This window comes from Lampetra planeri, chromosome 21 (assembly GCF_965212315.1).
Source record: "Lampetra planeri chromosome 21, kcLamPlan1.2.h2, whole genome shotgun sequence".
Lineage (NCBI taxonomy): Eukaryota > Metazoa > Chordata > Hyperoartia > Petromyzontiformes > Petromyzontidae > Lampetra > Lampetra planeri.
Window position 1 is genome coordinate 10,205,739 of NC_136127.1, and position 72,089 is coordinate 10,277,827.

Genomic DNA, 72,089 nt, shown 5'->3' on the forward strand with positions numbered 1-72,089 from the left:
CTATGTATCGGGCGGCAATGATACGCGTACGTTCACGTGTACGTAACGTTTCCCTTAACATCGTGAACCGTACCTCGACAGAATGAGCAAAAATACTATTACGATGTGCCGCAAGACAATTCGATTTCCGACTATCTCGTGCCGTTTATATTTTTATTTTGACTCGAAAAATCACGTGCGTGCATGTGTTTGTTCTTTACGCGCGCGCGTGCCTGTGTGTATGTATGAATGCGTGTGGGTGTATAGTCGATGTATCTATGTGTATATGGGGAGCGGTAGCGTAGCGGTTAGCGCACCACGCTTCGAACCTGGCGACCCGAGTTCGATTCCCGTTCACGGCCAACACCAGTGACGATTATGTGAGCCGGTGCTGGTTCTCCCCTAGGTCGACTCAGCCTCAAACGAGTGTCCCTGGTGCGGTGTGTAAACGTAACCACGAGGGGAGACAAAGGTGGTCGGGGCGTGTTGCTGGCTCCCCAACCCCTTGCGTGCCGTGCCGACCTTCATAACTGTTCGCTGATAGGGCGATACGGGGGGGGTGTGGGGGACACATATGTGTACGTGTGTGCGCGCGCGTGTCCGTGTACGTATGCTTCATGCACGTGTACATGCACGTGTACATGTGTGTCTGCGTGTGGGGAGTGATAGTGTAGTGGTTAGCGCGCTGCGCTATAATCCCGGCGACCCGGGTTCGATTCCCGCTCACGGCCAACATCGGTGACGATTATCTGAACCGGTCCCGGGCCTTCCCTAGGTCGACTCAGCCTCAAATGAGTACCTGGTGCGGTGTGTAAACATCGCCACTAGGGAGACAAAGGCGGTCGGGCGTGGTGCTGGCCACCCACCCCCTCGTGTACCGTTCTGGCCTTCATAGGTGCTCGCTAACAGCACTTGCCCCGACAGTCTATTGAGGCTATATGGGGGATCTATGTTTGTCTGCGTGTTTACGTCGCATTCCGCGTCTGAGCTAATAGGTGCTCGCTAACAGCAGTTTGCCCCAACAGTCTGCGAATGGCGATAGGGGGGTGGGGTTTACTTGTCTTGTGCTCTGTGCGGTTAATAGAAATCTGTCATCTGCATGGGCTCATGCGACGTGAGACTCCCCGCCACCCCCATCGCGTAATTGCGAAGCGATACAATGTCAACATCCACACCATTCCTGTCTGCATATATATAATATGTATATATATAGAGAACTATGGGATTACACTGTAAATTAATGATGGACATTTTGTTATTTTAAAGGCATTGATAGGGGTGATTTCGTACAACAAAATGCGGGATGTATTTACATTTAAACGCACTTTGTAGGAATGCCATTCATTAACTGTATTTAAATATATATATACGATAATATGATACAAAGATCCCCCGTATAACCTACACGGGCTGTTGGGGCAAGTGCTGTTAGCGAGCACCTATGAAGGCCGGCACTGCACACGAGGGAGTGGGTGGCAGACACCACGCAACAAAGACAAAGATCACCCGTATAGCCTGCACAGGCTGTTGGGGCAAGTGCTGTTAGCGAGCTGCACCTACCAAGTCCGGAGCGGCACACGAGAGGCTCCGTGACCAGCAACCACGCATGGTCGTCTGATGCTAGAAGTTATTCATTCACGGCTGAGCCGACCCAGGGGAGAACCAGAACCGGTTAAAATATTTGCCACCGATGTTGGCCGTGAGCGGGAACGGAATTCCCGACGTCGGTTTAGTAGCGCGGTGCGCTATAACCACCACATCACCGCTCCTCATATACTAAAATATGCTACATGCACGGGCGTGTGCGTACGTACGCACAAAGCGTGTTTAATGTGTGCGCACGTACGTCGATGTATGCATAGTGGCCGCCGCAATTGAGAATGCGATACTGAAAGTGCCAGAATTCGTTTCTTCTAAATCTAATCAAGGACGAAATCACATCCGTGTTGAGTAATTGTCCGCTATACACAAAGATCCCCCGTATAGCCTGCACAGACTTTCGGGGCAAGTGCGGAACGGCGAGCGAGGCGATGGTGAGGCCAGAACCACGCCTTGCCGCCTTTGTCTCCCCAGTGGCGGTGTTTTTACACACCGCACCGGGTACTTATTTGAGGCTGAGTCGACATAGGGGAGGCCCAGGACCGGTTCAGATAGTCGTCGCCACTGGTGTTGGCCGTGAGCGAGAATCGAGCATGCGTTTCTTAGCGTAGTGCGCTTACAACGGCACTACCACCACCCCTGCCCCAATTATAGATATATATGTACACACAAATATACCCCCCCACCCCACCGCGGTATATCCTTAACAGACTGTGGCGGCAAGTGTTGTGAGCGAGCGCCTGTATGCACACACAAACACACAAACACACAAACGCACAAACGCACAAACGCACAAACGCACAAACGCACAAACACACAAACGCACAAACACACAAACGCACAAACACACAAACGCACAAACACACAAACGAACAAACACACAAACGCACAAACACACAAACACACAAACGCACAAACAAACAAACGCACAAACGCACAAACACACTAACACAAAAACAAACGCGCGGCTAAAAAACCAAAAAAACAATCGGTGTGGCCGACGACTAAAGAAGTGGGCATCGATAACGCGGCGAGGTAAGTGGAACGTCACCAGCGTGGCACGCACGTGTTGGCGGTGACCCTTCACGTTTCGCAGAACTGACCAGACCCCCCCCCCCCCCCCGCTTGTCATGCCTACGCAGATGCCTCAATGTAACCGCGTGTCCACAACCCCCCCGCGTGCTTTCCAACGAACCAACGCGTGCGTGCGCGCGCGCGCGGCTAGCCAACGTGCATGCTGTGAGTATAATGCAATTGTACCATTTGGGTTTTTATTTTTTTGTTTACGAAAGCCAGGGCTTAAATTGTACAGTGTACAAGTATACAATTGTCACATGCCGCGCGCGCGCATGCACACACGCACGCGCGCACGAACCGTTCCGATGGCGGATTTTCACGTTCCGTTCTACGCCGCTGTCTTTAGGCGATGCAGCATTACATGCGAAGAACCTCCCCCCCCCCCCCCCCCCGTGTGTTCTTGACAAACTTTTGGGGCAAGGGCTGTTAGTGAGCGTCTGTAACGGTCGGAACGATATACGAGGGGGAGCGGTGGCATTCACCACGCCCGGCCGCCTTTGTCTCCCCCAGTGGCGATATTTTCACACCGAACCAGATGCTTATTTGAGGCTGAGTCGATCTAGGGGAGGCCCATGACCGGTTCAGATAATAATCGTCGCTGGTGTTGGCCGTGAGCGGGAATGGGAAACTTGGGTCGCCGGATTCGTAGATAGCGTTGCGCGCTTAACCGCTACACCACCGCTCCCTATTAATAACAAACAAAGACTAAGATCCCCCGTATAGGCTTAACAGACTGTTGGGGCAAGTGCTGTTCGCGAGCATCTACTCAGGCCGACCACGGCGTACGAGCAGGGTCGGGTGGCCAGCACCACGCCCAGCCACTAATGCCTCCTTCATTTCTGATGATGCGCACCCCCACACAAAGACAAAGGCTACGATCCGACGTGTAGCCTTAACAGGCTGTAGGGGCAAGTGCTGTTAGCGAGCACCTATGAAGGCCGACACGGCACACGAGGGGGTGGGTGGCCAACACCACACCCGGCCGCCTTTGTCTCCCCAGTGGCGATGTTTACACATCGCACCAGGTACTCATTTTAGGCTGAGTCGACATAGGGGAGGCCCAGGACCGGTTCAGATAATCGTCACTGGTGTCGGCCGTGAGCGGGAATCAAACTCGGGTTGCCGGGTTCGTAGCACAACGCGCTAACCGCTCCACCACCGCTCCCCCCCCCACACACAAGCACGCACGTACCACACCATGTACGACTAATTTGAGGCTGAGCCAATCTAGGGGAATGCCAACCCCCTCCCACAACCAACAATAAACATAATCAGATACCGCTTGCCACCGCACCCGTGATGTCCGCCGGCCGGCAATCGAAGTCAGGTTTTGGTCGGGATGATTGCAATCGCAGTGCGCCAACCACTGCGCCACCACTCCCCGACACAAGACGCGCGCACACGCGCGCGCGCGAGCACACGTTCAATGCGCAAACAAGCTCGTACACATACCACGCACGTACGCAGACACGCGTGCCTGTGTGTGCGTACATATGGGGAGCGGCGGTGCAGCGGTTAGCGCGCCGCGCTACGAAACCCGACGCGCCGAGTTCGATTCCCGCTCACAACAGTGACGATCGTCTGAACCGGGTTACCCGAGCCTCCCCTAGGTCGACTCAGCCTCAAACGAGTACCTGCTGCGGCGGTGTGAACATCGCCACTGTGGAGACAAAGGCGGCCGGGCGCGGTGCTGTCCAACCACCCGCTCACCCCCCCCCCCCCCCACTCGCGTGTCGTTCCGGCCTTCATAGGTGCTCGCTAACAACACTTGCCCACCTCCCCCCAAAAGGTCTGATAAAAGCCTACACGGGTGTTCTTTGTCTTTGTGTACATATATATATACACGTGCGTGCATACACGAGGGCATCATTACGCGGTCGGGTCGCCGATCGCGCTCGCCATTGGTCGCGCGCGCGCGTTGCGCGAGGTGTCACGTGCTTTGTATCATGGAGCAGCAATAAGAGCTCGCCTCTCAGGGAATTGATCGCACATCAGTGCGTCACGCGGCTCGCGGACGGAGAGGGAGCGAGCGAGCGAGAGAGAGAGACGCACACACACACACACGGGGGGTGGAGGGGGGAGGCTATCAGCTTTAACCCTGGCCAGGCAGCCACCATCACCACCACCATCATCACGACCACCACCCAACCGCCGTCTCCAATTCTCTGCGCGCTCTCTCTTCTCTGCTCGCCTCTGTCTCTCTCTCTCTCTCTGTCTGTTTCTCTCTCTCTCTCGAGCGTGCAGTCCCACCGCTCTCGTTCATTATCACAGCGAGCAAAAGCAAAGAATATTTTTTTTTGAATAACAATTATTATTATTATAACAAGAATTGTAACGTAGCGAATAACGGTAGTCTGGCAGCAGCAGCAGCAGCAACCCTGGCGGTTATCGATGCGCTAAAGTGGTCGTAGTCGTAACAACAGTTTGCATCTTGGGGGTGGTGGTGTTGGTGGTGGTGGTGGGCAGGGCATTCATTTCGGCCGAGTAAAAGTGCACGATTTGGGTCGTGGTGACTGGCGTGCCGGGTCGGCTTCGCCTCGCGGCGGGGTGGGGGCCCCGCGAGTCGGTGGGGGTGCTGTTCCCGCTGTCCCCGCTGCTCGTGAGTGAACGCCCGAGACGCGTGGAATGAATTTGCGGCGAACTGCCTGAACTGGAACGCGCGCCGCGGGCTTACGCGCCACGACGATGAGATTCGCCTCCTCTTCCTCCTCCTCCTCCTCCGCCTCCTCCTCCTCCTCCTCCCCGTAATCGCGCATCGCGGTTGGGGCAGAGCCATCCCATCGAGAAGAATTCTCTCTCTCTCCTTCACCCCTCCGCTGCCGCGTCTTTCTCTCCCAGCGACGACGCCGCCGCTGCTGCTGCCACCGCTATCGCCGCCATAGCGGCAGCAACAGCAGCATTAGCAGCAACATCATCAGCAGCAGCAGCAACAGCAGCAACAGCAGCAGCATCAGCACCAAGAACGGAACCCCACATCGGCACAAGCTGCCATCTCCGCCGCGGCGGCGACGGCGGCACCCGTGGCAAGTCGCCGCGTCTCTCTGCCATCCTCACGTTGCAGCATCAACATCTGCTGCTGCTGCTGTTGCGGTGTTGGTGGTGGCCGCTGCTGATTTGCGTCTGCTCCTGCCGCTGATTGTTGTGGGTCGTCGGTGAGGCGGGCGAGAGAGCGAGAGAGCGAGCGGGCGAGCAAGCGGGGAGATCGGGCAGGGCGCGGGCAGACAACAGCGGGGGAAGAGACGCGGACCGAGGCGAGGGATCGCACGGAGAGAGCGAGAGAGAGAGGAGGGATACAAAGTGTAACCAGTGGCGACAGGGGAAGGCTGTAGCGCGGGGGGAGGTGGAGGGGTGGAGGAGGCGGGGGCCGGTGGAGGAGGAGGAGGGAGTCCTGCTCCTCCTGACTCCCGCCTGGCGCGCAGCTACTAGAGGAGCGACCCCCATGGATAACGGCGTGAGCGCGGAAGACAATCGCACCCGGGACCCCGACTCCCGTGTCTCAAGCTCCTCTTCATCCTCCTCCTCCTCGTCATCATCTTCGCCACCACCACCACCACTACCGCCGCCGCCGCCACCACCACCGCCTGCTTCGCCACCCTTGGAGATCGCCGCCGCTGCCGCCCATCAGCCGATTGCTCCTCCTGCTGTCGCCGTAGTCGCAGCAGCAGCAGCAGCCGCAGCAGCAGCAGCAGCAGCCGGCCCCCCTCATGCCGTGCCCCCCCCAAGCCGGCTCACCAACTTCTTCATCGAAAACATCCTGAGGCCGGACTTTGGGCGGCGCAAAGAGCTCGGAGGCGGCGGCGGCCGCGCGCTGCTCCTGCCGCCGAGGCCGCTGTCGGTGAGCAGGCGGGGCGAGGCGAACCTCGGAGGTGGTGGCGGTGGTGGAGGTGGTGGAGGTGGTGGTGGTGGAGCAGGAGGAGGAGACAGCGCTTCGTCCAGCAGTCGCTCTCCCGAGAGGACTCGGCGCAATGGCGACCACGCGGACGAACGCGCTCACGACGGCGATGACGGCGACGGCGATGACGAGGATGAGGACGACGACGTTCTTAGCGTCGGTGGTGGTGGAAGTGGTGGTGGAGGTGGTGGTGGTGGAGGAGGAGGAGGCAGTCGAGGAAGAAACGCAATCATCATCCGCGAGCTCGGGCAAGGAGGCGGTGGTGGTGGCGGCGGTGGTGGCGGCGGCGCTTTCAGCTTGGACGGACAAACGAATCCCTGTAGCGGCCGCTTGCACCGCAAGGGGCTGGGAGGCTTGGCCAAGTCTCGAGCCAAGCCCGGAGCCAAGACGGACGGAGGAGCGACAGCGGAGAGCGCGCTGGAAATGGGGACCCTTCCCAACGCGGGCGGGCTGGGGGCAGCAGGAGCAGCAGCAGCAGCAGCAGCAGGAGCATCAGGCAGTCCCGGAGTTGATCTGGCTTTGCAGCAGCAGCAGCAGCAAGCGATGGCGTGGCCTGCGTGGGTTTATTGTACCCGCTACTCGGATCGCCCCTCGTCCGGTAAGGACAGCGAGCCGGGGGGGTTCAGTACCCACGCGCGCGTGTGTGTGTGTGTGTCGTCTCGTCATGCGTGTGTGTGTGTGTTAATGTGAACTTGTGTTTCAATGTGTGTGACCCCCCCCCCCTACCTCGTGTGCCGTGCCGGTCTTCATAGGTGCTCGCTAACAGCACTTGCTCCTAAAGTCTGCTAAGGCTATAGGGGGGATCTTTGTTTGTGTGTGTGCGAACGTGTGTGTGAAAGTGTGTTTCAATGTGTGTGCATGTGTGTGTGTGTTTGGACGTGTGTTTGTATGTATCGACGTGTGAACGTGTGTTAGTGTGTGTGGACGTGTGTGTGTGTGTGCACGTGTGTTTGTGTGTGTTAACGTGAGTTTCAATGGGTGTGCGTGCGTGAACGCGTGCGCGTGTGTCTGTACACGCGTGAAAGTGTGTTTGCGTGTGTATTTGTGCGTTTGCGTGAACGCATGTGTGTGTGTACGTGTTTCAATGTGTGTGTGCGACTGTGCGTGTGTGAACGTGAGTGTGAACGTGTGTGTGTGTGTTCGCGCAAGTGTTTGTTTCGTGTGTGCTTGTGTGTCCGTGGGCTCGGAGCAGTGGTTTCGTGGTTAGCGCCGTGGGCTACGAACCTGGCTCGGTCCTGGGCTTCCCCTAGGTCGATTCAGCCTCGACTAAGTACCGAGGGCGTTGTGTAAACATCGCCACAGGGGAGACAAAGGCGGTCGGGCGTGGTGCTGGCCACTCACATCCACTTCGTGTGCAGTGCCGGCCTTTATAGGTGCTCGCTAACAGCACTTGTCCCAAAAGTATGTTCAGACTATACGGGGATATCTTTGTTTTGTCCATGTGTGTGTGTGTCCGTGAAAATGTGTTTGTATGTTAGGGTTCGCGTGTGAAAGTTCATCGGTGGGGTGTTCATCTCCACGTGCACGAACTTGTGTTTGCGTGTGAGAATGTTGGTGCGTGTTTGTGTGAAAGTGTGTTGGTGTGTGTTTGTGCGAAAGTGTGTTGGTGTGTGTTTGTGCGTGTGTTCATTGTGTGGCCTCAACGTGCACGTAGCCTGGCACAAGGGCCGTGGTGACATCTCCGCCACTTAGTGTCGAATGGCCGTTGTTGTTGTTATTGTGTGATGTTTGCAGTTTTTTTTAATGCGTGTGAGAACGTGTTTTTGAATTAGCGCCCGTGTGTTATCTGTGTGTTAGCGTGTTCTTTCCCGATGTGTGTGTGTGTGTTTGAATGCACGTTTGCGTGTGTTGGTGTTTGTGTGTACGGTTTGTGCGAACGTGTGTTTGAATGCGTGTGTGTATGTTGACGTGTGTGTGTGTTTGTGTTAGTTTGTTTTGCGTGTGTTTGTCTTTGTGCATGTGCGTGTTGTGTGCTCGCTAAACAGCAATTGCCCCACAAGTATGTTCAGGCGAAATGGGGGATATTTGTATTTGATCTGTGTGTGTGTCTGTGTGTGTACGCATGCGTGTTTGTGTGTGTGTTGGTGCGTTTTGTGTGTGTTGTCTTTGTGCACGTGTGTGCGCGTTTAAAAAACATGTACACTTGTGTCTACGTGTGTGTATTTGCGAGTGTGTGAACGTGCGTGTTGATGATGTTGGTGCGTGTTTGTATTTGAATGTGTGTATGATGATGATGATACTGTGTCTGTGTGTGCGCTCCTGTGTTTTCGAATGTAATTATGTTTCACGAATGTATTCGTGTATCAGAGTGAATGTGTGTTTGTATGTACTGTATGTGTATTGGTGTGTGGTGCTGGCCACCCACCCCCTCGTGTGCCGTGCCGGCCTTCATAGGTGCTCGCTAGCAGCACTTGCCCCAACAGTCTGTTAAGGCTATACGGGGATCTTTGCCTTTGTGTGTGTGTGTTGGTGTGATGGGTTTTGTCTGTGTATTGGTGTGTGTTGTGTTTTGTGTGTGCATGCGTTTGTGTGAATTTGTGTGTATGTATATATGTGTGTTAGGCATATGTTTATTGGTGTCTGTGTTTGTGGGGTCAAGTTTTTGTGTCTGTAATGCGTTTGCGTGGACGGCGTCGTGTTTCCGTGTGTCTGTGCACATTTGTATGTGCGTGTGAGTGTGGTTCTGCATGCATGCATGTATGTTTTGTGTGAGTCTGTACGTATGAGTGTGCATGTGCGTTTCATGTAAGTGTTAGCGTGCTTGGGGAGCGGTGGCACAGTGATTAGCGCGCTGCACTACCGCGCCCGGCGACACGAGTTCAATTTCCGCTCACGGCCAACACCGCCACTGGGGAGACAAAGGCGGCCGGGCGTGGTGTTGGCCACCCACCCCCTCGTGTGCCGTGCCGGTCTTCATAGGTGTTCGCAAACAGCACTTGCCCCTAGCAGACTGTTAAGGGTGTACGGGGGATCTTTGTCTAAGTTATTGTGAGTGTGTCTGTGTGGTTGTGTGCGTGTACCCTATGCATGTGTGTATGGTTTGGTACGTGACTCCAGAAATGTTGCGTATGATTGAAAGTGTGCGTGCTTGCGCGAGTGTGTTTGTGTGTACGTATGTCTGTTGGTGTGTTTGTGTGTGTTAGTGTTGTTGTGTGGGGAGCGGTGGTGTAGCGGTTAGCGCTACGCTGCGCTACGAACCCGGCGACCCTGGTTTGCGATTCCTTCTCACGGCAAACACCGGTGGTGACGATTATCGAAACGGGTCCTGGGCCTCCCCTAGGTCGACTCAGCCTCAAATGAGTACCCGGTGCGATGTGTAAACATTGCCACGAGTGAGACAAAGGCGGCCGGGTGTGGTGTTGGACACCCACCCCCTCGCGTGCCGTGCCGGCCTTTATAGGTGCTCGCTAACAGCACTTGCCCCAACAGTCTGTTACAGGCTACACGGGGGATCTTTGTCTTTTGTGTATGTTGTGTTTGTATCTCCGTGTGTTTGCACGCGTGGGTGGGTGCGTATGAATTGGCCTGTGCATTCGCGTGTTGTTGAGTGTGTTATTGTGTATGTATGTGTGTATGTACGTGTGTGTGTGTGTGTGTACGTGTGTATGTGCGCGTGCGCCGTGTTGGCCCTTCATGGGTGCTGCTCGCAGACAGCACTTGCCCCAAAAGTCCGTGCAGGCTATACGGGGGATCTTTGTTTGTTTGATGTGCGCGTGTTTATTTTTTTGAACTTGTTTGGGTGAGCGGTGGCGCAGTGGTTAGCGCGTTGCGCTACGACCCGGGCAAGCCGAGTTTATTATTCACGGCTATCATCGGTGACAAGTGACATCAGAACCAACTTAGAAGAAGCTTCCCTAGGTCGACTCAGCCTTAAAGTAGTTCCCCGGTGCGGCGTTGCAAACATCAGCATTTGGGAAGACAAGGCGGCCAAGGCGTGGTTCTCGTCACACCGCTGCCCGAATGGCCTCAAAATCCGCTCACTCACTGCGCTTATAGACAACAGTGCGACAAAGTCTACACGAGAGGGGGGGGTGATTTGTGCAACGTGCAGTGCTTGCGTGCACGTTGTGTGTCCAGATCCACTCAGCGTAAAATGAGTAAGCTGGCGGAGTGCGTAAACACCGTCACTGGGGAGACAAAGGCGGCCAGGAGTGATGCTGGCCACCCCTAAGGCACTCGGGTGCAGTCCCGGGCCTTCGTTAGGTGCTACTCGCGATCAGCACTTGCCCCTCCAGCCTGTTATGTCTATACGGGGGATCTTTGTCTTAGTTTTGTTTACGTGTTGTACGTGTTTATATTCGTGTGTGTGTGTAAGAACAACAACGTGTGTATGCATGAGAGTATCCACTGCGGACACACGTACGGACACACACGCGTGCCTTTTCCACGTGCACCGTAGATTATATGTTGCGCGCGCGTGCGTGTGTGTGCGTTGGGGGTAAATGTCCTGCTAGCGAGTGCCTATTTCGGTGTGCGTACGACAAACCACGCGTGTCGAACTTCTTCCGCACTGTACGTGGCCGATTGTGCTACGAGTGATAATTCAACAGCGATCATTTACAACCGCGTCGCTCGCTCGTGGGGAGTCGTTTGGCCATACTTCGCCACGGGGGGTCACGGCGAGTTGGTGCGCGGTTTGTGAGAGATGGCCCAACAGGCGTGATCATCTGCGGGCTGGAATCGAACCCATCGTTGCGCGCCCGCACAACCACTGCGCCACCGCTCGCTCAATACACACACACACACACACGTACATACGTGTACGTACACACGATACCACGACGGGCGAAATTATTTTAAGACACACGACATACGAAAAAATAAAAAATAAATATTTACTGTTTAACACGTAGGCTTTCGCGACCAATATTACTCATAATCAACGTTTTTGGGTTTAGACCGCGTTATTTATAAATGTGTCGTAACCCTCCACCACCCGACACGGCCAATCAGTAAAAAAGTGTCACGTTGACAAAAGACAAATAGTTCACTGCTTTAGCCCACCGGTGTGTTGAAGCTTGAAACCACAACATTTACAATTGCATCCAGCATCATCGGGCAATTCGCCAGATGAAATTGAGTACCTCGACGTTTCGGCCAACTGGCCTTTGGTCGCATTTACAAGTCGCACCGTGAATGTGTTTATAGCACGTGGACAGCGAAACGGACACGCATAAGTTGACACAAAGACGAAGATCCCCAGTAGAGCCTTCACAGACTTTTGGGCACCCAATGAAGGCCGGTACGGTACACGAGGGGAGTGTGGCGGTCAGCACCACGCCCGGCTTTCTGTATCGCCCTCGTGGCGATGCGATGCCTTAGACATCGCCGCAAGACTCATTTGAGGCTGAGTAGACCTAGGGGGAAGGATCGGGACCGGTTCAGATAATCGCCACTGGCGTTGGTGGCTGTGAGCGCGAATCGAACTCGGTTCGCCGGGTGTCTTCCAAGCAACGCGCTAACCGCTGCGCCACCGCTCCCCGCACGCGCGCGAGCACTTGCACCCCCCCTCCCCTTACCATCGTACCGTGCAAGCTCAGAACACGCGGCGTTATTTAACCTTACAACAGCAGCAATATAAATCAACGTTTGCCTATGAAATCAACGCCGCGTTCATTATACACAAGCGGTTAATAAGGGGGGGGGGGGATATGTAATACTTACATTGTTCCCCGAGTAAGAGTGTTTTTTTTAATAAATATTATTTCTCGGTTGTATGCCTTTAGTTTAATAATCAGGGTCTAAATAATTATGCAAACGTATGAAATATAAATCGGGGAGTGTGGGGAGCGGGGGCTATGGAGCTGGGGAGGGGGGGAGGTAGAGGGGGGGGCGAGTCTTGTCTGTGAAATTAATGTTTGTGCCATCATCAAATATTAACCATTGCACTTTCTGGCATGATATTAGAATAGCCAGGCGAGTGAATTGCATGGGCAGCATGGCACGTATAGGCATCTTTTATACAAACACAATGCATATATATATACCATTTAACTTATGAACCTCGGTTGGAGCGGTGGGCACGGTAGTTCGCGTGGCGACTGATTAAACAAAAAACATAATCTTAGCCGGCCAAGGCTGAACATCGATCGGTAGGCGAGTGATGTTCTGTAACCACGTCTCGGTTCCTAAACGTTTATTGTTTGCCACCACCAATCAGCACATGGACCGGCGTGGTAAAGTATGGCCAAACGACCGCGATCAACGACACTGCGTTAGATAGGGAGGCCTTATACACTAAACTATATATTTGTTTTCTTGGTTCCTTCGGTAAAGTCACGTAGAAGACGGCTGCTTGCGTTGTAGCCGAAACGTCGTGAGAATGATTTTATTATGTTTTATTTTTATTATTTTATTACTTCCCTTCTACGTGACTTTACCGAAATAACCAAGAAGATGAATCCCTGCAGTCACGAAAGCTTTAAATCGAAATATCTATTTGTTTTTATTTCACCAGCTAAGGCCCGCCACTTAGCTACATAGCTCTAATTCAGAAGCGACTTCACCACGAATGACAGCCGAACGAAGTGGCTTATCATCGCGTGGGCATTTCAGAGCAGGCAAAATACGCTTGGGTGCGTGTTTCTAAATGTGGGAGTCAAAATATTGGAGGACCCCGAGAAAAATCCACGCGACCACGGGGGGGGGGGGGGAGAGAGAGACACGCACGCAGACTCCAAATATACAGCAGCAGGCGTACGCGGTCGTGGATCGAACCCACGAACCTCCTGCATACCAGGCGAGGGCGTTAACACCTCGCTACCGGCAGCAGCTTGACAAAGGGTTCGTGGAATCGCAATTCGTCGGCATTATCATCGTAACTATCATATTTGGTTTGTGGACGTAATGGCAAACGTTATTGTCCACTCACGTCGAGACCTCGGAGTTCCTTCGCCTGAGTACGTACGCATGGAGGGGGGAGAGGAGGGGGAGGGTAACTCAAATGCGTAGCTTGCGTATGGGGGGGGTCTCTACTGACAATGTACGCATAGGAAACGGGGGTGAAGCCTCGATAATAATTTGTCTACATTGGTCTTCAGATGAGTTAGATAGTCCGGCGGTGGACTATCTGTTTGCGTAAACACGTGAATATTATTAATCCTTGATCGTTTTTGCGTGGATTAAATATCGGCCGTTCTATAGGATTCGAGGTGGAGGGGGGGGGTCAAGCCTACGTACGCATGGGGGGGGGGAGCGTACAGGGAGCGGATGGAGGGGTCAAGTTTTGACAGATTTTTGCGTACCTACTACACGGATGGCCCCCTAACTGGGACCCGGTGGGGGGGGGGGGGTGAGGAAACTTCGGCCGACGCGACTCCCTCGCTCGCAAACGCATAAACCTCGCGCCCTATCGATTGAACGCGAATATCGATTAGGTGTTGTTGTTGTTTTTGTTTTAAGTTGTAAAATTTGTTGTTTATTATATTTCCCTCTGCAACGATGGCAAACTTTGCGGGGGGTTTTCTTTTGTTGTTGTTGTATCTTGCACAGATTCCGCGAGCCCGTTCCGTTCATCACCACCCGACCCCCCCCCCCCCCCACTGGTTAGTTGTGTTGCGTGTACGGTGGGGGGTGCGGTAGCGTAGCAGCGGTCGGCGCTACGAACCCGGCGACCCGAGTTCGACTCCCGCTCACCGACAACCCAGTGACGATTATCTGAAGCGGTCCTTGGTCGACTTAGCCTCAAACGAGTACCTCGTGCGGTGTGTAAACATCGCAGCGAGGGAGACAAAGGCGGCCGGGCGTGGTGCTGGCAACCCACCCCCTCGTGTGCAGTGCCGGCCTGCGTAGATGCTCGCAAACAGCACTTGTCCCAACAGTCTGTTAGAGGCTATACGGGGGATCTTTGTCTTTGTTGTGTACGACATTGCTGCATGCGAAGTGCTGTTGTCAATAACAGCAGCAGCAGGCTCTGGCGATGCTGTTGCTCACGATGATGATCGCCAGAATGTACCGCATGCGGCGCAGACTTACATAGCTCGCCTTCAAGCAAACCATGCCTGATAACATTGGTCTGGAAGGCCAATAGACCGATGGCCACATAGGGCCACGTAAAAAGCAGTCTAAATCATTGACCACGCGGGCATGTCGAATGGGCTCGTGCGTTCTCTGGCGTCTACGCACGATCAGATGCGCGTGGCTGGATTCGTCGAAGCCGTGAATCTTTGCAGCGGCTTCGTAACGGCCACCGGCTGGCAACTCATTTGAGCCACCACCGCAAGGAAAACAACAAAAGGCAGGGAGACCGCCGTCTCCGGGCGACCCTTAAGAAGAACCACGACGGCTGCTGGGCGTCCACAATCGGTGGTGGTGGTGGTGGTGATGTGGAGAGAACCACTCCTGATCAATTATTCACTCGCCTCTATAATCAAAACACCTGGGCCTCCCACGTGTCAATCTCTCCCCCTCGTCCCCCCTCTCTCGCCCCTCTCCGTGTCTATCTCGCTCTCGTATGCAACAACAATAACAACAACAACAATACCGACAATAAAGAGCTCTTTCCCCAAGTCGTTAGGCCAGGATAAAAATGCTTGCTCGATAAAAAAAACAATAGGCTGATGGGACGTTTTAAAATGTAGATATTAAAATTTCGGTATAGCACAGAGTTCCGCTTACGAATTAACGTGATTGTACACAATACTCTACGGTAATTTAGAGTGCCCGTGGGTCTATATATATTGGTGGACAGTTGTTTGTGTGTGGCCGCTATAAGACGGGCGGTCAATGCTTCGGTGTGTAGGTGTTTTGCAAAGACGTGCAATGAAGATGTGGTTGTTTGTAAGTGGCAGTATCGTGCGCGTGCAAGTTCAGTCATAATTGCACGGTGTTATACGGCGCCTCCGATGAGCACGCTTGACTACGTACGGTGCGAATGAAGCTCTACATACACACGCTATGAGCATGTACGATAGCGTATACTTGCCGTGGGTAGAATGGCAATAATGTGTAATGTAGGCGTTGTGTACGTTGAACTTCTTTCGCACCGCACGTAGCAAGCTGTGTTCATCGGAGATGGGGCTACAGAAATCTACAATGTATAGCCGTGATAATATGCACTACTCGTGTTATGCAAATATATTCAATAAACATGGTCTAATTGCGTACGCATGCGATGTACACAGATGTACGTATATATATATACACACACACGCACAGGACACAAGCATAGGCGGTCGTACTTTCCGTAAGCATAATATACACAACATCGTCGTACGTGAGCGTGTAGGATTGTACAATTCCGCAGGCGTACACGCGAACACAATATACACATACATGCAATGATAATCCGCGTGTTTTTTGGGGGGTTAGGCCACGTGGTAGTTTTATGCCCAAAACAATTATTGTCATCGGCCCGCCACCACCCGGCAAGATTAAGCCATGAAGTGCCAATGCATTTATCAAATTCTGACACACGTGGACACGCACAATACGTAATGATATTTATATAAATAGATAGTTGAACAAAACATTGACAGAAGTTTGTTCCGCAATAGAAAAAAAATATGTATATATACAATTGCATTGCATGGCCATCAGCATATCCTAGCCTCCTGCCCGCCGATGTCTCCCCACAGCAGCGTATGAGCAGGCAGATCATGGACCGGTTTTGGACGCTCAGTCTCATCAGCAGAGCTGGAGCCAGCCAAAGAGATGCTGCCAATTTAACAAATGAACCTCGGTTTACGTGCGCGCGTGTGAGTGAGTGAGTGTGTGAGTGAGTGTGTGTGTGAGTGAGTGTGTGAATGAGTGTGTGAGTGAGTGAGTGTGTGAGTGAGTGTGTGAGTGAGTGTGTGAGTGTGTGTGTGAGTGAGTGTGTGAGTGAGTGTGTGAGTGAGTGAGTGTGTGAGTGAGTGTGTGAGTGAGTGTGTGAGTGAGTGAGTGTGTGAATGAGTGTGTGAGTGAGTGAGTGTGTGAGTGAGTGTGTGAGTGAGTGTGTGAATGAGTGTGAGTGAGTGTGTGTGTGAGTGAGTGAGTGTTTGAGTGAGTGTGAGTGTGTGATTCGCGATCGTGCAACGAACCCGGCCACCCGAGTTCGATTCCCGCTTACGTCCAACACCGGTGACGATTATCTGAACCGGTCCTGGGCCTCCTCCCCTAGGTCGACTCAGCCTCAAATGAGTACCTGGTGCGGTGTGGAGGCGTGGTGCTGGCCACCCACCCCCTTCTCGTGGTACCGTCCCGGCCTTCATAGGTGCACGCTTATCTGCACTTGCCCCAACAGTCTGTTGAGGCTATACGGGGGGGGGGGATCTTTGTCTTTCTGTGCACCGCGTAAGGCTGCAAAATGCAATTACAAAAATCCGATCTCTTCCCTTTCGTTCGCAATCCCCGTTAGGCCCCGTGTTTGCAATGTCAAGCGACGGGATGGGACATTATATTGGCTTAGAAGTTGCGCGTGTTTTTGTTGTTGTTGTTGTTGATATCTGCTGTGAAGAAGGGCCATCGCCCGAAACGTCGAATAGTATCTAGGTCACCTTTACAGGATATGTTGTCGATATTTGCGCTTAATGCATCACTGCCCATCGCCGCAGCATACATCAAGCGGGCATCACCAAGTACATTTTTTTTGTTTTATTCGGGAGCCAAAGTAAGAGGTGCGGACACACAACGGGCGCTCTCGTGCCTCCATTAACGTCCTCCCGACGTCTTTTTCCGACGTCCTCTCAACGTCTTTTTTCGACGTCCGATCGACGTCCTCTCAACGTCTGAGCACGTGACCAGACGCGATGTCACTCCCGGGGTATTCCCACTCCCCACCCCCAGCAGCCAATCAGATGCGCGCGCGCGCACGTCACGTGTTACGGCACGTGACGTGCGGTGCGCGAACAATATTCAATATTCGCGGTTTGCTTCTTGGCGTTGCAGTCATCACGGATGCAACGACCCCATTGTGATGTGCGTACTAACGTTGTAATAAATACATAAATGAAACGTGTGCACGAGTGTAATAACAATTACAGCATTAATATTGCTATTTAGCTATATAAAAACTATTTTAATATTCGCGGTTTGCTTTTTTATTTTATTTTACCAGCTAAGGCCCAGTGAGCTTTTTAGCTCTTATTTTTTAGAAGCGACCTGGCCACAAATGATAATATAGATTATATATATATATTTGTTGTGTAGGCGAAGTCCTAGCGTTACCACATGTATATTTATATTGACGAGTACAACTGTTGATGGGCTCTTCTCTCGCTCCCACAAAACTGCCCGAGTCAATAACCCTGGCCTGCTGATGAGCTCTGATGAAGACGAAACCGAACCTTATCATCCACCGTTGTGTACTGCTCATGGAATATTTCTGAAATATTCAATTTATGGCAGTGAACTAAAATAAAATGCTGAATGGTTTCATAACAATAAGTCATTTACACAAGCACGTGGGTTTTTTTTTAGTTGTTAATTTTTTTTTTATAGATTACGGAAATTTAAGAATGTCACAGTCATTGTCAAACGGGGCACAGCATTCCAATTGACGGCATACTCATGCCTAACAAACCATACCGATTAACAACGCGCCAAATTATCGTCAACAACGAGGCGTGCGAAACGAAACACCTTCCTACGATTGTCTCTGGCGAGTAAATTTGTTAGTTCCACGGCACCATCGGCCGCACGGACTCCTCTGGGCGATTTCGCGAACGTCCCCAGCAATCGTTGGGAGCGTTTTTTGTTCGTGTTTTTGTTCGTGTCGATGGCGAGCAAACACTCGGGGAACGGGCTTTCGACGTTCGAGGTGTGATCTTCGAACAGACCCACGTTTTGGCTTTAATTGGATCGAGGTTCGCAGCCAGTCTCGACAGCACACACGACGAGCGTGGAGGACTTTGTGTGTGTGCAAGCGCGGCTCGGCGGCGCTGCATTCGAGCGCGTATTCCTCGCATTGTTGAATAGACGGGTGCGCTTGAATAGGCCCCAGTGCGTTCGCAATGCAAAGCGACGGTTTGGACATGTCATTGGCACGGAAGTTGCAATTGTTTTGGTTGTTGTTGTGGTTGTAATATCTGCTGTGAGGAAGGGCCATCGCCCGAAACGTCGAATAGTATATACGTCACATTTCAACGCCGCGTGTGTTGAGTATATGTTGTTGTTGTTGATATTTGTGCCTTATGTACTACCTCCGCTTCACCAAATATTTTGTTTCATTTGGAAGCCCTCGTAAGAGGTCTCGACATACACAACAGCCTCGTGTGTCATTGACCGGCGTGCGCTTTGTCACGTGTGTACACACAACATACAAAGATCCCCCGTATAGTCTTAACGCAGACTGTTGGGGCAAGTGCCGGTTAGCGAGCACCTATGAAGGCCGGTACGGCACGCGAGGGGGTGGGGTGGCCAGTACCACGCCCGACCGCCTTTGTCTCCCCAGTGGCGATGTGTTTTACACACCGCACCAGGCACTCATTTGAGGCTGAGTCGACCTAGAAGAGGCCCAGACCGCATTAGATAATCGTCACCGGTCTTGTCCGTGAGCGGGAATCGAACTCGGGTCACCGGGTGCGTAGCGCAGCGCGCTAACCCACTACACTACCGCTCCACACACACATTCACACGTACACACATACATACAAAGACAAAGTTCTCCCGTATAGCCTTAACAGAGACTGTCGGGGCAAGTGCTGGTTAGCGAGCACCTATTAAGGTCTTCACGGCGCGCGCGAGGCGGGTGTTGTGGCGCCCAGCCGTCTTTGTATCCCCCGGGTGCCGAGGCTTTACACACCGCACCGGGCATCCATTCAAGGCTCAGGCAGTCGACCTATAGGCCCTGTTGGCAAGTCCCAGAGCGGGTTTCTATTCATTTTATGTTGAACTTCTTTCGCACCGTACACAGTCCACCGCCCATCGCTCGGCTCACGCGTCAAACGCTCTGCGACCCATACAAAGACAAAGATCCCCCCACCCCCCATAGCCTCAACTAGTCGGGGGCAAGTGCACTTAGCACCTACGAAGGCCAGCAAGGGCGCACGGGGGGAGAGAGGGGGGGTGGGTTGACAGGAACCACGCCCGGCCGCCTTTGTCTCCCCAGTGCTCAACGTTCTCACGCCACCCAAGGTACTCATTTAAGGCTGAGTCGACCTAGGGAAAGCCGAGGACCGGTTTAAATAATCGCCGCTGCTATTGGTCGTGAGCGGGAATCAAACTCGGCTCGGGTTCGTAGCGAAGTGCGTGCACACGCTGCAGGATATCCACACTCACCGCATCTCCACAACACGTGCATCTACAACATTGCAGACAGTAGCGAAACGTAAAATAACATAGAAACACTTAATATATAATTCTCATCGCAGAATCTGCGCAATGCTTGCATATGCATATAGACGCAGTTTGGTGAAGGGTTGTGGCATATCAGTATATATATTAAAAAAGACACGTTTTCACATTTCAGACAATGGTATGCCCAATGTTATTTTGACACGTGTGTTCGTACGTAGGCATGCATATGTGTGCGTGCGTGTGTACGTAGTTGAGCGCAGTTTTTGATGCGTGTGTTAACACTCAAAATTTAATATCAGCATATATATAAATATCTTATCAGCACATATATATTAAACACACGTTTTCACATATAATACAATATTATGCACTTATGCCCAATGTTATTTTGACACGTGTGTTCGTACGTAGGCATGCATATTTGGGTGCGTGCGTGCGTGTGTAAGTAGTTGCGTGCAGTTTTCAATGCGCGCGTTTCTGTGTTCACTCAAAATTGCCCACGGAGATATTTTTTTGAGCTGTCATGTGTCACGCACAGTGCGCGAGCGGTGGCGCAAGTGGTTAGCGCGCTGTGCTGTGAACCTCGGCAACCTGGGTTCGATTCGTATCCTGGATTAGTATCGTTGGCGACTTTTGAAAACTCACAGAATCGTCCACCACAGCGCTTCCCTAAAGAGGAATGAGGATCACATTCGGCCCTATCCGCACAACACTCGGGGCAATGTCGCAATCCCTTTCTCTCTCTCTCTCTCTGCTCATGAAGGACCGTTGCCCGAAACGTCGACTCGGTTATTTTGTGTGTTCCTCTAAAGGGCAGTGGTGGTACTGGCAAACGTGTTGACTTGTTGTTGTTGTTGTCGTTGTCGTTAAGTGTGGGCACCGCTGCTGCCAACACAACGCAGCGGCAGCATCACCACGCACGCGTGAGTCGCGAGTGGTATCCGTGCTGCTCACTGGCCCATACTCCTCAACCCCTTCCACAGAACGCGCACTGACCGCCGTGGTGAAGTATGGTCAAACAATCTCCATGGCCAATGTGGGGGGGGGGGGGGGTGAGATCTTCGTCTCCATCCAGCAGTGGAGTAACAAAGATACAGATGTTTGAACGTGTGTCTGGACACTGCAAGCCATCCATTGCTCCGTGCCGTCTGTTGCATTTTCGCCTCCTTGTGCCTTTGGAGGTTTACTCAGTCGGTGAAGTCGCTCGTCAGCTATCGGTAACCCGTGGTTATGTGGTTTTCAAGGCTGCAACTCTTAACGCGATGCTATTATAATTGCTAATACTACAATTTCGATTTAAAGCTTTCGTGACTGCAGGGATTCATCTTCTTGGTTCTTTCGGTAAAGTAACGTAGAAGGGAAATAATAAAATAATAAAAATAAAACATAATAAAAAAAAAATTCTCACGACATTTCGGCCACAACACAAGCAGCCGTCCTCAGGTGAAGAAACAGAGCTGTCGGAAAGACTGCTTGTGTTGTGGCCGAAACGTCGTGAGAATTTTTATTTTATAATGTTTTATTATTATTATTTTATTATTTCCCTTCAACGTGACTTTACCGAAAGAACCAAGAAACTGAATACTACAATTACCAACGCAAACCGCATATATTCCGAATTATAAGTCGCCCGGAAAATAAGACGCGGTGTTAATACGTCACGCAACTTTGGTTGAACACACACAAGGCAAATAATGCCCCCGCATATCCTGCAACATGCTGCCAGGGCAAGTGCTGTGAGCGAGCTTCACCTATGAAGGGCCAAAACACGGCACACGAGGGTGGCCAGAATCACGCTCGGCCGTCTTTGTCTCCCCAGTGGCGATGTTTTTTTTACACACAGCGCCAGGTACTAATTTGAGGCTGAGTCGACCTAGGGGATGCCCAGAGCCTGTGCAGATAATCGTCACCACCGGCGTTGGCCGAGAGTGGGAATCAAACTCGGGTCTGCTGGGTTTAAAGCACAGCACGCTAACCACTGAGCCACACACACACACACACCGATACACATATAGACGACACACAAACTACCCGATCATACGACGCACCCGATACGTTTGCGTTAACATACAGGGGGAGGGGTGGGTGGAGGAAAGGTGCGTCTTATATTCCGGAAAATACGATGCACCACGGGCAACCCATTCATTCAAAATCTCGCTCGCGCACGCAGCCCCTGGCTCAAGTTGACGGGGTCTTCCACGGCGACCCCACGGCCCAGGCTTAGAGGCCCCAAATGCTGGATGAAGGCCCCCACCCCGGTCCACACCACGTGGCACGGTCACGGGGGTTGTGTTGACCATACTTCACCACCCCACCGCACCGCTGCTCAGTGCGGGTTGGTGTCGCGATGGGGGTGTGGACGATGACGTTAGCCGCGTGGGCTGCGAATGTCCAAGCTTGATAATAAATACGACTCATATCATTAATCTATTATATATAGATGTTTTTTTACATATATATTTAGTGACTCGCTTATTATTTTCTCTCTACTTTGCACTCCTATCGTTAGTTTTATTTTTTATTGTTTGCTGTTGTAACTTTCTGATCCGCCCATGCTGTTACATCTGTGAAAAAAAGAGCGTTTATAGCTCATCGGATTCCTCCTACAGCCTCAACAAAGATTCTGATTCTGAACAGAACTCAGAAGAGGATTGCCCGGCGGTTTAAAGGCAGCACTGTGCTACCCACTGCGCCCCCCCCCCCCCCGACAAAGCAATGCTAACAACAATACTAATAACTAGTTTACTCATTGTATTTGTAGTAAATATAACCTGTGCCACTGTGCCCTTTGTAATCATCACAATAAGAAGTATATAATCCTCGCTGTGTCCGAGTTTAGCACCGAAATAAAACCACCCTGGATTTACGAGCGGACACGTTGGGACGAGTTAGGGCCTTTCATAATCGTCGTCATCATAACCAGTCATGGTCGATGTGCTGCTGGATGGATTAAGGCCGTCGCCGAGAATCTCACGACCACGCGACGCGACAGTCCAGCGGGGAGCGTGCAGTGATTCCGCCGCTCCGTCTCCCTTCGTTGGGGTCGCCCTCTCGGGCGCGATTCCTCCTCTCCCGTCACCTGTCTCGATCCACCGACGATCCGTGCCACACCCTCCTACCACCACCTTCTGAGCGCCACGTGTCCTGCCCAAGCCCCCACCCCCCACCCACGCCCCCCCCGTCCCGCTTACTCTTTTCAGCAGACAGAATCAGAGATATTTATTGATACTGGAGGAATCCGATGAGCTATGAAGCCCTTTTTAATACGTGTGTGCAGAGTAGGGGCAATTTCAGAACGTTACAACAAACAAACAGTTCGAAAACACGACGGGAGAGCACTGGGTAGGAAAGGTAAACAAATCATCTTCTTGGTTCTTTCGGTAAAGTCACGTAGAAGGGAAATAATACAATAATAAAAATAAAACATAATAAAATACAATTCTCACGACGTTTCGGCCACAACGCAAGACCTGTTCTTCACCTGAGGACGGCTGCTTGCGTTGTGGCCGAAACGTCGTGAGAATTTTATTTTATTATGTTTTATATTCATTATTTTATTATTTCCCTTCTACGTGACTTTACCGAAAGAACCAAGAAAATCACTTAAACATACACAAGTAAAACTAATCAATTTGTTTTGTATATTATCAGGTAAAACCCACTGAGCTATTAGCTTATGTTTTTTTAAAAGCAACCCGACCACAAATGATAGCTCAACGAAGTGGCATACGACGTGGACATTTATAGCAGCCAAAGTAATCTAAACAATATAGACGACGTTTCGATCGCAACACAAGCGGCTGTGTTGCGATCGAAACGTCGTAGTTTTTTGTTTCTTATTTTCTTTGAACCTATCTACGTGACTTTCCCGAAAGACCCAACGAATATTAATTCCTGCAGTCACGAAATCTTTCAGTCAAGATTTAATATCTAACTGTGGAGGGGGGAAAAAAATCGCAGGACCGGGAGAAAAATCCACGCGACCACGGGGGGAGAGACATAGAGACGGAGACACCGCGAGCTCCACATATACAGCAGCAGGCGTCGTCGGGGTCTGGATCCGGGATGTCCCCAACTTGCGTTCTGCTGTCCGCCAATCCCCACTCGTTCATCCCCACGCTCAGTGTCAGAATTCCAAGACGTCAACATCTCCATTGCCTCCCTGCGCACGTTCCATTTGGCGTTAGCCGCAAAGTCCGCGTGAGCGATTCGTGTGCCACGGTGGCTGATTACACGCCAATTATTTCCCTCCTCTGCAGCGGCGCACTTCGCGTGTCGTTTTTTTAGGATCACGTTCAATGTCGTTTTGGTTTCTGGCTAAAAGAACTCCACATTTGCGCTCAACCGCCTCTCCATTCAAGTTCCGTCTCGATCCACATTCATCGCCAATGTCTGCTCCTCGGTATGCACGCTCTGATGTGTAGCCCAAACGTTGGGACGACTTTGAGACACATAGACAGGGGGACGACTCAAAGACAGAGAGAGAGGACGAATCAGAGACAGAGGACGACTCAGAGAGCGAGAGGACGACTCAGAGAGAGAAGACGACTCAGAGAGCGAGAGGACGACTCAGAGAGAGAGATTACGACTCAGAGAGAGAGGACGACTCAGAGACAAAGAGAGGGGATGACTCAGAGAGAGAGAGAGAACGACTCAGAGAGAGAGGACGACTCAGAGAGAGAGGACGACTCTGAGAGAGAGAGAGGACGACTCTGAGAGAGAGAGAGGACGACTCAGAGAGAGAGAGAGGACGACTCAGAAACTGACAGAGAGGACGACTCACAGAGATAGAGAGAGGACGACTCAGAGAGAGAGAGGACGACTCAGAGAGAGAGAGAGGACGACTCAGAGAGAGAGAGAGGACGTCTCTGAGAGAGAGAGGACGACTCTGAGAGAGAGAGGACGACTCACAGAGATAGAGAGAGGACGACTCAGAGAGAGAGAGGACGACTCAGAGAGAGAGAGGACGTCTCTGAGAGAGAGAGACAGAGAGGACGACTCAGAGAGAGAGAGAGGACGACTCAGAGAGAGATAGAGGACGACTCAGAGAGAGAGAGACAGAGAGGACGACTCAGAGAGAGAGAGGACGACTCAGAGAGAGAGAGAGAGGACGACTCAGAGAGAGATTACGACTCAGAGAGAGAGGATGACTCAGAGACAAAGAGAGGGGACGACTCTGAGAGAGAGAGAGAGAGAGAGAGAGAGAGAGAGGACGACTCAGAAACTGACAGAGAGGACGACTCAGAGAGATAGAGACAGAGAGGACGACTCAGAGAGAGAGAGGACGACTCAGAGAGAGAGAGAGGACGACTCAGAGAGAGAGAGAGGACGTCTCTGAGAGAGAGAGACAGAGAGGACGACTCAGAGAGAGAGAGAGGACGACTCAGAGAGAGAGAGGACGACTCAGAGAGAGAGAGACAGAGAGGACGACTCAGAGAGAGAGAGGACGACTCAGAGAGAGAGAGAGGACGACTCAGAGAGAGAGAGAGGACGTCTCTGAGAGAGAGAGACAGAGAGGACGACTCAGAGAGAGAGAGAGGACGTCTCTGAGAGAGAGAGGACGACTCAGAGAGAGAGAGGACGACTCAGAGAGAGAGAGGACGACTCTGAGAGAGAGAGGACGACTCAAAAACTGACAGAGAGGACGACTCAGAGACAGAGGGAGAGGACGTCTCTGAGAGACAGAGGACGACTCAAAAACTGACAGAGAGGACGACTCAGAGAGAGAGAGAGAGGACGTCTCTGAGAGAGAGAGGACGACTCAGAGAGAGAGAGGACGACTCAGAGAGAGAGAGAGGACGTCTCTGAGAGAGAGAGAGGACGACTCAAAAACTGACAGAGAGGACGACTCAGAGACAGAGAGAGAGGACGACTCAGAGAGAGAGACAGAGAGGACGACTCAGAGGCGCTAACAGGAGGAACCACAGACGATTGTGAAGGCAGCAGCAGCAGCACCAAAACAATTGCCCAAGCTTCGCGTTCTCCCCTATATTGAAGGCGTTATCGGCCAACTACAGTGTGAGTTCATGGCTGTGTCGCCACAAAAGCAGGAGACGATTCGTGTTTCTCCATTTATGCGAATGGCCTTATTGCTGCTCCAATTATCAAATTGTTTTTGTTGTAAAATGTATTTTCCAACGTTGCTGTGAATATTCCCGGCGACAGAGCTTCTCCTGGTCTCACTCCACTACCGATGTTTATTTTGTCAAAATCTCTCCTCTCTCTCGCTCTCGCTCATGCGATATCAACCGATGTTATTTTTTTTTAACGACGACCATTGAATGGTATTCAATGCTAGCACGGTTGGCTACGTACGGCGCGAAAGAAGTTCAACATACACACGTCGTAACGACTACCACGATTCCTCTTCGTCGTAGACGTCTATGGAAAGGGGCAAATGGTTTCGGTTTCACGAACACTAGGCCTACGGAATAATACAAATACATTTTAAATTACAAAAAAACCCGAACAATTTACGAACGCTATACGGGATTGCATTAAGAAAGTCGTGAACTCAATACCAGCCGAACAACAGTACAGCTGACCCTATATATACATACACAGTACTGAATACAACATTGCAATAATCGTTATATATGGTGGGAGGTGTATCGTATTATTGAATATATTTGCATACAGCATTATGCACAGAGGTAGGTTTAAAATATTATTCGACAGGCAGGTATTTGTGTATAGTATTATATATACAGTTAGATATGCATTGAGTCGATATGACGTAAAAAACACCATCAGAATCATGATATGTGTTCAGAACCAGAATTTGTGTTTATATTGGAGGAATCCGATGAGCTACGAAGCTCTTTTTAACAGATGTCCAGTGGCGGCGGGTAAGAAGGTGACAACAACAAACACTACGAACACGCGATAGGAGCGCAAAGTGCAAAAGAGATAAACAAATCACCCCAACACGCGTACAAATACATGAAAGATGATCAACAAAAATTATACTAAGATCGTGTTGTTATTATTCACAATATCATTCATTGAATGTCACCTCCTGGACAAAAAAAACACCAAAACACTTAAGCGGTTGTGCTTTCGCTACGTTGTCCCCACCTGAAGAAGGACGCTTGTGTTGCGCCCGAAACGTCGTGATTTAATTTAGTTGTTTTATTTGTATTATTTAATTATTTCCCTTCTACGTGACTTTACCGAAAGAACCAAAAATATGAATCCCTGCAGTCACGAAAGCTTTAAGTCGAAAATTAGAGGTCTCTTACGCATCTCTCCGTACATCCAGCTCCCAAAATGACATTTCCATCAAATGTACTTAGAGCAAGCAACCGTGGACTGTGACAGCCCACGTAATTTTGCTGTAAAAAAAACAAAAACAAAAATCGCTTTTAAACGAAATTTAACACAGATTCAGTTGCTTCAAACGCGTTGTTGCTCCTTATAACTCCCACGATGACAATGAGAGCCACATGACGACATCCTCGTCGTCGTCATCATCATCATCACGCATCCGGTGCCGACGCATTCTGACCTATGAAGACGAAAGTTGCTGCATTGAATATGTCCTCTGACTGCACAGGCGCGCGCACACATACACATCGCACCAAGACAAAGATCCCCCGTGTAGCCTGTAACAGACCGTTCGCGGGCAAGTGCTGTTAGCGAGCACCTATTAAGGAAGAAACGGCACTCTAAGGAAGGGAGAGGTGAGGAGGGAGGGGGGAGGGGGCTTGGGGGTGACCAGCATTACGCCCAGCCGCCTTTGTCTCCCCAGTGCCGATGTTAACACACCGCACCAGATAATTAAGGCTGAGTCGACCTAGGGGGAGGCCCCAGGACCGTTTCAGATATTCGTCACCGATGGTGGACGTGAGCGGTTATCGAACTCGGGGGGGGGGGGGGGGGTTCGGATGTTGTGGTGACGTTTGAAGCACGTGTCAGCGTGTCTGGACGTGCGTCCTCCCGTGTGTGTCTGTGTGTGTGTTTGTGTCGCGGGGAGCGGTGGCGCAGTGGTTAGCGCGCAGTGCTACGAATCGGGCGACAGGAGGTCGATTGCCGCTCACGGCCACCGGTCCCTGGGCCTTACTTAGGTGGACTCAGCCTGAAATGAGTTCCTGGTGCGATGTGTGTAAACATTGCCACGAGGTGCTCGCGAACAGCACTTGCCCCGACAATCTGTCATTGGGCTATACAGGGGATTTGTGTCTTTGTGTTCTTATACACAGTATATGCACGTGTCTGTGTGTGTGTGTGTCCGGGGAGCGGTAGTGTAGTGGTTAGCGCTACGCTGCGCTACGAACCCGGCGACCCGGGTTCGATTCCCGCTGACAGCCAACGCCAGTGACGCATATCTGAACCGTTTCTGGGCCTCCCCTATGTCGACTCAGCCTCAAATGAGTACCTGGTGCGATGTGTAAACATCGCCACTGGGGATACAAAGGTGGTCGGGCGTGGTGCTGGTCACCCACCCCCTCGTGTATCGTTCCGGCCTTCATAGGTGCTACTCGCTAACAGCACTTGTCTTAACACTACAGTCCTTGTACAGAAGATTGTTTTAACCAAACCTTCCAATATAGCAGGATCCTCCTATGACGAGTCTCGAGACTCAGTGGTGTGTTCTTTGCATCAACAAAAAATGCAATAATATCATACTGGTAGGAACCCACTGGTTCGACCAGCCCACAGGGGATTATTGTGTCCGTCCGGGGCTGGGTGGGGAGGGTGGGCTGGGTGGGGATGGGTGGGGGGTGGGGCTGGGTGGGGAGGGGCTGGTCACCCCGTGGTGCCCTTATAAAACTCAACGTTTAACCTACTCACGCCGGCTTGTGCCAGCCCTCACAGTCGGGCATATGTGCGGAATACACCACGCCGCCGTTGACCCTGGCCATTGACCGAGCAACCCAACGTTCCTACCAGCTCCCTCCGCAGGAATGTGTTTATTATTTTGTTAACGCAACTCGTTCCGAAGAGACGGAGCAATGGAATCACAGGCTTCTGTCACTCACAAGCGTTGCATGGCCTTTTTTTTTAATTTAAAGGTTGAGTAGACCTAGAGGAGGTCCCGCGTACACTTACTTGCACGTGGTCACCTTCGTGGGCACAGTGTTGTGATGTAGGCGAAGTCGAGTGCTTAAGAACGACCCCTGCAGAGGGTCAAGGCCTCTGACAGAAATCAGCCTCGGAAGCTAAGCAGGATTTGAGCCTGGATAGTTCTAAGCTGAGTTACCAGCGCGCACAGGCAGCTGGGACGTGCGACACGAGCACCACTGCTCACGTACGGGCGGTCCCCCGCATTTCACGACGCCACAACACGCGTTCGTGGAAATCCCGTTGTCGAAAATCGGACCGCTGTTTTCTCACAAGAACAGCGTTGTTGTTTACCTCGCCTGCGGCCTTGCGCCCACTTAATTTGTGTCGTCGACGATTTAACTTCTAAACAAACAAAAACATCTGGCTAAGAAGAAGAAGAATCATTGCCATAGGCAGTCGGAACAGAAGAGACGTCGCTTGCCGATGCGTTTCCTCTCTCTCTCTTTCTATCGGCCTATTTAAACGCGACCAGATAGCTAAACGACTAAACAGGTAAACGCATAGGTAATTAAACTAAATAGGTAAACTAAACGACTCAATAGGTTAACGTCCGCACAAATAAACCCCCTTGAGAGTTCCAAAAAAAGCTCCACGTCAACGTCGCGTCGGAGACCGGTCGGACGAGGTTCAAACGCGGTCCGAGTTCGTGTCGTAAGCCGACTCCGTGCGTTGTAAATCGATCCACAGCGGCGGTGATGCAAACGTCGTGAACGCGGATCGTCGTAAACCCGAGACCGCACGTGCCGCTCTCGTTCTCCTACGCTACCCCCCCTCGCCCGCCTCTCATCCAGCAGCGCACTGACACACGCGGGCCGCTCTGTACAAACATAGCAAGGTAATAGGACACGTGCATGCGTTTTAATAATGAGCAGTGCACACACATTGTATTGTTACGGCCTCTGAGTGTTACGTGCGAATTTGCGCGCGCACGCGCATTCGGGCAAAACGATTAAACCGAGAAAAAAAAATTTGCTTGAGTTAGCAAAAACGCAATTGGACCGTATGCTGTTAATTACATTGTCATTACCATACATTGGGGGCAATTATTTGCTAAATTAATCGCAGAGTCCTGCTAAGTGTAATTACGAGAAACTCCGCCCATGACAATATTTGCGGGCCCAGCCTGCACAGTTCACGTGCAGAACCGATTTCTACCCACACCGCACAAAAACATAAAATTCGCTCGACGGCAGCTCTCACGCCTACTTCAGCATTTTTCTTGCTGTGGTTGTTCCACCTGATGAAGATTGTTTGTAGTAATAGGTTTTTACCCTTTTATCTGTCACCAAAACTGACACCTTTATACAAGCGATCATGTTTGCAATAACCACAACACAAGCAGTCAAAATGCAAACAAAAAGAGACAATGAAAAATAGACAACTCTGATAATGATATGCACTGTCCTTGAAATTGATTGGTCCACACCCGAGACGGCTTTTCTTAGAGCCTAGTCTCCACTGGTGTTGGACCAGATGACGCCAAAAGGCGTACAACTCAAAAACAGGGCACTATCAGAGTATTGAGAGCTCGGGGTAAGATATATGACTATATCTTGCTACTGGCAAAGGAGGTCTCATAATGTAAATGAAGATTGCGTGTGTTGCGATCGAAACGTCGTGATTTGTTTGATTTTATTTTTCTACCCACGTGACTTTACCGAAAGAACCAAAGAGTATGGATTCCTGTAGTCACGAAAACTTCAAATCAAGATCGGTTATAATTCGCTCGTGTAGGTGTACTGTAGGTGTACTGTGTGTGTGCTGTGTGTGTGTACTGTGTGTACTGTCTGTGTAGCGTGTGTACTGTGGTGTATACTGTGTGTACTGTGTGTGTGCTGTGTGTATACTGTGTGTACTGTGTATGTTAGTGTAAGACTAAAAGAACACCAGAGAAATATTAAACTATCGCAAACACAACTGTCGGCAGTGGCAGAACATGCTTGTCAACAGGGACACTCAATTGATTTTGACAACGTTGAAGTGTTGTGTAAAACTAGTTACTACTGGCAAAGACTAATTAGAGAATCCATTGAGATTGAGAGAAACAGAAATAACTTTAATCGCTCAGACAGCTACAGGCTTAGTGCGGCCTGGAAGCGTATTATTAAATAAGATGCATTACAATTCCTTATAAGGGAAACAAGCACTAACTGATTATTAATGTAGCATAATCACAATAGAACACATTCCAAATGATTACTAATCTACAACTCGCATCGTAACAATAGCCTTATTACTAATCAAGTATATAATTACAATAACCCCCCCCCTCAAATCTTTGCACCTGATGAGTTAATGAGTTAATGATGACGTCACCCTGCTGCTGCTCTATATAAGAACGGGAGACACAGCAGAGCCTCACCATTCTGGCGAATTGCCCGATGATGCTGGATGCAATTACCAGCGAAACGTCGTACTCAAATTGTAAATGTTGTGGTTTCACGCTTCAACACACCGGTGGGCTAAAGCAGTGAACTATTTGTCTTTTGTCAACGTGACACTTTTTTACTGATTGGCCGTGTCGGGTGGTGGAGGGTTACGACACATTTATAAATAACGCGATCTAAACCCAAAAATCGTTGATTATGTGTATGTACTATGTGTGTGTGCTGTGTGTACTGTGTGTACTGTGTTTGTGCTGTGTGTGTACTGTTTGTGTACTGTGTGTGTATACTGTGTGTATACTGTGTGTGTGTACTGTGTGTGTGTACTGTAGCGCTAGTGTAGCGGTAGTGTGGGGAGCGGTGATGTAGCGGTTAGCGCGCTGCGCTATGAACCTGGCGACCCGGGTTCGATTCCCGCTCACGGCCAACACCGGTGACGATTATTTGAACCGGTCCTGGGCCTCCCCTAGGTCGACCCAGCCTCAAATGAGTACCTTGTGCGATGCGTAAACATCGTCACTAGGGAGACAAAGGCGGCCGGGCTTGGTGTTGGCCACTCACCCCCCCTCGTGTGCCGAGCCGGCCTTTATCGGTGCTCGCTAACAGCACTTGCCCCTACAATCTATTAAGGCTACACAGGGGACATTTGTCTTTGTACCGTAGCCGCTACTCGGCAGACGGGACGTTTCCTCCTGCTGCAGTTTCGCGTCGTGCCTTTGTTTGAAGCGCCGAGTGAAGTTGTCGACTCGGGCCAGGACACGTCGCGCCTGAGAAGGGCTGACGGCCGAGGGTCCCAAGCACAACGACTGAGTTTGTGAGCGACGCCAATGGGACGCGTTCCGAGTGGACGCCCGACCGAGGATATGGAGCAGCGATCGGACCGGCTCCATGTGCGCGTGTGCGCGCGTGTCAGGCGCTTGATCAGAATCAGAAAATATGTATTGATATTTGAGGAATCCGATGAGCTATAATGTATTTTTTTTCGCGGATGTTCAGTCGAGGCGGGTTAGAACGTTACAACAAAAAAGATTTTTAAAAATCATTCAGACGCTGTCTTTCCGACAGACCTGTTCTTCACCTGAGGACGGCTGCTTGCGTTGTGGCCGAAACGTAGTGAGAATTGTATTTTATTATGTTTTATTTTTTATTACTTTATTATTTCCCTTCTACGTGACTTTACCGAAAGAATCAAGAAGATGAATCCCTGCAGTCACGAAAGCTTTAAATCGAAAAAGAAAAAAAGAAAAGTATAGGAAACGTAAAAGATCACTTACAAAAAAATAAAAAAAATGTATCTTACCAGATAAAGCCCACTGAACTGTTAACTCTATTTTCAGGAGCGACCTGGCCACAAATGATAGCTCAATCGAGTGGCTTATCTTGTGAAATGTTACAGCAGCAAAATAGATGACGATTATGATGTTTATTAATATTATCGCATGATCGTGAGAGGTGGTGGCGGCCTTTTGGGGAGGCCTTCATCCCCCAATGCTGATGGTGATATGCATACCGAATATTCATAATTTAATATGTTACAGCCCTATAAATTAAAACTAAACTATTTTATTTGACCACGTAAATCCCAACCGAGCTGCGAGTTAGTTTCCAGAGGCGACTTGGCCACGCGTGATGATAGTTCATCATCGCAGTGACTGATATCATCATCATCATCACCACACGTGGGAATTCATTGTAGCAGCCAAATAAGCTAAACGCGTGCAGAGTCTAAATGTGGAGGAAGATGCCAACACCGGAGGAGGATCCAGGAGAACAACCCACGCGGACTCCAAATATACAAAAACAGGCATCGTCAGGGTCCGGAATCGAACCGACGAACCTCCTGCATTCCAGACGAGGCAGATGGCATCTCATCGTCTCCGCGTTGACCATCTTTGCCAATTCGCCGACGATATAGGAATTGAATGTTCTACAATGGAGAAGCTTCAACATATTATATACACTTGCTGTTTTGTTACGTTAGGATAGGCTATCTTCGTGTTGTTGTTGTTGCGTATGGCAAGGTGAAGTCAGCAACGCTATTCGTGGATACGCATGTAGGCCATGAGAGATGTGTACGGGTGGTATCGTGTTCAGCAGAGGTGTGGACTCGAGTCATGTGACTTGGACTCGAGTCAGACTCGAGTCATGAATTTGATGACTTGCGACTCGACTTGGACTTGCATAACAATGACTTTGTCCCACCTCTGGTGTTCAGTGATCATTTTGCGAAAAGCTGGTCCCTAGCCTACCAGCAAGTATAGAATCCCAGTGCTTTTCACCTGGGTAAGTGTTATACATCAAAGACAGAGCTGGGTTCTCCGATTATTTCACTCGACCATCGGTTCGATTATTCGACTAAACAATCTGATAACATGAAACTAGGGAGGTTGGGGGGGAAGTAACAGCCGATCATGTTAACACGCGTGCCGCCGATGTGACGTCATAGGTCACAACACTCTACGTCACGCCGGGCGTGGCTTGTAGGGGGTTTCCCACCTTCGGTAAGCAGGGGGGAGGGGATTTTTTTTTAAGTGTCAATTACAATAAATGAGTTGGTAAATTGACTTCATTACATACACATCTAAGCTCTCCGCCAATGTAATCGATAAATATATCTTTACAAAAATAAAGTATTAAACGTCGGTGGGTTCGTGGTCGTAAATACGCGTATCAAAATCCCACGCTCACATGGCGTTAGAAAGTATGTTATTCCGAGTACCTCGATAATTTCATGCAAATCCCCGCGATGTGTATCCATCCCATTGAGACGAACCGCCTCTTCTTTTGTTGTTGTCGTCGTCGTCAAAGGAGACCTGAGCTAAAACAAGTGCACATTAATTGTCGCTCTATTTTTATGACAGCAGGAAGTCGTCGACCGAGTCTCGAATCTCTTTCAGGGGAGCCCTGCGTAGTAACATTGGCACGGCTGGCCCATCAATGAGTTGCTTGGCATGTGGATGGAAACTGACTGCAGCCGGCAGCCGGATATAATCCACCAGGCATACTGGAATGGTGGAGGGGGTGGGTGGGTGGAGGGGGGGAGGGTAGAGGCTGGAGGGAGGGGGGCTAACAGTACATTGCTTTGGAACTACTTTTTGCCTTCTGTTTGTCGTCCTTGCCCAGCACCTCCGATTAGCACTGTCGACTACGTACGGTGCGACAAATAAGTCCGATGTACATACGCGCACTGACACGTATAACAATCGTACGCAATGCGATATAGTCCTCAATTATGAAACGTTGCACAAACCATAACGTGTGCGTTCGATACACTTTAAAGACGTAGACAAAGGCTCAATTCCAGCAGAGTTATGCCCGGATCGGCCACCCCTGGAACACACGCACATGATGTCCGCATTCCCGGCACGCCACGTCTACTAGTTAGTACCTCTCGCGATGGCTGCGACTACGAGCAGTCACGTGTCCAACCCCACAAACAAACCAGAGTCTACAGGCGGCCCGGGATATAAAAAAAACATTCATTGAGAAATTAAGCCCCAGGGAATCAGAGAGATATATATAGTTAGTTAGTTGGCAGGGCACACGTGCGTTTGCATTGACCAGGCAACAACGTGTCCAATGTCAGGCTAAACCGCTGCCCCGAGGTGGTTTTCAAAACGTCAACTGGGAAGGGCCCGTCTTGATTTACATAGAGCAGTGTCCAGCATGGCGTCACGTGGTGGGTGGTGGGTCATATAAACACTGTGTAACAAAAAAAATTGTTCCTGGGTAGTGTTATTTCCTAATTGCTAATGTATAAAAAGTACAGAAAATGGCTATTATTATTCCCCATAAACTTTGCTTTTGTAACCAGGACATAAAATAAAAGTTAATCATCCACTCCGTTAATAACACTGTGTAACAAAAAAAAATGTTCCTGGGTAGTAAGTGTTATTTCCTTATTGCTTAGGCCTCAAAAGTACAGAATATTGCTATTATTATTCCCCATTAACTTTGCTTTTGTAACCAGGACGGTGATATTTATAAAATGTTCCTATTTTTAATTAGAAAACGTGTGCATTTGCGTCTATCGTTCACATAAAGTCCTGGTCACAAAAGCAAAGTTTGTAGGGGAATAATAGCCATTTTCTCTACTTTTTATGCATGAGCAATGAAAAAACAATACTTAGTACCCAGGAACAAATATTGCGTTACATCGTGTAATTCACGTTCCATTGTCAATCCACTGGCGGAAAATGACCATACTTCACCACTCTGTGCTCAATGCGGGGCTGGCGAAGGTAAGCAAGGAAAGGAAGGCTTGCCGGGTGCATATGCGTAGATAGGCGAAAATTACCGCGCTAACCACTGCGCCACCGCTCCTCTGCACAGCTTTAAAAAAAAAGGTTGCAGGAGGACCGGTTGACTGATACTACTCGAGTTTTGCGGGTTCCTCCCATAACCTAAAAACAGTCCACACGTCTTGTGTGTACGTGTGTTGAACTTGGTTCACACCCGTTACGGAGCCAACCGTTGCTGCTCATCGGAGGTATTGGCCAAACATCCCCAATGCCGAAATGTTATCTGCAAATCACTCAAATTGGGATCACACAGCAGCAGCAATAACACCCCCCCCCCACCCAACTCTATTTCCCCTCGAGCCCGCGTTTGTGAAATAGCTGGCAGGACCCTCCTGATAAAAAAACAACCTCATTCTTGAGTCTCTGTGAAGCAATCTCCGTGTTAGCAAGCGGAAGAGTAGACAAAAAAACCACCACCACATTCGTCAACAACCCTGTTGCCTTAAACGGAAACATATATATGATAAGCGACGTTTCGGGCAATGGCCTTCGCAAGGAAATATATTTACCAGAGATATAGTCGGTAACAATGGTTCATCGTATTTGTGGTATTTGCCGGGAGGAAGGTGCATTGCCCGATAAGACACCTGTTATATATTCATGTTTTACCTGTGACGACCACATTTGATGACGAATGCTGAGCGTTGTTGTTGTTGTTGATTGTGTTTGTGCACCACTGCCAGCGCAGCAGCAGCAATTACCAAATAAATAATAACAGCAACAATAAATAATAAGAATCTCTGCTAGGAATCGAACTCAGCATTTTATTTTATTGAGCTCCATGCCACCCGTCTCAATATTTATGTTTAGGTTTATTTTTGCCACAGGGGAATGAGAAAAACCGCATTGGTCATTAAATGGCCATTTCCCAAGGGGGGGGGGGGGACCTTCAGGTGACGCCACAGAAACCTGGCGTCAGCAGCAGCAGTAACAACAACAACCACAACCCCACGCAAAACACACGGACAAACCCATCCCACGAATAAACTGTGACGTTTCCAACAATGTTAATATAGAACGCATCACAATACGCAAACAAATAAAATATGAATAAAATAAACCTCACGTGGCTCGAATCGCCCCCTGGTCCACACAAGACGGGTGGGGCGCGCGTGCAGTGGAAGGGGATAACAGGCGACGTACTGAGTTCATCTCGGACCGGGTGTGCGGTGATGACGGGGAAGTATCCGCCGCGTGCTAGCCAGTTGTGACGTCACATGGTCACTGGGTGCGTGACGTCACTGCGCTGTGACGTCACTGCGTGTCGCGCACAGAACGGCAGAGCTACGCGCAGGTTCCCCTCGCTTTATATGCGGGCTCGGTGTGCGCGAATTTGCGCTGTGTATGCGGATAACACATTGCTGCGGAGGGAGCTGGTAGGAACGTTGGGTTGCACGGTCAATGGCCAGGGTCAACGGCGGTGTGGTGTATTCCGCAAATATGGCCGACTGTGAGGGCGGGCACAAGCCGGCGTGAGTAGGTTAAACGTTGAGTTTTATAAGGGCACCACGGGGTGACCAGCCCCTCCCCACCCAGCCCCACCCTCCCCACCCAGCCCCTCCCCACCCAGCCCCTCCCCACCCTCCCCACCCAGCCCCTCCCCACCCTCCCCTCCCCACCCTCCCCTCCCCACCCAGCCCCTCCCTGCACGACGGACGGACGGACACAATAATCCCCTTTGGGCTGGTGTAACCAGGAGGTTTCTGCCAGTAAAATGTATTTCTGAACAAACTTCGCTATATGCTGCAATACAGTCGGGACGTGGGACAACGTTGTCTAGCGTGCACTGTGTGCGCTACTCGGCAGGCAGTGGTTTCACTTTGTGCGCCCTTTTTTTCGGAACGCATCTACTACCACCGCATAAAGCGAGGGAAACATGTGATGAGAATAATAATAATTAAATTATTATTATTAAAATAACGTACTTATTTTTCCAGGAAAGTCACGTGCCGAGTCGTAAGGCTATTATTTTAAGGAGGGTCCTGCTTGCATTGGGTATTTTATTCATTTTTTCTATTTGTAAGATGTTTTAGCCAATTGATAACGAGTTGCTGTTGTTTATGATACACGTGGGAGGGAACCCGGAGCTAAGTTGTTTCCTATTTGACCAGGCATGGTCCGCTGAGCTGTATAGCTCTTGTTTCAGAAGCGACCTGGCGATCACAAATGATATCTCAACGAAGTGGCTTTAACATCGCATGGAAATCTAAAGTGGCCAAATACTCTGAACGCGTGTTTCTAAACGTGTCGAGAAAAAACCCAGAGGACCTGGGGAAAAATCACACCATCACCGAGAGAGAGAAAGACACGCAAACTCAATATACAGGCATCATGCGAGGGAGTTAACATCTCCTAGCCACCGTGGCGGGGAAACCCCACGCACCGTGATAGAACGAAGATACCCAACAATAAGAATAGTACCGAGATTAAGACAACAGTTGCAGACAGACCGACTGACAGAGGCAGAGAGGCAAACGGGCGTACAGATAGGCCCCTTAGTAAAACACGTGTTGTGTTTGTTGTTGTTGCGACACTGCGCTCGTTGTCAGTGTAATATGTTGCATACGTTAGGCGACGTTTTTGGCAGTGGCCTTTCTTAATCGCACGGAGATGTGAGCTGCATTGCTTTGTTTAATCAGATAAAAATGCCGCCGCGAAGACTCACACGCATTACGTGTTCATTTTGTTGCAAATGCAAATACGGCCCAGGAATAAAGACACAAGCAATCGAACCTTAATAGTCACGAGCTAAAACAGGCTATCTATATATGCGTGAAAAACACCTAAGCAAGGCTCGCGAGGGTATGTGAAAGCAGGAAAAATGGACTAAGAGCAGTTAAAAAATCGAAGCAAAAATGAACTTGACAACCAAGTCAGGTCGAAAGTGACAGTCAGACTCCAGCATCGGGGACGACGTCAACCATTGATGCAGTGACCAACAACATCAACAGACGCCATTTGTCGCACGTGACAGTGACGTCACCTCGACGCTTCATGCCTGGCTGGGTGCACGTTGAGGCCACGTGCATTGGCCCAAGGCTGGCTCGATGGCAGGAGGTCATGGGGGAGCACTCAAATGTTATGGATTGACCGGCTGAGATGGCTCGCAAAATTAGTCAGTCGTCCAGTCGGCAGTGCGCACACAAAGACAAAGATCCCCCATGTAGCCTTAACAGGCCATTGGGACAAGTGCTGTTAGCGAGCACCTATGAAGGCCGGCATGGTACGAGAGGGGGTAGGTGGCCAACACCACGCTCTAACACCTTTGTCTCCCCAGTGGCGATGTTTACACACCACACTGAGTACTAATTTTATGCTGAGTCGACCTAGGGGAGGCCCATGGCCGTGAGCAGAAATCGAACTCGTGTTGCTATGTTCGGAGCGCAGCGCGTTAACCGCTACACAACCACCCCCCCCCCCCCCCCGTTTTTGATTGAAATAATAACAATTATTATTCTAAGACAACATTAGCTAAAAACTTTGCATTGTACTGAGTTTGGGAAAACAGAGGTGGAGCGATGGCGGGGTGGTGAGCTCAATGGACTATGAAACCAGGGAGCCGAAGTTCGATTCCCAACAAAACTCCAGTGGCGAATAATATCCGAACCGGTCTTGCCCCCCTCGCCCCCCTCGCCAACCGGCTGTGACAAGCACGATGAATTCTAGATTTGAAGCTTTCGTGACTGCAAGGATTCATATTCTTAGGTTTTTTCGGTAAAAGTCACGTAGGTAAAAAAATAAAAATTAAAATTGATAAAAGTAAAATAAAATAAAAATAAAATTAAATCACGACAAAGCTTGTGTTGCCTCCGAAACGTCGTGATTTTTTATTTTATTTTTATTTTATTTTCCTTTTATTAATTCTAAATTTTTTTTACCTACGTGACTTTACCGAAAAAAACCTAAGAATATGAAGCACGGTGAAGTATGGTCAAGTAACGCTGAACCACCTTCCATACCGAGCACCAGGGCGTGGGGAGACCTTCATCCAGCAGTAGATGTCGTGCGTGTGCATGCATACACACGGCATGCTATAACCGCAGCAGTAAATCAAAACAATAAATAACTTTGACTCTTTGGTTCTTTCGGTAAAGTCACGTGGATATAAACTTAATTAATATGATAACTGCTGACGTCAGCAGTTCTCCTACTGTGTTTGTTTCACCTGATGACGGTTGCTTGTTTTGCGATCGAAACGTCGTGATCTATTAATTTTCTACCCACGTGACTTTACCGAAAGAACCAAAACGAGTATGGATTCCTGCAGTCACGAAAGCTTCAAATCAAAAATAAATAAATAAAAATTTTCAACGTATAGCAACGTCTCAATGCAATTTCCTCTCGCGGCATTGTACACGCCAACATCATCATCATCACCAGCCTTGGTCTATCCACTGCCCACGCCGTCGCCATCCATTGCTCGACAACCGGAGCAAGGGTACATGGAGTGGCGTTCGGCACAGGAAGTTCACCGTTTCACCGGGGGCCCGTCGAGGTTGTGCCGTACTCCTGGCTCGCCATGAGCAGGCGGTGCAGGAAGTGAACTAATCGCCATCTGTTTCCGTCTGTACGGGGATAGAAACTTGCCCCCCCCCCCCCCAGTGCAAGGCGTGGGTTTACTCCGGTTGCTCCAGGTTTGCGCCCCCGGTTTTATAATGAACACAACTCATTATTAATCGGCTAAGAACGTCAGGGACCTCCTGAACGATTCCTCCGACCCGGTGTGGCTCACCTGGATTAAATAGGCACGTAACACTCATTGTTATCGTAGGTAAATTGTTTAATGCAGTTTTCTTCACAGAGAAGTGCCGTACGCACGGACGTACGTTGAACTCCTTATACCGTTCGTAGCCAACCGCGCTCATCACAGGTGGCCAATAGGTGATGGAGAGGAGGAGGAGGAGGGCGACCTTGAGCCCGAACTTGTTTCGGAGCATCTCGGACAACACAACGAAGGGGACCGCTGCAGTAGCAACACCGCGCGCTGAGCGGGAGCTGAGTGCGGCCTTCGACAGAGGGCCTGGCTGCTGGGCACGCACCTGCACGTGGTCCGTGCCGGCCTTCATAGGTGCTGCTCGCTCACAGCACTTGCACCTACAGCACGAGCAGGGCTATACGGGGGAGCTTTGTCGTTGGGGGGGGGGTGATAGAACGATTGGAGGAGAGGAGAGTGAGCTGAGGGAAGTAGAGCGAGACGAGAGGGGAGAGGTAGGAGAGTGCGTGGAGGTGAGTAGAGTGAGATGAGAGGGGAGAGGCAGGAGAGTGCGTGGAGGTGAGTAGAGTGAGATGAGAGGGGAGAGGCAGGAGAGTGCGTGGAGGTGAATAGAGTGAGATGAGAGGGGAGAGGCAGGAGAGTGCGTGGAGGGGAGTAGAGTGAGATGAGAGGGGAGAGGCAGGAGAGTGCGTGGAGGTGAGTAGAGTGAGATGAGAGGGGAGAGGCAGAAGAGTGCGTGGAGGGGAGTAGAGTGAGATGAGAGGGGAGAGGCAGGAGAGTGCGTGGAGGGGAGTGAGATGAGAGGGAGAGGGAGGAGAGTGTGGAGGGGAGTGAGATGAGAGGGGAGACGCAGGAGAGTGCGTGGAGGGGAGTGGAGTGAGATGAGAGTGGAGAGGGGTAGGAGAGTGCGTGGAGGGGAGTAGAGTGAGATGAGAGGGGAGAGGTAGGAGAGTGTGGAGGAGAGTAGAGTGAGATGAGAGGAGAGTGTGGAGGGGAGGAGAGTGAGATGAGAGGGGAGAGGCAGGAGAGTGCGTGGAGGGGAGTGAGATGAGAGGGAGAGGGAGGAGAGTGTGGAGGGGAGTGAGATGAGAGGGGAGACGCAGGAGAGTGCGTGGAGGGGAGTGGAGTGAGATGAGAGTGGAGAGGGGTAGGAGAGTGCGTGGAGGGGAGTAGAGTGAGATGAGAGGGGAGAGGTAGGAGAGTGTGGAGGAGAGTAGAGTGAGATGAGAGGAGAGTGTGGAGGGGAGGAGAGTGAGATGAGAGGGGAGAGGCAGGAGAGTGCGTGGAGGGGAGTAGAGCGAGACGAGAGGGGAGAGGTAGGAGAGAGTGGAGGGGAACGACGGCCGAGCACGATCTGGGATTGGAATCCCGTGCAGGGCTGCCAGGCGTTCTGGCTCAATGAACCCACAATGCGCGAGCGAGGTGCCAAGTGCCTGGGCTGTGATTCCGAGTGAGTTTGAGTCCCTCCCCCCTCTCTCTGATCGCCCGGGGCGAGGTTGAGAACGCGGCGCGCTCACGCTGCTGCTTGTGCGGTCGCAGTGACACGCAGTTGGACTGCGTGCCCAGGTCACCGCGGTTCACTCGGGATTCGTCGAGTTCAGTGCTTGTCAATGGGGTGCGTCCGGGCGCTATGAACCCGGCGACCCGAGTTCCATTCTCGCTCGCGGTTTGGGCCCGTCCATAAATGACGTCACGGACATAGTGGGGTGGGTGGGGAGGGTGTCAGACATTTGTGGCGATGTGTGACGAGGGGTGGGGGCGGGGTTTGAGAAATGTGACGTCACATCAAAATGCGCAAACTTTAAATTAATATAGACAACACGTTCTACTCATTTAAATAAACTTTTCAATGTCTTCTCCTACAACATTAGAGTGCAGCGCCACATTAAATACGCACTACATTCACAATAGTTTAAAGCGATTTGAAGCATCTTTTTTTGGGGGGGGGGCAGAGCTTTGTGACGTCATATTTGAGGGGGGGGGTCTGACTTTTTGTGACGCCGTGTGACGAAAGGGGGGGGGGTCAAAAATCGTCCAAAATCGCGTGACGTCATTTATGGTCGGTCCCGGATATCTAAAACAGTCCTGAGCCTCCCCTAGGTCGACTCAGCCTCAAGTGAATACCCGGGCGCGGTGGTGTGTACATCGCCACTGGGGAGACAAAGGCGGTCGGGCGTGGTGTTGGCCACTCACCCCATCGTGTGCCTGGCCGGTCTTCATAGGTGCTCGCTGAAACAGAACTTGCCCCAACAGTCTGTTACAGGCTATACGGGGGATCTTTGTCTTTTTTGCGAGTGGAGTGTCAATTGGTTGGCGTCTAGGCTTGGCTCGCTCTCTCTCTCTCGGATGTAGCGTCACACACTCAGCGGGCGGCGAATTACTCGGTTAACTCCCCATGAAGAGTTGGAGGAGCAACAGGAACACGGCACGAACTCTCTCCCCTCCCTCTCTCTCCTGAAGCCCTCTCTCGTGGCGGCTAGCAGCACGCCTTCACATTGGCATCGATTGCTCCTCGGCGCATTGCTGCTGCTGCTGCTGCTGTGGCTGGTGGTGCTGGTGGTGGTGCTGGTGGTGCTGCTGCTGCTGGTGGTGGTGGTGCTGCTGGTGGTGCTGGTGGTGATGCTGCTGGTCGTGGTGCTGGTGGTGGTTGGTGGTGGTTAGTGGTGGTTGGTAGTTGGTGGTTGGTGGTGGTGGTTGGTTGGTGGTTGGTTGGTGGTGGTTGGTGGTGGTTGGTGGTGGTGGTGGTTGGTGCTGGTGGTTGGTTGGTGGTGGTGGTTGGTGGTGGTGGTGGTTGGTGCTGGTGGTTGGTTGGTGGTGGTGGTTGGTGGTGGTTGGTGGTTGGTTGGTGGTGGTTGGTGGTGGTTGGTGGTGGTGGTGGTTGGTGGTGGTGGTTGGTGGTGGTGGTTGGTGGTGGTGGTTGGTGCTGGTGGTTGGTTGGTGGTGGTTGGTGCTGGTGGTTGGTTGGTTGGTGGTGGTGGTTGGTGGTGGTGGTGGTGGTTAGTGGTGGTTAGTGGTGATTGGTGGTGGTGTTGTCGGCGGCTTTCGAGAGCCGTGAAGCGGGCACCTGTCCAGTCCGGAACCAGCGCGGTTTGTTTCTAAACCACAAGGGGAGACATCGCGGGTGGGGGGGGAGCTGGGTGCGGTGGGTGAGTGGGGGAGCGGTGGATGAGTGGGAGAGCGGTGGGTGAGTGGGGGAGCGGTGGGTGAGTGGGGGAGCGGTGGTTGAGTGGGGGAGCGGTGGGTGAGTGGGGGAGCGGTGGGTGAGTAGGGGAGCGGTGGGTGAGTGGGGGAGCGGTGGGTGAGTGGGGGAGCGGTGGGTGAGTGGGGGAGCGGTGGGTGAGTGGGGGAGCGGTGGGTGAGTGGGGGAGCGGTGGGTGAGTGGGGGAGCGGTGGATGAGTGAGGGAGCGGTGGGTGAGTGGGGGAGCGGTGGGTGAGTGGGGGAGCGGTGGGTGAGTGAGGGAGCGGTGGGTGAGTGGGGGGAGCGGTGGGTGAGTGGGGGAGTGGTGGGTGGGTGAGGAGCGGTGGGTGAGTGGGGGAGCGGTGGGTGAGTGGGGGAGCGGTGGGTGAGTGGGGGAGCGGTGGGTGAGTGGGGGAGCGGTGGGTGAGTGGGGGAGTGGTGGGTGGGTGAGGAGCGGTGGGTGAGTGGGGGAGCGGTGGGTGAGTGGGGAAGCGGTGGGTGAGTGGGGAGCGGTGGGTGAGTGGGGGAGCGGTGGATGAGTGGGGAGCGGTGGGTGAGTGGGGTAGCGGTGGGTGAGTGGGGGAGCGGTGGGTGAGTGGGAGAGCGGTGGGTGAGTGGGAGAGCGGTGGGTGAGTGGGGAGCGGTGGGTGAGTGGGGGAGCGGTGGGTGAGTGGGAGAGCGGTGAGTGGGAGAGCGGTGGGTGAGTGGGGAGCGGTGGGTTAGTGGGGGAGCGGTGGGTGAGTGGGGGAGCGGTGGGTGAGTGGGGGAGCGGTGGGTGAGTGGGGGAGCGGTGGGTGAGTGGGGGAGCGGTGGGTGAGTGGGGGAGTGGTGGGTGGGTGAGGAGCGGTGGGTGAGTGGGGGAGCGGTGGGTGAGTGGGGGAGCGGTGGGTGAGTGGGGGAGCGGTGGGTGGGTGAGGAGCGGTGGGTGAGTGGGGGAGCGGTGGGTGAGTGTGGGAGCGGTGGGTTAGTGGGGAAGCGGTGGGTGAGTGGGGGAGCGGTGGGTTAGTGGGGGAGCGGTGGGTGAGTGGGGGAGCGGTGGGTGAGTGGGGGAGCGGTGGGTGAGTGGGGGAGCGGTGGGTGAGTGGGGGAGCGGTGGGTGAGTGGGGGAGCGGTGGGTGAGTGGGGGAGCGGTGGGTGAGTGGGGGAGCGGTGGGTGAGTGGGGGAGCGGTGGGTGAGTGGGGGAGTGGTGGGTGGGTGAGGAGCGGTGGGTGAGTGGGGGAGCGGTGGGTGAGTGGGGGAGCGGTGGGTGAGTGGGGGAGCGGTGGGTGAGTGGGGGAGCGGTGGGTGAGTGGGGGAGTGGTGGGTGGGTGAGGAGCGGTGGGTGAGTGGGGGAGCGGTGGGTGAGTGGGGGAGCGGTGGGTGAGTGGGGGAGTGGTGGGTGAGTGGGGGAGTGGTGGGTGGGTGAGGAGCGGTGGGTGAGTGGGGAGCGGTGGGTGAGTGGGGGAGCGGTGGGTGAGTGGGGGAGCGGTGGGTGAGTGGGGGAGCGGTGGGTGAGTGGGGGAGCGGTGGGTGAGTGGGGGAGCGGTGGGTGAGTGGGGGAGCGGTGGGTGAGTGGGGGAGTGGTGGGTGGGTGAGGAGCGGTGGGTGAGTGGGGGAGCGGTGGGTGAGTGGGGGAGCGGTGGGTGAGTGGGGGAGCGGTGGGTGAGTGGGGGAGCGGTGGGTGAGTGGGGGAGTGGTGGGTGGGTGAGGAGCGGTGGGTGAGTGGGGGAGCGGTGGGTGAGTGGGGGAGCGGTGGGTGAGTGGCGGAGCGGTGGGTGAGTGGGGGAGCGGTGGGTGAGTGGGGGAGCGGTGGGTGAGTGGGGGAGCGGTGGGTGAGTGGGGGAGTGGTGGGTGGGTGAGGAGCGGTGGGTGAGTGGGGGAGCGGTGGGTGAGTGGGGGAGCGGTGGGTGAGTGGGGGAGCGGTGGGTGAGTGGGGGAGTGGTGGGTGGGTGAGGAGCGGTGGGTGAGTGGGGGAGCGGTGGGTGAGTGGGGGAGCGGTGGGTGAGTGGGGGAGCGGTGGGTGAGTGGGGGAGTGGTGGGTGGGTGAGGAGCGGTGGGTGAGTGGGGGAGCGGTGGGTGAGTGGGGGAGCGGTGGGTGAGTGGGGGAGCGGTGGGTGAGTGGGGGAGTGGTGGGTGGGTGAGGAGCGGTGGGTGAGGGGGGGAGCGGTGGGTGAGTGGGGGAGCGGTGGGTGAGTGGGGGAGCGGTGGGTGAGTGGGGGAGCGGTGGGTGAGTGGGGGAGCGGTGGGTGAGGGGGGGAGCGGTGGGTGAGTGGGGGAGCGGTGGGCGTAGTGGTTAGCGCGACTGCGCTACGAACAACAGCCGAAATCTGAGTTGGCGACCATGGCGAACACTCCGTGATGTGCCAATCCAATAGTGTGGTGAAGTATGGTTAAACAAGCCCCCCGCCCTCTCCCCCAAACCCCCATCCGCCTGATGACAGCCACGGCGTGACACGGCCTTCATCCAGCAGTAGATTGAGAAAGGGTGTGTAAATTATAATTGTTGTTGTTGGCATGGTCATTAAGCATCGGCTGGACTACGTTTGAAGGGGATTTCGGCTTTCTATCCCTTTAAAAAATATATATTCTAGACCGTCGATCGGTAGAAAGCACACCGCTTCATCAAGTCGTCTCTGCGGTATATATGTGTACAACAACAACAACATATGTCTGTGCCATACTCACCGACCCAGCCACCTGGGTGTCAAGTCCATTGTGCTTTCGACGCAGCCTCCGATTAGCACGCTTGGCTACGTACGGCACGAAGGAAGTTCAACATGAACACACACACGCGCACATGTATCCGTCAACATCACCGTGGCCTTAAAAGTAAAACATAGGTGACGTTACAGGCGATGGCTCTCATTCAGCGCAGAGGTATCTCTCCGATCGCGGGTTGGGGAGTTTGTGTTTTGTTTTATCAGTGCTTGTGCACTCCTGAAAACGTATCGGAATCGACAATTCTACGCACGTGTCTGTGTGTGTCTGTGTATGTGTGTCTCTGTGTGCGTCTATGTGTGTGTGTCTGTGTGTGTCTGTGTGTATAGTGGGGAGCGGTGGTGGAGCGGTTAGCGCTACGCTGCGCTATGAACCCAGCGACCCCAGTTCGATTCCCGCTCACGGCCAACACCAGTGACGATTATCTGAACCGGTCCTGGGCCTCCCCTAGGTCGACTCAGCCTCAAATTAGTGTCTGGTGCGGTGTGTAAACATCGCCACTGGGGAGACAAAGGCGGCCGGGCGTGGTGTTGGCCACCGACCCCCTCGTGAGCCGTGCCGGCCTTTATAGGCGCTCTTTAACAGCACTTGCCCCTACAGTCTGTTAAGGCTATACGGGGGATATTTATCTTTGTTGTATACAATAAGATACCGGCATAGAGGCTGCACGTCCTATATAGGAAACTCAATGCACGCATCACCGTGTGTGTGTGTGTACGGTCTTTAAACATTGACATTCGTGAAATAAAGATTCGGAATTCTTTGGCAACACGGCTATCCAAACGCACATGGATATCCTTATCGTGAAGTGGGTTAGCCAGACTTATAATAATGAACACATCACGTACACGTGCACACACCAAAGATGACCCATATAGCCTTAAGCAGACTTTAAGAGCAAGTGCTCTTAGCGTAGCAGCTATGAAGGCCGGTACCACACAGGAAGGGGGTGGTTGGCCATCACCACTCCCGTGATTTTTTTCACATCTTTTAAGGCTGAGTCGATCTACGGGGGGCCCAGGACCAGTTTGAATATTCGGCACCGATGTTGACCGTGCGCTGGAATCGAACTCGTGTCGCCGTGTTCGGCATGCAGTGGTGCGCTAATCACTGCACCACCGCTCCTCACTGTGCACACGTGCACACGCACACACAAGAACAAAAATTCCCCGTATAGCCTAAACAGATTGTTGGGGCAAGTGCTGTTCGCGAACACTTAAGACACACAAACACGCACACATTCACAAACATACACAAATGTAAACACACACGAACATAGGGCACACATTTTATGCACACACTCACGGAAACACACGCACGCGCACACATACACAATTATAAAGTCACGCAAGTACAAACAAGACAAAGATCCCATAGTATAACCTTAACAGACTGTTGGGCCAAGTGCTGTTAGCGAGCACCTATGAAGGCCGACACGGCACACGAGAGGGTGGGTAGCCAACACTACGCCCGGCCGCTTTTGTCTCCCCAGTGGCAATGTTTACATACCGCACCGGGTACTCATTTGAGATTGAGTCGACCTAGGGGAGGCCCAGGACCGTCACCGGTGTTGGCAGTGAGCGGGAATCGAGCTCGGGTCGCCGGGTTCGTAGCGCAGCGCGCGAACCGCTACACTACCGCTCACACACATACACAAATGTAAACACACGCCCGCACGAATATAGGGCACACATTTTATGCACACTCTCACACACTCACGGAAACACATACACACACGCGCAGATACACAATTATAAAGTCGCGCAAGTACAGTACACAAACACACATACACGTATACACGCACGTAGACACTCATTGTTAACGCACTTTAATTACGCACACAAACTTTGAACATATACATACACAGGAAGAGTTGCACACACACATCATACATTTACAATGATCCCCCGTATAGCTCACACAGGCTGTTGAGTAAAGGGCTGTTGGCGTGCACAATTGAAGACACGCACCATATGTACACACGCACACACATCAGAAGCAGAATACGTTTTCATACTGGAGGAATCCGATGAGCTATGAAGCTATTTTAATTCACAGTTACACGCATGTATACCGTCCGAGCAGACACCATGCCTCCTTCCCCAACTCTGTCCTTTCACGGAAAGTTAATTTTATTTAACGGATCCCATCAGCCACACGTTTTTTTTTCAGCAGCATTGGTTCAACGCAAACACAACTCTGTAGCGATGTCGACATTCAGTGTCCCATCACCCGAGTCAGTCTTTGCTTGAACTGACGATGCACAGGGAACTTCCAGATATGAACGGGCATTATTGATTCTGTCTGATACATCATGGGTCCTACAATTCGACGCAAAACTATAAAATACCAAAAATGCCGCAACCGATATTATGTTACACAGTAAAAAAAATATGTCCACAACGACGCTTTTGACATAACAATACACGTGCAGTATATGAACACAATATTGTTGGTAACTACTGCTGCTGCTGCGTTAGCAACGGTGTACACGCGCGAACAACAGCACTCAACTCGACAACAATAATACCGTATAATAGTGCGACGTTTCGGGCAATTACCCTTCTCCATGGCAAGTAAATGAAGAAGGAGCCGTTTGCGCCACGCGTCACATATCGTATCTAAAATATATATATTCATCCTTTTAAGGCCACGCAGTGCTACTGACGGGCAAGACTGAGTCATCAGTTTGTGGCACGTCTGTACCACGACTCCAGTGTGCATCACGCGCACGCGCGCGCGCGTGGATGGCGTGTGATGAGCGAGGTTTCCCCCCACAAATGCTAAGATCCCCCACCCACCTATAGTCTCAACAGACTGTTGGGGCAAGTGCTGTTAGCGAGTAGCACCTGTGAAGGCCGGCACGGAACGCGACGAGGGTGGGTGACCAGCAACCAAGCCCGCCCGCCCGCCTTTGTCTCCCCAGTGGCGATATTTACTTTAGTAAAAAGAAGAAGTGTTTTTTGCTTTTTTTCATTCACTGCATCATACATGTGTAGTGGTGTTAACTACTCGCTGTTCGCAAACTGTGAGAGCAGATCGTAAACAAGGGTTTCCCGCTCAATCAAACGGTCAGGGTCAAATGGGGTGAGGTAGGATCCAAACCCAGATTGGTAAGGACAAATCAGAGGGTCCCACAAGGTGGCCGCGGATTGGACAACCCGGCCACGAACAGGCATGAAAGCCAGAGCGCTGAGAGCTCTGGAGGAGTTCTGCTACACGAAGACCCAAGTCGGCCGAAGACGTCTAGGACCCTGGACCAAGCCCTCCAGCCCTTATCAGGGCTCGGGCTCAGAGTAACCAGTGGTCGGGGAGAGATCCCCTAGGTCCAGCCAGAGGACGCTGGGAGAGCAGGGAGATTAGATAGCCTGCAAGGTCCGGAGGCTTGTACCTTCTGAGGGTAACGGGTGAGGGGACCATATACCCCTTAGTGTGATAGGGACTGTGTATTAAGATAATAAACAGTGTGTGCCATAAAGAAGTCCAGAAGTCCGTCCTTACAACATTACACATGTAACGGTGGCTTCTCGGTGGGTGCCCCCACACAGTCTGGAACGCCAGCCCCTCTGCACATCCGCAGCATCACCTCCATTGTCTCCTTCAAGAGACACTTCACAACTCACCTCCACGAACCACGACCCGACTTGCGAGCGACTCTGAGTTGCGGCCCGTTCGGTCCGCAAAAAATTTGCGCGCGTTACCAATTGCATCATCACGAATAAGAAGAACATCCATAAACCCTCGTACCGATCCTAAGTTGGATATTGTTGGTCAAGGAGTAATTTGAGGCCGAGTCGACCTGGGGGAGGCCCAAGACCGGTTCATAAAATTGTCACTGGTGTTGGCCGTGAGCAGGAATCGAACTCAGGATGGGTTCGTAGCGCAGCCTGTCGCGATGACTCAGGATGGGTTCGTAGCGCAGCCTGTCGCGATGACATTAATCCTCACAGCATATCCCTGGCCTTCGGTGTTGATGCTGAACTCAGACAGTCTATACCGAGCAGACGACAGTATACGTTGCACGGGGGGGGGGTGGTGAGGGGCTATCGAAGAGAAAATAAAATAGTCCAGACACAACGTGTGGCACGTGGCAGTTGCCAGAACGATTGCCTTCGTGGCGAATGCGGTGTCAAATCATACACAGCCTGCCCTAACCCCCCCCCCCCCCAAAAGCTTCACCATCCCCGCACTGACCAGCGTGGGGAACGAGGCCTTCATCCAGCAGTGGATTGACGGTGACACGAAAGCAAATTATTATTTTTTTAAAGGCACGTGTATAGAAAAAGTTAGTATAGATAATTATTATTAATGTGTGCTCGGGATACGATGTACTTTACGTGTCGTTTACGACGGTCGTGTTGGACACAATGCGTCTTAGACACAGCGAACGATGATCATCATGATAATAGTTTTTTTACCCTTCTGTCTGGCAACAAAACTGACACCTTTTTACAAGGAGTCATGTTTGCATAGACCGCAATACCTGCAGTCATAATGCAAACATAAAACCAAAAAATTTGCGCCTTTTGGCGTCATCTGGTCCAACCCATGTGAGACTAGACTCTAAGGAAAGCTGTCTCGGGTGTGGACCAATCAACTTCAAGGACAGTGCATACATGATCAGAGTTATGGTTTTTTTTGTTTGCATTATGACTGCAGGTATTGTGGTCTATGCAAACATGACTCCTTGTAAAAAAGGTGTCAGTTTTGTTGCCAGACAGAAGGGTAAAAAAACAATTATCATATTTTTACTGGCAAATGAGGTTCCAATGGATGATCATCATGTCTGCAGCACGGATGACTCGAGTGCGTATTGCGCTTGGAGAGCGGTGGCGCAGCGGTTAGCGAACTGCGCCACAAACTCAGCCCTCCCTTTCGGTCCGGGAAATCCCCCCCTCAAGCCCCACCTCCCCAAATCCCCCCCCGAAAACCCCCCCCCCCCACCCAACTCTCACCCCCCTCTTCGTATCCCAGAGCGTGTAGCCCGCGGATTCGCGAGTCCCCACGCAGTTGCACCGCCTACGCACGCTGTATGTTTTAAATTATCCCGGAGAAGGGAGTGTGATGTAACTCTGTATGTTGGACTTCTTTCGCACCGTACGCAGCCGACTGCGCTAATCGGAGGTCCTGGGGGAAGGACGACAAACCTAAAGTGATGGAGCTGTGAAGGTTTTCTGTTTTGTCACTGATGTTAAAGCAGGGGCAGGTTGGTCGGAAAGTTGCATCCACACGTTGCAACAACAACCACAACAACCACAGACCATTTGAGGATACAAGGGTAAGTTAGAGAAAAGTTCAGCAAGTCATTGGTAAAGAAGTAATAAAATATGAAGCACTAAGTTCAATATTTGAAGTTCAATATTTGACCTTCGTACGTAAATTCCGGTAACCGCCATCTAAAGACGTTGGCACTGAACACAGGGAGCGGTGGTGCAGCGGTTAGCGCTACGCTGCGCTACGAACCTGGCGATCCGGGTTCGATTCCCGCTCACGGCCAACACCCAGTGACGATTATCTGAACCGGTCCTGGGCCTCACCTAGGTCGACTCAGCCTCAAACGAGTACCTGGTGTGATGTGTGAGCATTGCCACGGGGGAGACAAAGGCGGCCGGGCGTGGTGTTGGCCACCCACCCCTTCGTGTGCCGTGCCGGCATTCATAGGTGCTCGCAAACAGCACTTGCCCAAAGAGTCTATTACAGGCTACACGGGGGATCTTTGTCTTTTTTGTATATGTAGCGAGCACCTATGGTGGTGCTGGCTAACATAACTTGCCCCAACAGTCTGTTAAGGCTATCGCGGGGATCTTTGTCTTTGTATATATATGGTTTATATATATTGGTGTATTTTAGTGGACAGAGTTGAACACACTATGAGACCTCCTTTACCAGTGGCAAAATATAGTAATAGGGTTTTACCCTTTCAACTGGTACAAAAACTGACACCTTTATAATACAAGGGATATTGTTTGCAATAACCACAACACAAGCAGTCAAAATGCAAACAAAAATAAACAACTCTGATAATGATAATGATATGCACTGTCCTTGAAGTTGATTGGTCCAATTGGTTTGCATTTTGACTGCTTGTGTTGTGGTTATTGCAAACATGATCCCTTGTATAAAGGTGTCAGTTTTTGTACCAGTTGAAAGGGTAAAAACCTTTTACTAGAGTTGAACACGTCGTGGGCTTTCGCGACCAATATTATTCAAGACAGATTACATTTTTGGGGTTAGCTCGCGTCAATATAATGTCTCGTTAATCCCGCCACCACCCGACATAGCCAATTTGTGGGGTTCCTGACGTCAACAAAGCATGCCAATTAGTTCAGCGCACCGAAAACGGAGGATTTCTCCACAATTCCGGTTGTTGTAATTAAGCGCGAAACGTCACGGTGGGTTTACTCTTTAACATACCGGCGTGCTGAACTAGTGACCGACCAATCGGCGCTCTCTGTTTACGTGACACAACTTTACTAACTGGCTGTGTCGGGTGGTGGCGGGTTTAAAGACGACCCCTCTTATGGCTCGTGGAGAAAGAGCCATAGGAGAGGAGAGAGAAAAGAGAGTGTCAGATGACATGGGAGTGAGAGTCATAGGCAGAGGGGGGAGAGGTAGACCTTGAACAGGGGGGGCAGGGAGTTGACATCGCTGTGTGGGGGGGGGGGGGGGTTAGAATTCCAAGTCATGACAGCAGCACATGAGAGAATAACAATCTCTAACGAAACGTTACGATTGCGTAAAAATAAAAAATAAACTTTGGCCCAGAATCTCCCAGCCTCTCCCCCCCCCATCTTTTCACGAGGGTCCATGCCGCAATTTTGGATGTCCTTGGCCCGTTACGTGAACGAGAGTTTGGCTTCGTGCGAGAGAAGTAGAAAAACCAAAACCGTGAGAGTTCCCGCAGAACAAACCCCGCGCGCGCGTTGCGCACGAGGCAGAGACTGGGCACGGGCCGTCTCCCGTAGCCCCACAACTACTATCACAACCTGGCAAGCCGTCGTGGGGTGGCTCCAACCCATCAACCGTATCAAGCAGGCTTCCAGAGCCCTGCCGATTTAAACATTTCAGGTGACCGGCAGTGGACTGGCAACGGCGTTGATTTCTAATTTGTTTATTTACTTGAAATCACGTGTTTCTTTTTTTTAGCGCTGGCTCGGGTGAAGGACAAACGCGAAGCGGTCAGCAACAAACGGCACTCTTGAAGTTGTAATCGTGAATGCGGTTCATGGTGACGATGCATAACGACGCAAAAGTTAAAACAACTCAAAAGAAGAAGAGTTTTTTTGGTTATAAACAATGTCTCTGTATAGACATACTCTTAGTTCTTTCGGTAAAGTCACGTAGGTAAAAAAATGAAATTAAAATTAATAAAAAATACAATAATAAATATATTTTTTATTAATAAAAAATAAAATAATCAATATATTTTTTTATCAATTTTCATTTCATTTTTTACCTACGTGACTTTACCGAAAGAACTAAGAGTATGAATCCTTGCAATCACGAAAGCTTCAAATCTAGAATCTGTATAGACAGTCATCTGCAGGGTGAACTTTAACTTAGTTCTTATTTCGAAAGAGTGAGCACGCGAATTCACCTGTCCATAGCGTTGCATAATGCCCTACAAAATAAACCGCCCGATGCGTTATTGCTCGCATTAATCTGGGGATCATCTCTCGCTGCGTACCTAATTCTACAGCAAGCAAGAACTCGGGATGGATGGAGGAGGGGTGGCGCAGTGGTTAGCAGCACTGCGCTGTGAAATCTGGCAAAGCGGAGTTCACTAAACCGCACCCAACCACCGTGATCGACCACTGTACGGCCAATCGCCTTCCATGACCGACACGGCCTGTGGAGGCCTTCGTCCGGCAGCGGAGTGACCCGGAGCTGTTGATTGCGGCATTCTCCGGATTACGATGAGAAGGACCGGACAATCAAGACGAGTCGGAAACACGTGTCCGGTGTAAATAAAAGCTCCCTAATTAAATCTGGTCACACACACACATAGCCCATTATAATACGCAACCCCCCCCCCACCACCCCACTGTAATAAAAAAAAAACATTATACTATTTATTTGTGTAAGAGACAATCCTCAATTCCACTTGGTTTGTTGTAAAACTCGCTTCCCGTGTGCATATCACTCACCCTACCCCCCCCCCCCCCAGAGCCCCCCCTCGGTGCCCACCCCCCTGGTGCCCCCGCCCCCCGGTGCCCATCCACCAACTCTTCGAGCTCTCCCGCACCCCCCCCCCCCTCCATTGACAATAACCAACCCGCACGGCCCACAACAATCAGCACCACCACCACAACTGCCAGAAGCCCCCCCAGCCCCCACCTCTCTCCATCGCCAGGAGCAGCCCAAGCGCCCATCCCACCCATCCTTCGCAGCACGCGGCTCAAGCGCACCACGCACGCACACACCCCGCTAAAGACAAAGATCCCCCGTGTAGCCTCTAACAGACCGTTGGGGGCAAGTGCTGTTAGCGAGTGGCGCCTGTGATTCTATGAAGGCCGGCGCAGTGTAGCAACCACGCCCTTTGTCTCCCGTGAATGCTTCCTGAACACACCGCACCAGGTACTACTCATTTGAGGCTGAGTCGACCTAGGGGATGCCCAGGACCGGTTCAGACATCCCTCGCCGGTGTTGGCGGTGTGCGGGTTCGTTCTTTTTTATCGCAGCTTGCTCACCACTGCACTACCGCTCCTTCACCCCCCCACCTCCCACACTCTCACGCAGGACCTCGCAACCGCAAGGCCAAGAAGAAAGGAGGAGGAGGAGGCGGAGGAGGAGGAGGTGGAGGGGCAGGAGGAGGTTCGGGTGGAGCAGCAACAGCAGCAGCAGCAGCAGCAGCAGGAGGAGGAGGCTCGGGAGGAGAAGAAAAGCGGCCACGGACCGCATTCTCCGCCGAGCAACTCTCTCGTCTCAAGTCCGAGTTCCAAGCATCTCGCTACCTGACCGAGGCGCGGCGCCAGGCCCTCGCCCAGGAACTGCAGCTGAACGAGGCACAGATCAAGATCTGGTTCCAGAACAAGCGCGCCAAGCTGAAGAAGGCGAGCGGAGTGCGAAACCCGCTCGCCCTGCAGCTGATGGCACAGGGCCTCTATAATCACGCGGGCGAGAGGTCGCGCTCCGATAAGACTGACAGCGAGTGAGATCTGGGGGGGGGGGGGGAGGCCCTCGGGAGAGGACATCGCAAAACTGTGGCTTCCACGTGTGCCGCACCTGTGTGGTGCACTGCGCCGCGTGGGTTGCGTTGTGTCTGTTGCGTCCGGGTGTTTGTGGCCACGCCGTCACCCGCTTGCCCGCCTACACATCCGGCGATCTTTGTATCGCGTCAATAACACTGTGGCCTTAGACGTTCATTAGCAGGCGACGTTTCTGAAATTGGCACCTCGGGGTGCCTAGGCCCGTAACATCGGCTGTTCTATTTACGTACGCGCGCGTGTGTGTGTTTACTCTTAAGGCCGCCACACGCAGTGTCATTGACGAATGTGTTGATGTGTTGTTGTTGTTGTCGTCGTTTGTCCTTGTGCACCCACTGCCAATGCAGCGGCAGCAGCAGCGTCGCCAAACACGTTGCAGCCGGCCATCTGTGTCGGGCGCGCGCCCGTGTCCTCTTCGCGAGGCGCCACAGAGAGGCGAGAGACGGACGGACGCGGTCACGGGCCGGTGGATCTGAACATAATAATGGGCTATAAATGTATCACAACGCGCACACACGCTTGCGTGAATACACACGCGAACACGCGCGCGCGCACACACACACGTGGACATATCTAAAGGCCCGTGCCCCCCGTAAAGGCTACACGGGCTATTGGGGCAAGTGCTATTAGCGGGCACGTGTGAACGCCAACACCGGCGCACGAGGAGGTGGGTGAACAGCGCCACGCCCGGCCGCCTTTGTCTCCCCCGCCACTCCGCCCCTCCCCTCTCCAATTATGATGTTTACACACCGCACCAGGTACTCGTTTAATGCTGAGTCGATCTACGTGAGGCCCAGCACGGGTTCAGGATTTTCGTCACCGATTTTGGCCGTGAGCGGGAATTGAACTCGGGTCGCCAGGTTCATAGCGCAGCATAGCGCTAACCGCTACACTACCGCTCCCCACACGCTGAAAACACACACACAGACACCACTACACACACACACCACTACACACATACACACCACTACACACACACCCCACTACACACAAACACACCACACACAAACACACCACTACACACACACACCACTACACACGCGCGCGCGTATATATGAATGCACATTGTCGTATGTCCTGTGCTCGTCTAAGTGCAAGTGCCAAACTCTTTTTTTGCTTTCACAAAATAACAACTCACCGGCAATACCCGCCTCCGTGTGCATGACCGCAATCGTTTGCTCACGCACACAAATGTGGGCGGGCGGGGGGTGGGGGAGCAATCCCTGCGATTCAAAAGGGATCCGGTCCGTTCCCTCCGCCCGACGATTCCAATTTCTGGCGTCACCGACTCTGCCACCCTCGACGGCGTTCCCGTGAGCCGGCCTTCTATCGCGAGGCATCGCTGTTGGCCTCCCCGTTTGTAGCCCCCTGCAGAACCGACGGTGGAAATTCCACATTCGTACGGCGTGGGGAGGCGAGTCTATCCACGCCACGACCACGGTTGACGTCCACACAATGTGGTACCTATTTTATCGACCCCCGTCCCCCTATGGATGATGGGTTGAACCACCCCCACCATCCCACGCTCGCAACCTTCCGATTGAGAGTAGCTCGATCTACTGCTGAGTAGCCCCCTACCCGGCCCTACTATTAACAACACCCCCATGTTGATAATTGTGGGTGGGGGGGGGGGTGTTCTTCGACCATACTTCCCCGTTAATTGTCAGCGTTGATTGGAGAAGGGGCGGAGGAGGCGGGGGGCCTTGTGACCGGTTCAGCTACCACTCGTCCACTGGTGTTATATACGTGACCCAGAGTACCGCATGTATATATATATGTACTTACAATTAAATAATAGCAACGACAGCCACAGCGTATCTGCTGACCGCTCAATGCAAGCGGTGGTAAGACAGGCGAACGCAGGTGACCTTTTACATTTGACTTGTGGACGCACTACGCTCGCAACGTGGAGGCGAAATGTGCAGCCACTGGTTTATCTGTTGCGGCACTGCCTTAAAAACCAAAATATATATAGAGAGAGAGTACGTGTGATTTGTTAGAGCAATGTGGACCCTTGCTTGCGACGCTGAGAGAGGGCCGTGCCAAGTTTTGCCACGGTTTGAAGTACAAGCAGCAGGAGAACGCTGGGCATTATTTTCATGACTATGATGGAGAGATATCTCCCACCAAATCCTGCACCCCGCGCGTGACCCCAGACCCGTTCAAACGTCACCAAGTCTCTCGTCAGCAAGTAACCACGTGGTTCTTAAAACACACAAGTCCCCTTCACCAGCAACTCACCAGATATGTTGTTGGTTGTTGTTGTTGTTGTTACTGCGTTTTTGTTACACGGATGAACTCCGTTTAGCCAGTTGCCCGGCTATTTTTTTTTCACGGGAGAGATTCCGTGGTGGGTAAGATCGGCCACTACTAAAACCTTGTCATCTTTGATGCAGAAGAGTGGTCGAGTAGTGACGTTTTTTGTTGTTGTTGTTGTTGTCTTTTCCTTATAACAACAGTTGCTGAGCAGCAGGGGGCACAAATAGGACAAATAAAACACAGCAACTGCTATCAAAAGGTGGACGTATGTATACGTATATTGAATCGAGCAAGGTTGTGGTTAGACGATCTTTTGCGGAATAAAAAAAAATAGATGGGAGAATTCCAAAGTAGCGGCAGTGCGGAGGGAGTTGTGTGACCTGCAGTGGCAGTGGTGGCGTTTGAACAACGGAATCAGAATCAGAGATATGTGTTTATCCTACAAGAGGAATCCAATGAGCTACACGGCTTTATTTTTCACAAATGTCCAGTCGGGGTCATGGGGTCAGAACTTTTCAACAACAAACAAATACAGAGGCACGAGATGAGTGCAGAGTACAGGAAAGGAAAACGAATCACGAAACAAAGTACAAAATCAAACTAAACTCTTTTATATTCTTGGCTCTTTCGGTAAAGTCACGTAGAAGGGAAACAATAAAACAATAAAAAATATAAAACCATAAAATTCTCACGACGTTTAACAAACACGCAGTCGAAACGTCGTGAGACTTTTATTGTTTTATTATTTTTATTATTTCCCTTCTACGTGACTTTACCGACAGAACCAAGGATATGAATCCCTGCAGTCACGAAAGCTTTCAATCAAAATGTAAACTCTTTTACTTCAGCAGGGAAAGCTCGTGGAACCATTCGCTTATTCTTCCTCCTCTTCAGAGGCGACCTGACCACAGACGATGCCCTTGAGGAAGTGGCTCGTCACGTGGGACTTTTTATCGAGGCCAAATATTCTCAATAATCTCGGCGCATGTTGAGTGCGGGTGGGCCTCGCTCCGGCAGCATCTTCACTCGACTCGGGCGAAGGTTGCCGATGGGTGAGGTTAACGTAAAACGATAACCGTGGTTAGTAGCGATAGTAGAGTGATATGGGAGCGTTTGTGTAAACAAAAAACAAAACGTGTTGATGTTTCTCTGTTGATTGGACTGGACGCAGGAAATCCTCGTTAAAGCTTTGGAGTCCGAGCGAACTTTATGGACAATGTGATCGCTTTAAATCAGCACCTCCGATTTAGCCACGCTTGGCTGCGTACGGTGCGAAAGAAGTTCAACGTACATACAAGACACGCTCAATGGAGGGCGTGTTGAAGTCGCGCATTTCCCGACACACACACGCACACGACAGCCTCCATTCGCCACTAAGTGGCGGTGACGTCACAACGGCGCTTGTGCCAGTCTAGGTGCACTCTGAGGTCACGTGACATGGCGAAAGCTCGCCTTGCAAGGAGGTCACGGGACCGAGACCCGGGTGATATTGGGTTGACTGACTGAGATGACCGACAGATGCACACACGCGCACACGCAGACAAATACACACACGGATATATGTGCAGCTGACGTCAGTGGTGGGGTCAATGTGTACGTTTGTACGTACGCACACACGTGTGTGTGTGTGTGTTCATATGCTAGTGATGACCAAAACATCTGAGGACACGAGTTATTTACTCATCGCTGTCCACTTCAACGGCAAAAATGATACACGCGGTACGAAAAAATATACATAATATTTGGGCAGTGATAAATATGGTTCACTCGTTACTTGCAACGTAATACCCCCTTTGTCTAATGCGGACACGCACAGCCCCTGTTTTTTATTTGTTTAGTAAATCCATGCCGCACCACGCTGGTGAGCGTGGGTTGACATCGCTGTACGCAATTACAGAATCTTGGTTTAAAGCCACTACCAAGGGACAGCCATACCCCGATTTACGTCCCCCCCCACCCCACCCCACCCCACCCCCCTTAGCGTTGTTTCGCAAATACGTCGTCGCTTTGTTATGAACACCGCGAAACCGAATTGGGTCGACTCAACCCCACGCTTACGTCGCTAGGCAGCAGCAGCATCGTCGTCGTCCGTTCGTTCTCGTTATCAGCCTTCGCCTCCACAATCACCCACCACCACCACTACCCCGTAACTCGCTTTGGATTTACGTCGTTTCGACGTTCGTCGTCACGCCTTTCGGGAACGCATCCCTCGACGTAAACCGGGGTATTGTTGTTTGGGGGGGGGGGGGCAGCTCTCCTACTGCCACAGTGCTCCGTAGAAACCTTCCGACGTTCACTGCAGATGGTGAAGTATGGGAATGTGCATGTTTACACACACACATGTACACACACATAAATATAGAGGGGAGGGCGGGAGGGGAGTGATGCTTGTCGGAATTTGAAGCACCCTTGCCGCTCTGATCCGTTACTCGAGGGGGCACACTCTCTAGAACTGGCGACAGTCTTCTCTCGTCTGCATCAGCCATGCTCGACCCACTGCTAGATCCAATGACTCACACGAGCCGAGCAAACGAACCGGGGTTGCTGTTGTTGTTGTTTTTATATGGCTCCATCTCAACGGTGGAAACGTTACTCCCCGGATGCCGCTCCCGCCGCGAAGCTTTGAAACGTCGACGAATTGATCGCTCCACGCGTCGCTTCACCCCGCAGAGGGCGGCGCCTCCGATGAGCGCGGTTGTGGATACGTACGGTGCGAAAAAAGTTCAGCGCACGTCAAACCGCGCGTTCCCGAACAGTTTGAACGTTTCGATTTAAAGCTTTCATGACTGCAGGGATTCATCTTCTTGGTTCTTTCGGTAAAGTCACGTAGAATGGAAATAATAAAATAATAAAATAATTCTCACGACGTTTCGGCCACAACGCGGTCTCCTCGACAGACCTGGTCTTCACCTGAGGACGGCTGCTTGCGTTGTGGCCGAAACGTCGTGAGAATTATTTTATTATGTTTTATTTTATTATTTCCATTCTACGTGACTTTACCGAAAGAACCAAGAAGTTTGAACGTTGTCAGAACTGTGCGGAATAGCGCGCGGGCGTTCTCGAATCGACGTGCTCGTCGTCCTGCCCTGCGCAGTATTAATAATGATGATGATTCCAGGGACAAATATGATCTTCTAATTGGCTTCGACGGGTCGTACATTCACTTCTGTCCCGTGCAAGATTTGTAAAAAAGAATGTTTCGTGCGCGGTCAACGGAGTTTAACCGAGCGCGCTGAAAAAAACAACATCGAAACGCAACACTGTGGCGTTGCATCCAGTTCGAAATCACTACCCCTCCCCCCCTCTAGTATCCGATTAGTGCGGCTATCATGCTCGGTAGCGGCGGATGAGTATCGTCTCGGGGAACGCCGATTTCGATGGTGCAAAGGCCGCGCCATGCGGAGTTCGTGTGCCATACACGAGGTCTCGGGGCCGTGTCTGTCCCGCGATTCTTAAACCCTTCCACCACCACCACCCCCCACGACCACTCCCCCCACCCTCACCCCACCACCACCACCACACTGACGCTGTATTACACATCGTTGCGTGCGTGATGAGTCGACGGTAGCTTAACTCTTTGACGACTTAGAGCACCACCACCAGCAGCAGCAGCAACGCGCTGTGTACGTGTTGTATTGTACATTATAAATATATTGGTATTATACATAGGCTACTATACATAGACGTGCATATATAAAGGTGAGTATGTAGTTTAGAAGCTACGAGAGTGTGGTGCCTTGCAGTGCGAGCGAACGCGCGATCTTAAACACCAGCAGTAGCACGAAAACACAAACAAAACGACGAGCTCCCTTCCAATGGTGGAAACTCGGCGAAAAAATTGCACTGCACGGACACTGTAATAGCAGCTGTCTCAAGCTTGTGTGTCACTCGAGACGACACAGACAAAGATCCCCCGCATAGCCTCAACACAGACTGTTGGGGCAAGTGCTGTTAGCGAGCGGCGCCTAGAAACGACACGCGTGTGTGAGTGTGTGTGACGTGGATGGTCAGTTACACACTCGTCCAAGTGTTCACACACACGTGTGTGTATCTGACCATGCACACGCGTATGTGTGCGTGTGCCAACATGCATGTGCGTGGTCAGCTACACACACACACACACACATCGATGTGTTCACATACGCGTGTGTATTGTCAGCTACACACAAGTATATGTATGTGTGTCTCTGCATGCTCGGCTACACACATGTGTGTGCATGTGTGTGTATTCACATACAAAGATACCCCCCCCCCCCCCATAGCCTAAACAGACTGTAGGGGCAAGTGCTGTTAGCGAGCACCTATGAAGGCCGGCACGGCACACGAGGGGGTGGGTGGCCAGCACCACGCAACAAAGATCACCCGTATAGCCTGTAACAGACTGTTGGGGCAAGTGCTGGTAGCGACATTCACCTATAAAGGCCGGCACGGCACACGAGGGGGCGAGTGGCCAACACCACTCCCGACCGCCTTTGCATCCCTCGTGCGAATGTGAAACACACCGCGCCGTGGTTACTCATTTAAGGCTAAGTCGACCAAGAGGAAGCCCAGCACCGGTTCGGGTATATTGGCCACTGACGTTAAACGCGAGCGGAATTCGAACCAAGGTCGTCGGAGTTGTGCTACCTTATCCACTACGCTCACAGCACTTGCCACCCCTCTCAACAGCCTGGAGTATGTCTACGCGGGGAACGTTGCCTTTGTAATTGTTCATATACGTATACGGTACATATATATATGGCCAAACACACACACGTGTGTATACGTGTGTGTGTGTGTTGGTAGTGCACCCATGTACGTGGGGAGCGGTGGTGTTGCGGTCAGCGCGCTGCGCTACGAACCCTGCGACCCGAGTTCGATTCCCGCTCACGGCCACACACCGGTGACGATTATCTGAACCGGTCCTGTGCCTCCCCTAGGTCGACTCAGCCTCAAATGAGGGGTGTGTAACCATCGCCACTGGGGGAGACAAAGGTGGCCGGACGTGGTGCTGGCCACCCCACCCCCACTCGCGCGTGCCGTGTCGTCCTTCGTAGGTGCTACTCGCCAACAGCACTTGCCCCAACAGGCTGCGTAGGCTATACGGGAGGGGGGCAGCTTTGTCTTTGTGGTGCACGCATGGAAGCAGACGGACGCTGCGGGTTCATTTCTGTTTATCAAAACAATCACTCGGCTGCTTTGAAATGTAAAAAAAGGGGCCGTTTGGTTATTTTGTCGTTTTATATATCATTTAGCTCTGTTTATTATGATTATTGTTGTTGTATTTTAGTACGAATATCTAAGAACCAAATATACTATTGTTGTTGCTGCTGCTGGACACAAAGGCGGCCAGCCGTCATACACCGCACGTACACACACCGCGTGTGCACGTGCACACACCACGTGTGCACGTACACACACCGCGTGTGCACGTGCACACACCACGTGTGCACGTGCACACACCACGTGTGCACGTGCACACACCGCGTGTGCACGTACACACACCACGTGTGCACGTGCGTGCGTATGAATGGCCTTAGACTGTCGGAGCAAGTGCTGTTCGCGAGCCTTACAGTCTGTTCAGGCTACACGGGGTGATCTTTGGCGCGGCCTTAGCAGGTGCTCGCTCACGGCACTTGCTCCCCCACCCGCTCCGCCTCTCTGTTAAAGGCTGTACGAGGGGTCTATAGCCTTTGACAGACTGTTGGGGCAAGTGCTGTTAGCGAGCTTCACCTATGAAGGCCAGAACGACACACGAGGGGGTGGGTGGCCAGCAACCACGCCCGACCGCCTTTGTGTCGCCCCAGCGGCGATGTTTTGACACCACCGCACCGGGTACTCGTTTGAGGCCGAGTCGACCTAAGGGGAGACCCACGATCGGTTCAGACAATCGCCACCGGCGTTGACCGTGAGCGGGAATTGGAAGTCGTCTGCCAGCCGCGTTTCGTAGCGCAGCCCTGTCACCGTTGCACTAGCGCTCATCCACGACACACACACACACAGACAGATACACGCTCGGACACGCGCACACGCACGCACAGCGCACGAAGCTCATCATTTTAGTTCCCACAGGCGGAAAAGGCTACACAGCTGGCGATGTATAATCCAGAACGGAAACTAAGGACAAATTGTCCTTTAACCGAAACCAAAGAGCGATTATTGCTGGGCAAAAATTAAAAAAAAAAGCACGCGCACGCGAGCACGCACGCGCGCCTGGCTGGGTGAACACTTGTACGTGCGCTACGCATGTAACCACGTGTGTACACATTTATATACAGGCCACTGGTAATACAATCCACCACTGGGGGAAGGCGGGCCGGGTGAGGGGTGTGTTGTGTTTGTCTGGCCATACTTCACCACGCTGGTCAGTTGCGGGTGGGAGAAGTGGATTGTTCGAGGTCGAGACATTCTAGGAGATTGGTCGCTTGGCATCGCAGTGGGTGCCAGACACAGCTTCGCCACTCGGTCATAGTCATCATGATCGTCATCGTTATTAGTATCAGATACGTTCAATCCACTGCTAAATTGACGCCTCCCATCCCGCCCTCCCCCCCACCTCACCTCTCCCAAGTCGCCGCTTACCTCTCTCCGAAAATTATATTACATGCGGCATTTATATATTCTACAGGTTTCCCACGCTTTTTGTAGTAGTAGTTGTGGATGCGTTCTCAAATAATTATAAAAGGGGGCGCACAAAGCGAAATCGTACGAGGAGACGGCTGCCTGGCGTGTAGCGCACACAATACACAACACAGGACACACTTTTGTTCCGCGTACGACCGCATAGCAGAATTAGTGAATTCAAACCGCATATAGTGAATTCAAACCGCATATAGTGAATTCAAACCGCATATAGCGAATTTTGTGGAGAAATAGGTGAGCCACATTTACGGGAAATCGTACGAACCGAGCTCGCATACAGCAAGTGAAACCTGTATATTCACACACATATATATACAGGGTGGCACAAAAGTCAAGATACATAGGGTTATTATATGTATTTTAACACTTCACATTGGGTTATTTCATTGTTTAAACACGTGTCCAAACTGACTTCCAGGATCGCTAATGCACGACGCATGAATTATCTTTTGAAATGAATGTAGGACTTTCTTTTTTTTAAGGCGACATGCGTTCCCGTTTGAACATTCATCGGTTTTGTTTTTTCTCAATTAATACGGGGTTCGTGGTAGAGTTTCGCAAATGACGGCTTTTTGGGTGACCTACCACAGGAATGCGAAGAAACGTTGACGTGCATCGTGAAAATAGATTCACACAAAATCTTAACTTACATAATGAACAACTGAACAGTTTTAATGCCAGTGTTAACATAAATGAAATAACCCTACGTGTCGTGACTTGCGAGCCACGCTGTGTGTGTATATATATATATGTATATACGTGTGTGTGTATATATATATATGTGTACGTGTGTGTGTGTGTGTGTACACACGTGCGCATGGACAAACTGTAATACAACGTAGTGATGCGATGCTTAAATTGCAAAGAGAAGTTCATCAAAGTGCTGCGGACGAGAGATGTAATCGAGTGGCCTAAAATCAACACACTGCAAAAATTATATATGATACAGTATATTGTGTGTATGTACCGGTAATTACGATAAATAAATAAAAAAAACTACACATCGAGCAGTAGAAACAATTCTAGAAGAACAGCAAACTCGTGGTTATTAAATATTTACAACAATTAACAGACCAGACAAAACAATCCAGCAATATATGTAGCCATTGATGAGTTAAACAAACAAAAAACAATACCAAAATGTACATAGCATTTGTAACGTGAATCCGTTCATTCTAGAGAAAGAATTCTAGAGAAAGAATGAACGGGCCGTGTATACGTGCCGTCTGATATTGACGCACCTATTTTGATCTCTATATATATACGTAAATATGTGTGTGTGTGTGTGTGCGTGTTGGAACTCGCGGATATTAGCAGGAAAATTATTTACACGCGATTATACGAAAACGAGTAAGTCGTGTTTGTTTTTGGGGCGCATGCGATGGTACATCGAGTTTCGTAGCGCGCGCGGGGGGATGTGGTGGTGGCGTTGGTGGTGGGGTTAGTGGCAAGCGAGGCCGCGTGTTTGCTGGTGAGTCGCGATGTCCCGTCCTGTCATTTGCGTTTCTTGTGTGCCGTGTAAGGTAACTGCCGCGTAAGTCTGTGATCCCCCGATTGAAGACAGCGACGATGATGATGATTATGATGACGACGATGCTTAAATGTTCGAAACGGAGTTTATATATATAAAAAAAAAATACGTACGGTTGTCGCAAAGACCATCTCTTAATTGTGTATAGTGTGCGTGCGTATGCGTGTTGTGTGTGCGCGCGCAAGATCAATGTAACTTCTACACGAGTTAAGGTGGGGGGAGAGTTGAAGGGGCAGAACGTGCATGTGGGGGATGGGGGTGGATTGCAGCGCCTCCGATTAGCACGGTCGGCTACGTACGGCGCGAAAGAAGTTGCAACATGCAAACCTATATCGGAACAGGTATCGCTGAGTGTGAATAAATATAACAGTTTTTTTTGTTTGTTAATTGTTTACATTGAATATTTTAACGTGAGTGCATACTATCATCATCATAATCATTATTACCACCACCACGATGATGATGAGTGACGATGATGCTGCAACTGAGTATTGTGCGTGAGTGTATATTGTATTCCGTATAGATTATAGGTTCACATCTGCTGTACACGCATCGATAATTGCCAAGGACTTCCCATCGGAATATAGTTTGGTTCGTGTCTGCCGGTACTGTAATTACAATTGTGCATATTCGCATACACAACACACACAAACAAATGCATATTTATTTAAAATGAAAGTATTCTGTTTTAACTTTGTAAATGACGATGACCCTTTTGCCAGTAAGACGAAGAGCAGAGAAAACAAGGATGTTTGCTGTTGTTGTTGTTGTTATTATTATATATATGCTCTCGTCGTGTTGAAAGTCATTGCTGACGTCGTCGAATATCAAATCTTTCACCCCGTGTCTCATCCATTCAATGATAACGATCATTGATAACAATCATTGATAACAATCATTGATAACAATCATTGATAACAATCATTGGTGATAATCCACCCCACGGTTGTACTCTCGCAGTTCCACATCGCTCTGTACAGACCCGGATCTCTGTTGTCACAGTTTGTGTGTTTGTATAAACAAAAAAGACTAAAAGTATTGTCTTTATATTTATTGAGGTTTTTTTCTCTTTCCCTCCGTCCCTCTCTCTCTCTCTTCAAAATAAAATGTTTTATGCTTCTCATGTTTAAATGTAGGATGTTTTAAAAATGTGTTTCTTGTGTTGGTGGTGGTGGCTGTTTCAGGTTTACTACTACATTGTAGGCTTTACACTAAATAACCTTTCACTATGTAACCTTACCCGATGTAACATTACATTCAATAACCTTGCACCAAATAACCTTACACTAAAAAACCTTAACCTATATAGCATTACATTCAATAACCTTACCCTACATAACCTTACACTAAAATAACCTTACGCTAAAATAGCCTTACATCAACCAATATTACGCTAAAATAACCTCATATTTTTAACCTTACACGAAATAACCTTACAATTATATTATAACCAATCGTCATCACATCGACCCATTCATCGTCACACCACGAGCACACGCGTGGCCAATGTCAATCAACTAATTCACGACTATTTATTGCGATGCCAATCGACTGCTGGACGAAGTCCTCCCGTCGACGTGTCGGCCATGACAAGTCGCTGGGCCATACTTCACCTCGCTGGTCAGTGCTGGTTTGTATGTCTGAAGCGAGGAACCCAGGGATCGACTCGAACCATCACTCGCAACTTACGCCAGCCGTGGTCCGGAATTCAACTCCGGAATTAAACTCGGGTTTCATACACGCGGCGTGCTAATTGCTGCGCCACCGCTCCCTTGCACCCCACCCCCAGGTAGAAACGAGACGAACAAAAAAAAACGCAGCTCACCAAAAGTTCGGGTCAACTCTCGTCAACAAAAGCTTGCGGGCACCACGTCGCTCATTGGTGTAGCTGGCACGTGTGCAGGCGGTGCAACTCCGCAAAGGCCAACGATGACGCGTTTCCCCAATGATTATTGCCACTCGTTACGTCGCTACACCACAGCCATCGAACGGTTCATTTTGTCGAGATGTGTGTGTGTGTGTATATCTCGGCACGCTCTGTCAATCTCACCACGTGCGCATCGAATTGGCTCGAAAAGGCGTACACTGCTTGCAACTCTCGTGCTAGTGCCCTACGCCGACGATCCATTCCTACCAGCAAACCAGCCTTGGCAACGTTCCGAAATTCAACAACAACAATAACAACAACAACAACAACAAAAACCATCCGAATATCGGTTGAGAAACGAAGCCACCCCCTGCCCATGACGCTGCAGGGCGCCGTTCGCACGGCCGCTCATCTCCGGAGCGCGCAAATTGACTCCAGGGCGCTTTGAGCGCCGCTCAGAGGAGCTGTCGACGGTGAGATGAGCGACCCACCACCCCCCCAATCCCTCCCCACGATCCAATCAACGATGCAAGTGGCCGTCAAAGTTCGCGACGTCGTGCGCCGCGAGTCGGGGGGGTCACCTTGGAGCTGCCACTGCAGCCGTAGAATTCACAACTTTGAACAAACATATTCGTGGATCTTTCGGTAAAGTCACGTGGATAGGTTCAAATAAAATAACAAAAAATAACAAAAAACTACGACTTTCGATCGCAAGACGACCGCGAGCGCTACCGAAAGACCCACGAATATGAATTCCTGCAGTCACGAAAGCTTTAAGTCAAGTTTTAACAAACGAACAAACAAGAAAAATGCGTGTTGATGGAGCGTCCAAAGTTCCCGTTGGACCCAGATTGTGGTGGCGAAACGAGGGACCGGCGTCGTCGGACGAGCAGTCGAGGGGAGGAGGCGGAGACGCCGCGGAGATCGAAGCGACGCGATCGGAGCGAGGATCTCAACGCGGGGGACGCCAACTGTGTTCTCATCCAGCAGTGGACAGAACATAGCTGACGACGATGATGACGAGAGTGGTCATGATGACTCATGGTGCATAGTCATGTTTGCTTAAAAACGATTGTTGATTTTTATTTAATCGGCGAGTATTGCTTGCTGGTAAGCGTGCACTGGGCGCTATCACGCGTGCCTCTGGTGTGCGCGTGCGCGCGCGTGCGTGCGCGTACGTGCGTGCGCGTGCCTGTGGTGTGCGCGTGCGTGCGCGTGCCTGTGTTGTGCGCGTGCGTGCGCGTGAACATCAGCGGCGGTGTAGCGGTTAGCGCTACGCTACGCTACGAACCCGGCGACCCGAGTTCGATTCCCGCTCACGGCCAACACCGGTGGTGACGATTATCTGAAACCGTTTCTGGGCCTCCCCTACTTCGACTCGGCCTCAAATTAATACCTGGCGAGGCGTGTAAACATCGCCACTGGGGAGACAAAGGCGGTCGGGCGCGGCTCTGGCCACCCAACCTCTTCGTGTGCCGTGCCGGCCTTCATAGGTGCCGCCCGCTAGGAGCACTTGCCCACACAGCCTGTTCAGACCATACGGGGGATCTTTGCCTTTATAAACATCAGCACCGGGGGATACAAAGGCGGGCGGACGTGGTTCTGTCTACGCCATCCCGTCTGTGCGCCGTTCCAGCCTTCGTCGCTGCTCGCTAAGGGCACTTGCCCCAATCGCATGTCAAAGACTACACGGGGAATATTTGTCTTGTGTGCGGGGGGAGCGGTGGGACAGCGGTTAGCGTGCTGCACCTCGAACCGAGCCGGCGACCTGAGTTCAATTCACGGCCAGGAGAATAAACAACAACAATAACTACCAATTGCTTTGCATGCCAGTCATATCTGAACCTGTCGTGGGCCCTCCCTTAGGTCCACTCAGCCTTGAACGAGTACTCGTTACATTTTCTAAACCAGTGGTTCTTCACCTGGGGGTGAGAAATTCCCTATCTGGGGGGGAGGGTGGGGGTTCGAGACATGGCAAGATTTTCTATGAAGGTTTAAATCACCGAAGACACAAATGCAGCACGCGGCACGCAAGTGCCAACTACTTTGTTTCATCAAACTCAATGTGCGTTTGTGCACATTTTACATTTGTTGTTTGCAACGATTTGCAATGCTGCGTTGGCGGAGCGAACCCCGCGGGTTCTGACCCCGCGGGTTCTGACCCCGGCCAGCAAACCACTCGCGCTGGTTCCGGTCTGGACAGGTGCCCGCTTCACGGCTCTCGAAAGCCGCCAACAACACCACCAACCACCACTACCACTACCACCAACCACCACCAACCACCACCACCAACCACCACTACCAACAACACCACTACCAACCACCACCACCAATACCACCACCAACCACCACCAACCACCACTACCACCACTACCAACCACCACTACTAACAACCACCAGCAACCACCACCACCACCACCACCAACCACCACTACCAACAACACCACTACCAACCACCACCACCAATACCACCACCAACCACCACCACCACCAACCACCACTACCACCACTACCAACCACCACTACCAACAACCACCAGCAACCACCACCACCAACCACTACATCCACTACCACCAACCACCACCACCAACCACCACTACCAACCACCACCACCAACCACCACCACCAACCACCAACAACCAACCAACACCTACCACCACCAACCACCACCACAAGTAGGTGCAAGGAGGACGGAGGCGAGGCAGGGAGATGGTGGTGGTGGTGGTGAGTGGGAGGGGGGTTGCTGATGGTAGTGGTAGTGGTGGGGTAGATGGCGTGGGTTAGTAGGGGGGTAGATGGGGGGGGTGAGCGAATTGACTCTGTCGAGACTTTGCTCAAAATGATAGGCCGCTGAAAGGCCCTGTTCTCACGATGATATTTATGGGAGTCGGGGGCGGAGGGGATGAGAGGGCGAGACTACGGGTGGTGTGTGGGTGTGGGGTGGGGCTGTGTGTTGGAGGGGGGGGGGGTGAAGTCCACCTCTCCCGTCTCTATGATGGTGCATAAGCGCACAGGGCTGGGATGAGCCCGGCATTCACCAAACAAGGTCCTCTGTACACGGACGCGATGCGACACCACGCCGACAGCACACGTGTCCCATCACCCCCCCCACCCCCCCACAAGATCCAACATTGTGTCCTTACCCCACGTGCCGTGGGTTATTGTTAGGCAGCCAATCAAACACTCGTTGTAGGAAAACTTGACCATTGCGCAATCGTCGCTATCGTCGTCATTGTCGTCACCAGCACCATTGTCTCTCTACTGCTGGATGAAGGATTTCCGATTCTATTGCTCGCGGTGCTGTGTGTGTTGAACTTCTTTCGCGTCGTACGTAGCCGATCGTGCTAATGTGAGGTGCAGGGGGTAAGGACAACAAGCTAAATACACGCGCACACGTGGCGATGCCACTCTACGCACTGCCTCGCCCGTGCCCATCAGCAGCTGCCGATGCCATCGGCTCTCTCTCTCTCTGTCTCTCTCCACACCTCGAGAGCGTGTGTCGTCCCCTTCCTTGGCTGCCATTCTTGTCACCAGTCTCGTCCATCTGCGATTATAATTATTATTAAGATGCGTTCTAGCAACAGCGTGTCCTTTGCAAGACCTCCGACACACACACACACGGGTCCCGTGATTTCAGCATTCATCTCACTCGTTCACAATCCTTCTCCGATTGCGTGTGTGTAGTGGTGTGTGTGTGTAGTGGTGTGTGTGTGTGTAGTGGTGTGTGTGTGTAGTGGTGTGTGTGTGTAGTGGTGTGTGTGTGTAGTGGTGTGTGTGTGTAGTGGTGTGTGTGTGTAGTGATGTGTGTGTATAGTGATGTGTGTGTGTAGTGGTGTGTGTGTATAGTGATGTGTGTGTGTAGTGGTGTGTGTAGTGGTGTGTGTGTATCTGGGGAGCGGTAGTGTAGCGGTTAGCGCTACGCTGCGCTACGAACCTGGCGAACCGGGTTCGATTCCGGCTCACGGCCAACACTGGTGACGATTATCCTGAACCGGTCCTGGGCCACCCCTAGGTCGACTCAGCCTCAAATTAGTATATGCTGTGGTGTGTAAACATCGCCACTTGGGGAGACAAAGGTGATCGGGCGTGGTGCTGACCACTCACCCCCTCGTGTGCCGTGCTGACCATCAGAGGTTACTAGTCGCGACCTGCACTTGCCACAGCAGCCTGTGTTGTCTATACGAGGGATCTTTGTCTTTGTATGTGCGTAAGAATACGCGTGCTAGGGACGGGGTTAGCCATTTGTGTACATCAAACGTATTATAAACCAGCGCATTTGTGCGCGCGCGCACACACACACACACACGCGCGTATATTAGGCAGGGGGGGGGAGCGGTGGCGCAGTGGTTAGCGCTAAGCCTTCTGAGAGTTGCGTTCGACTCCCGCGACAACGAAGGCGAAGTTGCATCAGCAGCGATCCCAACCGCGACCCCCTCGGATCGACTGAGCACCCCCGTGCGACGCGTACACACCCAGCAGGGTGCGTGGATACAGAGCCACG

At 51.5% G+C, this 72,089-nt stretch overlaps 1 protein-coding gene across 1 annotated transcript; it reads left to right on the forward strand.

Annotated features, from left to right (window-relative positions):
- The first annotated feature begins 6,094 nt into the window (after positions 1–6,094).
- Positions 6,095–55,259, forward strand: LOC144724792 (homeobox protein engrailed-1a-like). The gene is made up of 4 exons (XM_078604180.1): positions 6,095–6,146; positions 6,309–6,490; positions 6,890–7,145; positions 54,844–55,259. The coding sequence occupies exons 1-4, from the start codon at positions 6,095–6,097 to the stop codon at positions 55,257–55,259; spliced, it is 906 nt and encodes a 301-aa protein (XP_078460306.1).
- The last annotated feature ends 16,830 nt before the right edge of the window (positions 55,260–72,089 follow it).

Bases quoted from the DNA above. Each gene is read 5' to 3' on its own strand.
- LOC144724792 (XM_078604180.1), top strand. From the start codon at position 6,095: ATGGATAACGGCGTGAGCGCGGAAGACAATCGCACCCGGGACCCCGAC. The intron at 6,491-6,889 runs GTGAGCAGGCGG...TTGCACCGCAAG, and splicing joins TGCCGCCGAGGCCGCTGTCG to GGGCTGGGAGGCTTGGCCAA. The intron at 7,146-54,843 runs GTAAGGACAGCG...ACTCTCACGCAG, and splicing joins CTCGGATCGCCCCTCGTCCG to GACCTCGCAACCGCAAGGCC.